The sequence below is a fragment of the Artibeus jamaicensis genome, unplaced genomic scaffold (genome assembly GCF_021234435.1).
Source record: "Artibeus jamaicensis isolate MK-2021 breed Jamaican fruit bat unplaced genomic scaffold, CSHL_Jam_final contig_414, whole genome shotgun sequence".
Classification (NCBI taxonomy): Eukaryota; Metazoa; Chordata; class Mammalia; order Chiroptera; family Phyllostomidae; genus Artibeus; species Artibeus jamaicensis.
The window spans coordinates 668,194-740,282 of NW_026521822.1; positions in this window are offsets into that span (position 1 = coordinate 668,194).

Genomic DNA, 72,089 nt, shown 5'->3' on the forward strand with positions numbered 1-72,089 from the left:
AGTCTATAGGATTTTCCATATACACTATTATGTCATCTATAAACAGTGACAGTTTTGTTTCCTCCTTTCCATTTTGGATGCCTTTTATTTGCTTGTTTTCTCTGATTGCTGCGGCTAAATCTTCTGATACTATATTGAATAGAAGTGATGAAAGTGGACAACCTTGTTTTGTTCCTGATCTTAGTGGAAAATATTTTAGATTTTGCCCATTGAGTATGATGTTGGCTGTAGGTCTTTCATAAATGGCATTTATTATATTGATGAATGAACCCTCTATTCCCACACTGCTGAGTATTTTTACCATGAATGTGTGTTGTACCATATCAAAAGCTTTTTCTGCATCTACTGATATGATCATGTGATTTTTGTCTTTGCTTTTGTTTATATGATGTATTACGTTTACTGATTTGCAAATATTGAGCCATCATTGAATCCCTGGTGTGAATCCCACTTAGTCATGGTGTATGATCTTTTTAATGTATTGTTGGATGCGATTCACAAATATTTTTTTGAGGATTTTTAAAAAAATTTTATTTAGTTATTTTTCAAGTACAGTTTTTTGTCTATTTTTCCCATCCCAGCCTCGCCCGCCCCTTGCTCCCCACCTCCCTCCCATTTCCACCCCCTTAGTTCTCGTTCCTGTGTCCTTCCTATTTGTTCCTCCAAATCCCTCCCCCATTTTCCCCTTAACTTCCCTTCCTTCTCCCCTCTGGTCACTATCCCCTTGTTCTCTATTTCAGTAACTTTGGTTTTTTATTTTTTTCTACTTGCTTGTTTGTTTTGTTGTTTAGCTTCCTGTCAAAGGTGAGATCATATGGTATTTGTCTTTCAACCCCTGGCTTATTTCACTCAGCATAATGCTTTCCAGTTCCATCCATGATGTTGCAAAGGGTAGTAGCTCTTTCTTTCTCTCTGCAGCATAGAATTCCATTGTGTATATGTACCACAATTTTCTGATCCATTCATTTACTGATGGGCACCTAGGTTGCTTCCAACTCTTGGCTATTGTAAATTGTGCTGCTATGAACATTGTGCTGCATAGGTTCTTTGATATTGATGTTTTAGGATTTTTAGGATATAATCCCAGCAGTGGAATTGCTGGGTCAAAAGGCAGGTCGATTTTTATTTTTCTGAGAAAATTCCATACTGTTTTCCATAATGGTTGTACCAGTCTGCACTCCCACCAACAGTGAACTAAGGACCCCTTTTCCCCACAACCTCTCCAACATTTGTTGTTTGTTGCTTTGTTTATGATAGCCATCCTGACTGGTGTAAAGTGGTATCTCATTGTGGTTTTAATTTGCATCTCTCTGATAGCTAATGATATTGAGCATCTCTTCATGTGTCTCTGAATGTTCTGTATGTCCTCCTTGGAGAAGTGTTTGCTCAAGTCCTTTTCCCATTTTCTAATTGGGTTGGGTGTCTTCTTAGAGTGGAGTCGTGTAAGTTCTTTGTATATTTTGGAGATTAAACCTTTGTCTGAGGTATCATTGGCAAATATGTTTTCCCATACAGTTGGTTGTCTTTTTAATTTAATACTGTTTTCTTTAGCCATGCAGAAGCCTTTTATTTTGATGAGGTCCCATTTGTTTATTCTTTCCTTTATATTCCTTGCTCTAGGGGACATATCAGTGAAGAGGTTGCTGCGTAAAATATCTGAGATTTTCTTGCCAATGTTCTCCTCTAGGACTTTTATGGTGTTATGACTTACATTTAAGTCTTTTATCCACCTTGAATTTATTTTGGTGTATGGTGTAAGTTGGTGCTCAAGTTTGATTTTTTTGCACGTAGCTGTCCAGTTCTCCCAACACCATTTGCTGAAGAGGCTATCTTTACTCCATTTTATGTTACTGCCCCCTTTGTCGAATATTAATTGACTGTAGAGAGTTGGGTTGATTTCTGGGCTCTCTGTTCTGTTCCATTGGTCTATGTGCCTGTTTTTATGCCAGTACCAGGCTATTTTGATTACAGTGGCCTTGTAATACAGTTTTATATCAGGTATTGTGATCGCTCCTACTTTGTTCTTCTTTCTCAAAAGAGCAGCTGCTATTCGGGCTCATTTATGGTTCCATATAAATTTTCGAAGTGTTTGTTCTATGTCTGTGAAATATGCCATTGGTACTTTAATAGGTATTGTATTGAATCTGTATATTGCTTTGGGTAGTATGGACATTTTGATGATGTTCATTCTTCCAATCCATGAACAAGGTATATGTTTCCATTTGTTTGTGTCTTCCTTGATTTCGTTCTTCAGGGCTGTGTAGTTTTCTGCATACAGGTTTTTTACCTCCTTAGTTAGGTTTATTCCCAGATATTTTATTTTTCTTTTTGCTATATCAAATGGGATTTTTCTCTTTATTTCTGCTTCTGCTGATTCACTGTTGGTATACAAAAATGCCTTTGATTTCTGGATATTGACTTTGTAACCAGCTGTTTTGCCAAACTCATTAATTAGTTTGAGCAGTTTTGGGTAGAGTCTATAGGATTTTCCATGTACACTATCATGTCATCTGCAAACAGTGACAGTTTTGCTTCCTCCTTTCCTATTTGGATGCCTTTTATTTCCTTTTCTTGCCTGATCACTGTGGCTAAAACTTCCAATACTATATTGAATAGAAGTGGTGAAAGTGGACAACCTTGTCTTGTTCCTGATCTTAGTGGAAAAGCTTTTAGTTTTTTCCCATTGAGTATGATATTGGCTGTAGGTCTCTCATATATGGCCTTTATTATTTTGAGAAATGCTCCCTGTATTCCCACTTTGCTGAGTGCTTTTATCATAAATGGGTCTTGTACCTTATCGAAAGCTTTTTCCGCATCTATTGATATGATCATGTGATTTTTGTCTTTGCTTTTGTTTATGTGATGTATTACATTTACTGATTTGCAAATATTGAACCATCCTTGCATCCTTAGGATGAATCCTACTTGATCATGGTGTATGATCTTTTTGATATATCGTTGGATGCGATTTGCCAATAGTTTGTTGAGGATTTTAGCATCTATGTTCATCAGCGATATTGGCCTGAATTTTTCTTTCTTTGTTGTGTCTCTATCTGGTTTTGGAATTAGGATGACGCTGGATTCATAAAAAAGAGTTTGGCAGTCTTCCATCATTTTGGATTTTTTTGAACAGTCTGTGAAGGATAGAGATTAGCTCTTTCTTAAATGCTTTGTAGAATTCTCTTGTTAGACCATCTGGCCCAGGGCTGTTCTGTGACAGGAGTTTTTTGATTACTGCTTCAATTTTATCTGCTGTTATTGGTCTGTTAAGGCTTTCTGCTTCTTCATTGAGTTTTGGAAGATTATATTTATCTAGAAATGTGTCCATTTCACCTAGGTTTTCAAATTTCTTGGCATACAGTTCTTCACAGTAATTTCTTACAATTCCTTTTATTTCTGTAGTGTCAGTTGTAATCTCTCCTCTTTCATTTCTGACTGTGTTTATTTGAGTCCTCTCTCTTTTTTTTTTTTGATGAGCCTACTTAAAGGCTTGTCTATTTTGTTTATCTTTTCAAAGAACCACCTCCTGGATTCATTCATCCTTACAATTATGGTTTTAGTCTCTATGTCATTTCATTCTGCTCTGATCTTGGTTATTTCCTTTCTTCTACTTGCTCTTGGCTGTTTTTGTTGTTGTTCCTCGAGTTCTTGCAGGGTTAGGGTAAGGTTGTTTGTGTGAAATGTTTCTATTTTCTTTAGGTAAGCCTGTATTGCTATACACTTCCCACTCAGGACTGCCTTCACTGTGTCCCATAAGTTTTGGGTTGTTGTGAGATCATTTTCATTTATTTCCAGAAACTTTTTGATTTCTTCTCTGATTTCATTCTTGACCCATTCATTGTTTAATAGTATGCTATTTAGTCTCCATGAGGTAGAGTGTTTTGGGTTTTTTCCTTTGGGGTTGGTTTTCAATTTCAGTCCCTTTTGGTCAGAGAAAATGCTCAGGATGATATCAATTTTCTTGAATTTGTTGAGACTCCTTTTTTGTCCTATCATGTGGTCTATCTTTGAAAATGTTCCATGTGCATTTGAAAAGAATGTGTATTTAGCTTCTTTGGGATGAAGGGCTCTATATATAACAGTTAAGTCCATTTCATCTAGGGTGTTGTTTAATGCCACAATATCTTTGTTGATAATTTGTTTGGAAGATCTGTCCATTTTTGATAGTGGGGTGTTCAAGTCCCCTATTATAATTGTGTTGCTGTCAATATTTCTCTTGAAGTCCTCTAAGATTTTCTTTATATATTTGTGTGCTCCTATGTTTGGTGCATATATATTTATGATGTTAATGTCTTCTTGGTGGATTCTTCCCTTGAGTATAATGAAGTGACCTTCTGGGTCTCTCTTTATGGCCCCTTTTTTGAAGTCTATGTTGTCCATTATGAAAATTGCTACCCCACCTTTTTTTTCTTGTCCATTTGCTTGGAAAATTTGTTTCCAGCCCTTTACTTTTAGTCTGTGTAGGTCTTTTGTCCTGAGGTGGGTCTCTTGTAGGCAGCATATGTGTAGGTCATGCTTTCTTATCCATTCAACTATTCTATATCTTTTGATTGGAGCATTTAATCCATTTACATTTAAGGTTATTAAGGATAGGTACTTATTCATTGCCATTTTTGTACCTGTGTTCCTCTCTGTCTCTCTTTTCCTTCCTTTCCTTAAAGCAGTCCTTTTAGTATTTCTTATAGAGCTGGCTTGGTGGCAGCAAATTCTTTTAGACTTCTTTTGTCTTGGAAGCTCTTTATTTTGCCTTATATTTTGATTGAGAGCCTTGTTGGGTAAAGTAGCCTTGGTTGTAGGCCTCTGGTTCTCATTACTGGGAATATTTATTGCCATTCTCTTCTTGCTTGGAGTGTTCCCATTGAGAAGTCAGTAGCTAACCCCTTGGGCTCTCCTGTATGTTACCTCCCTTTTCTCCCGTGGTGCCTTTTAGATTCTCTCTTTGTCTGGAATTTTGCCATTTTAATGATGATGTGTCTTCAAGTGGGCCTCCTTGGGTTCCTCTTGAATGAGACTCTGTCTGATTCCTGGATTTGTGTGACTTTTTCTCTCATCCAATTAGGGACATTTTCTCTCATTACTCTTTCAAAAACATTTTCTATCCCTTGTTCTTCTTCTTCTGCTTCTGGTATCCCTATTATTTGGATATTATTATGCTTCATATTATCTTACATTTCTCTTAATCCCTCTTCATTCTTTCTGAGCCTCTTTTCCTTTTCTTGCTATTTCTGGGAGTTTTTTTTTTTTTTACTTTGTCCTCTAAGTCACTGATCTGATCTGTTTCATCGATCCTGCTTTTTATTTCTTCTACTGTGTTCTTCAGTTCAGAATTGTATTCTTCATTTCCTCTTGGCCCTTGCTGATAGTTTTTCTTTTCCTTTTTCATGTTGGTATAGTTTGCAGTGAGTTTGTTGTAGCTCCCCTGTAGTTTCTGGTAGCTCACTGTGAGCTATGTGAATATCCTGATAACCAGTGCTTTTAATTCAATATCTGATAGTTGACTTGCCTCTATTTCATCTAACATTCTTTCTGAGCCTTCCTCCTTTTCTTTCATTTGGATGTTGTTTCTTTGTCTTCCCATTTTTGTGAGACTCTTGTTGTTAGCCCCAGCTTCTTAAATTAATCTGTTCTGATTCCCTGGGTTTATGGTGTAAAGTTCTGTGGTAGAATATCTGTGAAATTCAGTGGTGCAGTCTCCTTCAGGTATCTTGATGTTCTCTGCTTCCACCTACTCCTTTTTGTGTGTGTATGTGTGTGTGTGTGATCAGTTGGGGGGGGCAAAATGGTTTATGACAGCAGAACAGTATTTTATGATATTTACAGTCACAGCTGGTAGAAAAGAGATAGAAGATCTTTAGGCTATATATAGTGTTAACCGTAATCTTCAACCCAACTTGCCACTTTTAAGAAAGGATGGACAAAAGATAAGTCTCTTGTTGGGGAGGGAAGGCTTGTAAGTTGGATGTAGAAAGCAGTGCGGTTGTGGGCGGTCAGATTTTGAGGTAAAGTGAGAGTAAAGAGTAGTAAATAGGTATGAGCAAATAGAGTTAATCACTACAGTAATAGAATTGAGGAAGCTGTAAAGTGGGCTGAGATCCAGGAGATGTGTTGTGAAGTATTTACAGTTGTATAGAACAGCTATTATTTACAATAATATTAGAGCAACAATCATATGACAGACTCTATGTGATCTGTCTGAATAGGGTGTATAGAACTTTGGGTAGTGTGCTAAAGGAAAACAAATGGCATGAAGTATAGAAAATTAGCAATATACTGTGAAGGAGAGAACAGGGGAAACCTGTCAAATAATACAATATAACCAGCCAAGACTAAGAAGCCTATACAAAAAGAGGAGGAATACAAAGATACTATTATAATAATAATATCTTATAATATAAAAGATGTGAGAATAATGAAAAAAATAATACAAATATGCAGCAAGTTGTGGCTTATCTGCTGTAGCAAAGTGAAGTTTGTCTCTCTGTCTCTACCTTGGGATGCCCCCTCTTTGGGTCCCACTCTGGTCTTTTTGCAGTTTCCCATTTGTGTCTCTTGTAGGTAAAAGAAAACAAAGCAACAAACAAAAAAAAAAGGCAGGAGCAGGTAGAAAAAGGTGATAAGTTTGGAAAGAAAGGAAGAAGGACTAAAACAGGGGAAAAAAGGAGAGGAACAAAGTATTGAAAGATAAAACAATAATAAAATTTTAAAAATATGATTACTAAAAAAAAAGCTATTAAAGAAAGAGAAAAAAAAATCCCTTGTTGGTTTCAAACTGTCCAAACTGGTTTTTCTGGTTGCAGCAGGCGCTGGGTTGCTTGGTGTAGTCTTTCTGAGAGTGGTCTCCCAAGAGCTAGCCTGTCCCCAGCGCTCCATGAAGGGGATCTAGGTTCTTTTCAGAGCACCTTACCCCAGAGATCCTCTCTGTGAGCTGGGGTGAAGGTGTGCGTGCGCCAGTCAAGCTGCCTGGGTTCCAAGGGATCTTTCATAGTCCTTCACAGTTTAGTGGTAGAACTGAAGTGCTTCTGCCCCTCCTCTGGATTGCTGCCAGGCTGGGTGGGAAGCACGCCAAGCTGCTGTCCCAGGAGAACACCTCAGTCCACTTTCCAAAAAAAACTTCTCCAGAAAGCCTGCTTCTCTGCCCAGCCCAATCCCCAGCTATACCGGTGACAACAATGCACCTCTCAATTCTCCCAGGCTGGCAACCATAGAGTCCGCAGTTGAACACGGCCCTTTGTCTTTGTTACCCTCTCTCTAAACTCAAGCAGACAGGTCTCTGCCTGGTGTTGCCCAGCCTTGCTTACATGGGGAGGGAGGGAGCTGATGACCCAGCTCTCTCCCAAGAACCCTGCAGCAGGCCCAAGGCTCCCAAAGTGTCTGCATAGACCTGCCGGGTGCTGGGCTCTTGAAGAGTCCTCTGTGGCCGACGCCCCAGTGCTGGTCACCTACCGAGGCCACTGGGTGCTGGGGCTCCCATCGCAGATGCTCCGGCGTTGGTCCCTGATAGATGCCTCTGGATCCCGACTGCGGCGGTACCAAGGCCGCTAGGTGCTGGCAGAGGGCACTGGCCCCCGCCGCCATGCTTGTCTTTACTCAGGTCCCGAAGACCCCACTGACCTGCAGCTGTCTGGTCCTTCAGCATCCATCACAATCTCTGGTCTCTAATTTTCATAAATGCTGGGGAACTGTTGGTTGATTGCGCTGTTCCTCTGTAGATCTTCCAGGATTTTCTCCCATGTTTATGGGAACTGGAATCCCCTTTGTCCTACTCCGTCACTATCTTTCCCCCTCTCCCTGAATTCAATTTCATATTTCAGTGAGATACCTTAAGTTCTTCACTTAAGAACTTTAAATTTTTTTCTCAATAACATTTTGTAGTTTTCAATATAGTTGTCAATCATTTTTTAGATTGATTCCAAGTACTACTGTAAAAAACTTAGTTTTAACATATTTTTTCTTTTTGATGATATATAGAACACAACTGATTCTTGTACATATAAAAAATGTACCCAGCAAGTAGGTGGTGGCAAGGTAGGTGGGAGCTGATCAAATTTGCTTGTGCACCCAACTGGGATACCTAGCTGATCCTCTGAAGAATAGAGCGAACAGCCAATGGAATCCCAGCTTTTATGAAGTTTAGAAAGCAAGATTGTAGAGAATGTTGAAAAGCAGATGGTAAGGAGATTGTGTTGGGACAGGAAGGTCCCTGGGAACTGCGTGGGGGCCAAGGCTGCTGCACCTCTGCCCAGTGCCTGCTGCTGTGGTTAGTGGTGGCCGCAGGATCTTTGGAGAACTGGACCAGCAGCTCTCTCCCCTACCAAAACAGGGATGGCAGTGTGGTACCAAAAAAGACCTGGATGCTTGAAGTTGCTGAGGGGAATGAAGGCAAAGTGGGAGATGCACAGAGGCAATGTATTTCTGCTGGCACTGCAGTCATTGGCTGGGACAGTAGCAGAGAACTTGGGGGGCCAGATGACACCTGGAGAAGGGAGAAGAGTTGGGCTATGACTGACTCTGCCCTGGATGGTCTCTGGTCTGGTCAGAGAGTTGGGCTGTGTGAAAAGCTGAACACTTGTTAAGTAACGGTGGGTGCAAACAAGAGGAATTTACTTTTTTTAAAAAAAGGCTCTCAGCTGCTGTTTAAGGCTTTAAATTTGGAGGTACAGTTTGGGGACAGAAGTGGAAAGAGCTAGGTGTGGGAACTACTGTTGCTCCTGGGCCTTCCAGACACCTGGGACTAAGGGACAAGGAGAGGAGCCTGCCAAAGCTTTAGTCAGTGGTCACTTCTCTCCAGCACAGTGGTCAAATGCCTCCTTCTCATAAACCTATAACCTAGGGATGAAGAGTAGACAATTCTGTCAACACTGATTACCTTAACCTAAGAAATGAGCATTACTCCAACCCTTGCTCTGGTCACCAGGGTGGAGTGCCAGGGGGCAAACAGCAAAAAAATGACGACTCCTCTCTCAACCTCTCCTCCACTTTTGGCTGCCAAGGACAACAGATACTATGTCATCAGTTCAACAGACGCCCACATGGTCTCAGGGGAAATGAGGCAGGAAAACCATCCAGAGTGGCAGAAAAGTTAAGAATTTGTCATCTGGGTCTTTGAATTGTTTAGAAAGCAATTAGTTCTCTGATTGGTATATAAAAGACAATCTTTGCCATCAGAGTGAGGAAATTTGAATTGAAAAGGAAAGCAAAGTGCTTTGGTGTTTTAAGATTGCAGAGTGATTCTTAGAGAAGAAGACAGAATTTCTGTTTCAAAACTCTCCAGGTAGTTTCTCAGGTTATCAGCAGAACCAGGTGGCTGAACAATGCTAAAATCAGTTCTCATCCTTTAGCACCTGACTGGCATGTGCCATCTTACTGGAAGATCAACCTGAGAAGAGAAAGTTGGTCAGCCGAAAACCACCATTTGGTTTGGTCCATGTGGGTTAGGGGAAGGACAAATTCAGTATTAGTTCACTTTAAATAGCCCCTGGTCCAAGTGCTGGGCACAATTCTCAATCTCCAACTTGAAATTACATGTAATAGTTTTCTATCTCTAATAGATACAGATTTTTCCCCTAATAAGAATCTATCACTATAGGCCAGAATAATAATCCAGGAAAAGACAGGACTCTGATGTAACTCCTGATGGAACTGGTGAAGAAAGATGCTCTTACCTAGAAAAATTATCTTCTTAGGCCTACCTAAAAAAGACTAGAAACATTTCAAATAAACAAACTAACCCAACGTCTACAAGAACTAGGAGAACAATAACAAACAAAGCCCAGAGTGAGTAGAAAGTAGGAAATAACCAAGATCTAAGTAGAATTAAATAACATAGAGACTAGAAGAATAAGACAAAGGATCAACAAATTCAGGAGCTGGTTCTTTGAAAAGATAAACCAAATAGACAAGCTTTTAACAAGACTAATCAGAGAGAGAGAGAGGACCCAAATAAATAAAATCAGAAATGAAAGAGGAGAGATTACAATTGATACCACATAAATAAATACAAAGGATTGTAAGAAATTACTATGAAAAAACATACGACAAGAAATTTGAAAACCTGGATGAAAAGGAAAAATTTCTAAAAAAATACAATCTTCAAAACTGAATCAATAAGAAGCAGAAAGTCTGAACAGACCAATAACAGCTGGTAAAATATAAGAAGGGATCAAAAACTCCAGGCACACAAAAACTCAGGACTTCACAGTTTCACAGGAGAATTTTACAAAACATTTAAGGAAGAGCTAACCTCTTTACTTCTCAGACTATTCCAAAAAAATCCAAGAAGCAAGACTCCTAAACTCTTAATGAGGCCACCATTATCCTATTCCCAAAATTAGATAAAGACACAACAAAATGAAAACTACACACCAATATTGGTGATTAACATAGACACTAAAACCCTCAAAAATATTGGCAAACTGCATCCAGGAATGCATTAAAAACATCATACACCATGACCAAGTGGGATTCATCCCAGGGATGCAAGGATGGTATAATATTTGCCAATCAAAACACATAATACATCACACAAACAAAATGAAAGAAAAAATCACATGATCATACAAATAGATGTTGAAAAAGCATTTGAAAAAGCACAGAACCCATTTATGATAAAAATACTCAGTAAAGTGTGTGTAGAGGGAGCATATCTCAAGATAATAAAGGCTATGTATGAGTGTCCCACAGCCAACAGCATACTCAATGGGCAACAACTAAAAGCTTTCCAACTAAGACCATGAAAAAAACAAGGATGTCCACTTTCACCACTTCTATTCAACATAGTACTGGAAGACTTAGCTACAGCAATCAGACAAGAAAGAGATAAAAGGCATCCAAATTGGAAAGGAGAAAGCAAAACTGTCATTCTTTGCAGATGACATGATAGTGTACATAGAAAACCCTACAGACTTCATACAAAAAACTATGCAACCTAATACGTGAATTTGGCAAAACAGTGGGATACAAAGGCATTCCAGAAATTGAAGGCACGTTTGCATGCCAACAACAAAGTATCAGTAACTGAAATCAGGAAAAAATCCCATTTGCTATAGCAATAAGAAAAATAAAGTACCTAGGAATAAGCCAAACCAAGGAGGTAAAAGATCTGTACTCAGAAAACTGCAAACACTGAAGAAAGAAATTAAGGAAGATGCAAGTGAATGGAAGCATATACTGTGTTCATGGATTGGAAGAATTAACATCATCAAAAATATCCATACTACCCGAAACAATTTATAGATTCAATGCAGTACTTATTAAAATACCAATGACATCTTTCACACTTATAGAAAAAAAATTCAAAAATTTATATGGAACCATAAAAAACCTCAAATAGCACAGCAATTTTGAGAAAGAACAATGTAGGAGGGATCACAATATCTGATATCAGACTATATTACAAGGCCACTGTAATCAAAACAGTCTGGTACTGGCATAAGAATAGACACATAGATCAGTGGAATGGAATAGAGAGCCCAGAAACAAACCTATGTTTCTATGGTCAATTAATACTTGAAAAAGTGGGCAGAAGCATAAAATGGACTAAAAATAGCCTCTTTAACAAATGGTGTTGAGAGATCTGGACAGCTACATGCAAAGAAATGAAACTCAGGCACCAACTTGCACCATACATAATAAACTTAAGATGAATAAAGGACTTAAATATTAGTTGCAACACCATAAAACTCCTAGAGAACATAGAAAGGAAAATCTTAGCTATTCCATAAAGTAATATTTTCACTTATATGTGCCTAAAGCAAGGGACATAATGGAAGGAATAAACAAATGGGACTTCATCAAAGTAAAAAAGCTTCTGGACAACCACAACATTAGCACAATGAAAAGGGAACCAACTGCATAAGAAAATATATTTGCCAATGAGACCTTATACAAGGGTTTGATGTTTAAAGTATATAAAGAACCCACACAACTCCACTCCAGGAAGACAAACAATCCAATTAAAAAATGGGCAAAGGACCTGAACAGACACTTCTCCAAAGAGGACATACAGACAACCCAGAGATACATGAAAGGATGCTCAGCATCACTAGCCATCATAGAGATGCAGCTGATACCACAATGAGATACCACTTCACAGTGGTCAGAATGGCCATCATAAACAAATTAACAAGCAACAAGTGCTGGCAAGGTTGTGGAGAAATGGGAACCCTAGTATATTGTTGGTGGGATTGCAGACTGGTGCAACCACTGTGGAAAACAGTATGGAATTTCCTCAGAAAACTAAAAATGGGACTGCCTCTTGACCTGGCAATTTTGCTGCTACGATTATATCCTAAGAATCCTGAAATACCAATCCAAAATAATCTATGCACCCCATAGCAGCACAATTTACAATAGCCTAGTGCTGGAAGCAACCTAAGGGCCCATCAGTAAATAAGTGGATTAAAAAACTGTGTTATATTTACAATGGAATTCAGTGCAGCTGAATTCCATTGTATAAATATAGAGGAAAGAAGGAGCTCCTAACCTTTGCAACAGCATGGATGGAACTGGAGAGCATCATGCTAAGTGAAATAAGTCAGGTGATGAGGGACAAATACCATATGATTTCGCCTTTAACTGGAACATAATCAACAAAAGAAAAAAGCAAGCAAAATATAACCAGAGACATTGAAATTAAGAACAATCTAACAATAGCCAGAGGGGAGGGGGGAGGGGCCAGTGGGGAGAAGGTTTTTCAGCAACTACTATAAAGGACACATGGACAAAACCAAGGGGGAGGATAGAAGCAAGGGAGAGAGATGGGTTTGGCTGGGGTGGTGGGGAGTGCTGGGAAGAAAATGCAGACAACGGTAATTGAACAATAATAAAGTAATTAAAAAAACAGTAGGATCTTACTATCGTATTTTCCAATTTTCAAACATTTTTATCTCATGGTACACATAAACTAATTACTAAAATTCTGTAGCAAACCAGAAAATATATTTTTTGCCCATCTGACAAAAATAAGTATAATTTTGATTCATTCACAGTGGACAGCTATTTTTGTGGGGATGTTATTTTTTAATTTGACAGTCTAAGGAAAAACAGGTCAGTGTCTCTAAATGATAGTCAGATACTGCAAAAAAAAAAAAGAAAAGAAAAGAAAACAGTGTGGAATTTCTTCAGAAAACTGAAAATGGAACTGTTTTTTGACCCAGCAATTTCACTGCTATGATTATATCCTAAGAACCCTGAAACACCAATCCCAAAGAACCTATGCCCCCCAATGTTCATAGCAGCACTATTTGCAATAACCATGTGCTAGATGCAACCCAAGTGCCCATTAGTAAGTGAATGGATCAAAAAACTATGGTACATTTACACAGTGGAATTCTACACAGCAGAAAGAAAGAAGGAGAGCCTACCTTTTGCAGTAGCATGGATGGAACTGGAGAGCATTATGCTAAGTGAAATAAGCCAGGTGGTGAAAGACAAATACCGTATGATCTCACCTTTAATTGGAACTTAATCAACAAAACAAACAAGAAAGCAAAATATAACCAAAGACATGGAAATTAAGAACAATCTAACAGTAACCAGAGGGAAGGTGGGAGGGGATAATGGGGGCAAGGCGGAAGGTTTTTCAGGAACAACTATAAAGGACACAGGGACAAAATTAAGAGGGGTGGGTGGAAGCAGGGGAGGGAGGTGGGGATGGCTGGGGGTGGAATAGAGGGGGGTAAATGCAGATTTTGTACTTGAACAACAAAATAATAAAAATATAAATATTGAACATCTAAGTTACAAAAAACAAACAAACAAACAAAGCTATGATACATTTACTCAATGGAATTTGGCCATAAAAAAAAGAAGCAACTGTTACCTTTTGCAACAGCATGGATGCACCTGGAGACCATGTGACTTCACCATGTAAAGTCAAATAAACCAGAATGTGAATGACAATTAAGATTGACATCACATAAGTGGAGTCTAATGAACAAAGTAATCTAATGGGCAAAATAGAATAATAGGAATAGAATCATGGAATGGACTGACAGCTGTAAGAGGAGAGAGGGGAGGTGGGGACTGAATGAAAGAAGGTGAAAGGATTAATTGGAGAACATATGCACCTGACCCAAGAATGTGAATATTGATGAGGGGGTTGACTGAGAGTGGGGGGAGGTTTAGGTGAATGGGGGTAAAGGTGGAAAAATCAGGACAACTATAACAACATATATAATAAAATATAATAAATAAGAAAAACTTATTTTGTTAGAGATGAGCTTCTTTGGTCTTTCAAGGCTTTTTCCAGCTTTAAGAATCCTTTACTGAGGGGGCTTTCAAGATGGCGGTGGACTAGGATGGAGCAGATACCAGTTCCTAGTACGAAAGAGACAGAAACCTGTCTGATCAGAGGAGGTGAAACCAGCAAGCCAGCAGTTGCCAAGCATATATGAAAATAAGAGACCAGAAACCTCATCAGTCATGGCGGAACCAGATGGTAGGGAGACAGCAGCGGTACAGTAGCCTCTGGGACGGAGCAAAGAGAAACAGCCAGTGCAGGGTAGGGGAACCAGCTCCCAGTGGCGAGAGCCCAACTGCGAGAGCCCAACAGCGCACGGGACAGCCTTCGGCGCCCAGGCGGCTTCCTCCCTAGAATTTTTGGGCCGGGGGCCCGCCAAGTGACCCAACCAGAGGGGAGCAGAGGTGATTTCAGTCTGTGCATAGTTCGGAGGTCCAGCATCTGGTGGGAACTGTGTCTGGGAGAGTGCCTAACAGCCCCTGGGACAGCGTTCAGCGCCCAGACGGCTCCCTCCCTGGGATTTTTTTCTGCCAGGCAGGCCAAGTGGCCCAGGCAAAGAGGTGTGGAAGAAATTTCAGCCTGCGCGCAATTTGGGGGACTAGTTGCTCCACACGCAGTGTATCTGGGAGAGTGCCTGAGGGCACCTAGGCCAACTTTCACCGCCCAGAAAGCTCCCTGCCTAGGATTTTTGGGCCCGGACCTGCCAAGAGACCCAACCAGAGGGGAGCAGAGGAGATTTCAGCCTGCAGACAGTTCTGGGTCCAGCGCCCGGCATGGTGCTGCTCCATCCCGAGGTTTTTTTTTGGCAGAGGTTGGCCAGGGGACCCAGACAAACACAGGAGCAGAAGGGATACACACCACGCAGCATACCATGATGTGCGCACAGAGTCTCTAGGTTGGCGCCCAGTCCTCAGATCAGCTCCCGGATTCCAGTCCACCCCTCTCAGACTATCTGGAAGCCTCAGGCACTGAGGGGTCCTGGGAAAAAAGCTGAGACCCTCAACCCCTTCCCTTTCTGGCCAAGCAAGGTGGGGTGCCAGGAGAGACTTGTTAGATAGAGTTTGCGGAGAGGGTGCGGAGGACAAAGGGCCCCAACCAAGGACTCTGTGGTTGCAGCCCAGGAGAACTGAGAGGTGCAGCCTGGGGTTCTGAATCCAGTAGACACGGCAGCCTGGTCTGCTTCACACCCAGCTTGGCAGCAAGCCCAGGATTGGGCAGAGGGCCTGGGGCTTCCCAATGGAACGGGGGCAGGTCTGTGCTCAATCCCGAGGGAACCAGGCAACTAGGTCGTTGCAGGTGCCTGCAAACACAGCAAACCAGCCTATGGCAGTAACCCCTGGGAAGGGAGTGCTGTGAGGAAGTCCTAGTTCCGCATTGTAGGGAGCTGGGGAGAGGTGCCAAGTGTCTGGATCCTGAGAGGGGCTGGCTGAAAAAATCACAACAATCGACCCTCAGCCAACTGCAACCAGAAAAACCAGTTCGGCTAGTTTGAAGCCAACAAGTGACATTTCCTTTTCTGATGTTTTTGAGGGGTTATTTTTGTTTGTGCGGTTGTTGGGTTTTTTTTGTTTGTTTCTATTTCTTTTAAATTTTATTACTGTTTCATCTTTCCATACTTTTGTCCTCTTTCCCAGGATTTTATGTTTTATTTCTTCCTCTTTTCTTTCTAAACTTATTGCTCTTTCTTCCATTCCCCTACCATTTTTTTCTTTCTTCCTTTTATTTCTTTCCTTGTCATTTCCTTCTTTACCCACAAGAGTCACAATCAACTTGAAAATATGAAAAGACCAGAGCTGGACCCATAGAAGAGGCCTCCAAATAGTAGAGTCAGAGAGACAAATTGCACATTGTTGTAGGAGAGAAGCTAAAAGTTGCTGCATATTTGAGTAGGTGGAAGCAGAGAACAACAGGATAACCAAAAGAGGCTGCACCACTGAAATTCACAGGCATTCCACCACAAAAGTTCACACCATAAACCCAGGGTATCAAAACAGATTAATCTAAGAAGCTGAGGCTAACAAGAAGAGTCTCCCAAACAGTGGGAAGACAAAGAAACAATCCCCCAATTAAAGGAAAGGAGGAATCTTCAGAAAGAATGTTAGATGAAATAGAGGCAAGTCAACTATCAGATACTGAATTCAAAGCACTGGTTATCAGGAAGTTCAAAGAGCTCACAATCAGCTACCAGAAACTACAGGGGAGCTACAATGATCTCACCGTGAACTATATCAACATGAAAAAGGAAATGGAAATTATTAGCAAGGGCCAAGAGGAAATGAAGAATACAATTTCGGAATTAAAAAACACAGTAGAAAGCATTAAAAATAGGATAGATGAAACAGAAGATCAGATTAGTGAATTGGAGGACAAAGTAGAAAGCATCTCATAGAAAAAACAGGAAAGGGAAAAGAGGCTCAGAAAGAATGAAGAGGGATTAAGAGAATTGCAAGACAATATGAAATGTAATAATATCCGAATAATAGGAATACCAGAAGGAGAAGAAGAAGAACAAGGGAGAGAAAACATATTTGAAAGAGTAATGAGAGAAAATTTCCCTAATTGGATGAGAGAAAAAGTCACACAAATCCAGGAATCACACAGAGTCCCATTCAAGAGGAACCCAAGGAGGCCCACTTCAAGACACATCATCATGATAATGGCAAAATTCCAAAAAAAAAGAGAGAATCTTAAAGGCAGCAAGGGAGAAAAAAGAAATAACGTACAAGGGAGTCCCAATAAGGTTAGCCACTGACTTCTCAATGGAAACACTCCAAGCAAGAAGAGAATTGCAAGAAATATTCCAAGTAATGAGAACCAGAGGCCTACAACCAAGGCTACTTTACCCAGCAAGGCTCTCAATCAAGATAGAATGCCAAATAAAGAGCTTCCAAGACAAAAGAAGCCTAAAAGAATTTGCTTCCACCAAGCCAGCTCTAAAAGAAATACTAAAAGGTATGCTTTAAGGAAAGGAAGGAAAAGAGGCAGACAGAGAGGAACACAGGTACAAAAATGGCAATGAATAAGTACCTATCAATAATAACCTTAAATGTGAATGGATTAAGTGCTCCCATCAAAAGACACAGAATAGCTGCATGGATAAGAAAGTATGACCCACACATATGCTGCCTACAAGAGACCCACCTCAGGACAAAAGACCATCACAGACTAAAAGTGAAAGTCTGGAAACAAATTTTCCAAGCAAATGGACAAGAAAAAAAAAGCTGGGATAGCAATTCTCGTATCAGACAAAATAGACTTCAAAAAAAGAGCCATAAAGAGTGACCCAGAAAGTCACTTCATAATACTCAAGGGAAGAATCCACCAAGAAGACATTAACATCATAAATATATATGCACCCAACATAGGAGCACCAAAATATATAAAGAAAATCTTAGAGGAATGCAAGAAAGATATAGACAGCAACACAATTATAGTGGGGGATTTGAACACCCCACTATCAAAAATGGACAGATCTTCCAAACAAAATATCAACAAAGACATTGTGGCATTAAACAACACCCTTGATGAAATGGACCTAACTGATATATACAGAGCTCTTCACCCCAAAGAAGCTAAATACACATTCTTTTCAAATGCACATGGAACATTCTCAAAGATAAACCACATGATAGGACAGAAAACAAGCCTCAACAAATTCAAGAATATTGAAATCATACCAAGCATTTTCTCTGACCACAAGGGACTGAAACTGGAAACCAACCCCAAAGAAAAAAAACCCAAAACACCCCAAATCATGGAGACTGAATGGTATGCTATTAAACAATGAATGGGTCAAGAATGAAATTAGGGAAGAAATCAAAACATTTCTGGAAACAAATGAAAATGATCTCACAACAACCCAAAACTTATGGGACACAGCGAAGGTAGTCCTGAGAGGGAAGTTTATAGCAGTACAGGCCTACCTAAAGAAGATAGAAACATTTCAAACAAACATCCTTACTCTACATCTGCAAAAACTCGAGGAACAACAACAAAAACAGCCCAAAGCAAGTAAAAGGAAGGAAATAACTAAGATCAGAGCAGAACTAAACGACATAGAGACTAAAAGCACAATTCTAAGGATCAATGAATCCAGGAGGTGGTTCTTTGAAAAGATAAACAAAATAGACAAGCCTTTAAGTAGGCTCATGAAGAAAAGAAGGGAACAGACACAAATAAACACAATTAGAAATGAAAGAGGAGAGATTACAACTGATACCACAGAAATAGAAAGGATTGTAAGAAATTACTATGAAGAACTGTATGCCAAGAAATTTGAGAACCTAGGGGAAATGGACACATTTCTACAAAAATATAGCCTCCCAAAACTCATTGAAAAAGATGTAGAACACCTGAATAGACCAATAACAGCAAAAGAAATTGAAGCAGTAATCAAAAAACTCCCATCATACAAAAGCCCTGGACCAGATGGGTTCACAGGAGAATTTTACAAAGCTTTTAAGGAAGAGCTAACCCCTATACTTCACAGACTATTCCAAAAAATCCAAAAGGATGGAAACCTCCCGAATTCCTTTTATGAAGCCAGCATCATCCTAATTCCAAAACCAGATAGAGATACAACAAAGAAAGAAAATCAGGCCAATATCACTGATGAACATAGATGCTAAAATCCTCAACAAAATATTGGCAAATCGCATCCAACAATATATCCAAAAGATTATACGCCACGACCAAGTGGGATTCATCCCAGGGATGCAAGGATGGTTCAATATTCGCAAACCAGTAAATGTAATTCATCACATAAACAGAAGCAAAGACAAAAACCACATGATCATATCAATAGATGCGGAAAAAGCTTTTGATAAGGTACAGCACCCATTTATGATAAAAACACTCAGCAAAGTGGGAATAGAGGAAGCATTCCTCAATATAATAAAGGCCATTTATGAAAGACCTACAGCCAATATCATACTCAATGGGCAAAAACTAAAAGCTTTTCCAGTAAGATCAAGAACAAGAGAAGGATGTCCACTTTCACCACTTCTATTCAATATAGTATTAGAAGTTTTGGCCACAGCGATCAGGCAGGAAAAGGAAATAAAAGGCATCCAAATAGGAAAGGAGGAAACAAAATTGTCACTGTTTGCAGATGACATGATAGTGTACATGGAAAATCCTATGGACTCTACCCAAAAACTGCTCAAACTAATTAATGAATTTGGCAAAACAGCAGGATACAAAGTCAATATCCAGAAATCAAAGGCATTTTTGTATACAAACAATGAATCAGCAGAAGCAGAAATCAAGGAAAAAATCCCATTCGATATAGCAAAAAGAAAAATAAAATATCTGGGAATAAACCTAACCAAGGAGGTAAAAGACCTGTATGCAGAAAACTACACAGCCCTAAAGAAAGAAATCAGGGAAGACACAAACAAATGGAAACATATACCTTGTTCATGGATTGGAAGAATGAACATCATCAAAATGTCCATACTACCCAAAGCAATATACAGATTCAATGCAATAACTATTAAAGTACCAATGGCATATTTCACAGACATAGAACAAACACTTCAAAAATTTATATGGAATCATAAATGAGCCCGAATAGCAGCTGCTCTTTTGAGAAAGAAGAACAAAGTAGGAGGGATCAAAATACCTGATATTAAACTGTATTACAAAGCCACTGTAAGCAAAACAGCCTGGTACTGGCATAAAAACAGGCACATAGACCAATGGAATAGAACAGAGAGCCCAGAAATCAACCCAACTCTCTACAGTCAATTAATATTCGACAAAGGGGGCAATAACATAAAATGGAGTAAAGATAGCCTCTTCAGCAAATGGTGTTGGGAGAACTGGACAGCTACGGGTAAAAAAATGAAACTTGAGCACCAACTTACACCATACACCAAAATAAATTCAAGGTGGACAAAAGACTTAAATATAAGCCATGACACCATTAAAGTCCTAGAGGAGAACATTGGCAAGAAAATCTCAGATATTCCACGCAGCCACATTTTTACTAATATGTCCCCTAGAGCAAATAATATAAAGGAAAGAATAAACAAATGGGATCTCATCAAAATAAAAAGCTTCTGCATGGCTAAAGAAAACAGTATTAAATTAAAAAGACAACCAACTGTATGGGAAAACATATTTGCCAATGATACCTCAGACAAAGGTTTAATCTCCAAAATATACAAAGAACTTACACGACTCCACTCTAGGAAGACATTGAACCCAATTAAAAAATGGGAAAAGGACTTGAACAGACACTTCTCCAAAGAGGACATACAGAATATCCAGAGATACATGAAGAGATGCTGAATATCGTTAGCTATTAGAGAGATGCAAATTAAAACCACAATGAGATACCACTTTATACCAGTCAGGGTGGTTATAATAAACAAAGCAACAAACAACAAATATTGGAGAGGTTGTGGGGAAAAGGGGACCTTACTTCACTGTTGGTGGGATTGCAGACTAGTACAACCATTATGGAAAACAGTATGGAATTTTCTCAGAAAAATAAAAATTGACCTGCCTTTTGACCCAGCAATTCCACTGCTAGGATTATATCCCAAGAATCCTAAAACATCAATATCAAAGAACCTATGCACCACAATGTTCATAGCAGCACAATTTACAATACTAAGAGTTGGAAGCAACCTAGGTGCCCATCAGTAAATGAACGGATCCAAAAACTGTGGTACATATACACCATGGAATTCTATGCAGCAGAGAGAAAGAATGAGCTACTACCCTTTGCAACAACATGGATGGAACTGGAAAGCATTATGCTGAGTGAAATAGGCCAGGCATTGAAGGACAAATACCATATGATCTCACCTTTGACAGGAAGCTAAACAATAAAACAAACAAGCAAACAGAATAAAAACAAAGACACTGAAATAGAGAACAAGTGGGCAGTGAACAGAGGGGAGAGGGAAGGGAATTTAAGGGGAAAAATGGGGAGGGATTTTGATGAACAAGTATGAAAGACACAGGGATGAGGACTGGGGGCAGGAAATGGGAGGGAGGTGGGGAGATGGGGCAGGGGGTGGCTGGGATGGGAGAAATAGACAAAAAATGTACTTGAAAAAAAAATTAAATAAAAAATTAAAAAAAAGAATCCTTTACTAAAATGCAAACATGTAAGGAGGGAGTAAAAGTGTGCAGCTTTGACAGCTAATATACCTTATCACCATGCACCACTATCACTTAGCAAACATTTACTGAAACATTACTACTTAGTTATTTTTTATTTATTTGTTTATTTAAAGGTGGGTTTATTGTAGTATAATTTGCACACAGTCAAATTTATGCTCTTTAGTGTGTATTTAGCTCCATGCCTTTTTTTTTACTTCCCACAAATAATCACTTTATTGATACATCCTAAATGTAATTGTAGACACTGAGTGGGGCCATTTATCCTTATGACATGTGATTCTGTTTTTCCTTAAAAACAGAAAGACTGATGGGCTTCTGCAAGAGAAACTGAATTTATAAAAATAAAAAAGGCTTTGTCTGCCAATTAAACCAGATCAATGGAGTGGTCCACTTGGAGCCTGGTGATTGAAAACTCATGGACACAGACAACTGCATGGTGATTACCAGAGAGGAAGTAGGGTTGGGAGAGGTAGAAGAAGGTAAATGGGGGATAAATAGTGATAGGAGACATGGTTTAGGGTGGTGAAAACATAATACAGTATACAGTTGAAGTATCATAGAACTGTACAACTGCAACCTAAGTAGTTTTATTAACCAATGTCACCCCAATCAAATCAACTAAAAAAATAAAAAAGAAATTAAAAGAAAAGATAATCTTTGGAATCCACCTCAGTCATCAGATCTTAACTTCTGTGAGGCTGTTTTATTTTTAATGACATGAGGATTATGTTAAACATCTATAAGAGGAATGTGAGAATTCACTTAAATGAGTTCCATGCCTTTTGACAAAACTTAGTAGTTGTGTCACCAAGCTACAGTCAAGCTATAGAAGATTTCTATCACTCTCCCCAATGATCACTCATCCCCCTTTCCCTCTACCCACTGTCCCTGGCAACAATGAACCCATTTCTCTGTTTCCATAGTTTTACCTTTTCTAGTCCTTACTATTTATAAAAATAACACACCCTGTTCTCAAAAAAACAACCCCAACCCTGGCTAATGTGGCTCAATGAATTGAGTGCTGGCCTGTGACCAAGGGGTCACCAGTTCAATTCTCCATCAGGGCACATGCCTAAGTTGAGGAGTAGGTCCCCAGTGGGGGGCAAACAAGAGGCAACCTTTCTCTCTCTCTCCCTCTTATCTGAAATAAATAAATAAATAAACAAATAAATAAAATCTTTAAAAAACCCTAAATCTGTATTCATCTCTGTTTAGAATTTAGTTTATTAACCATTTCCCTTAGGGTGGGTGTGGATAACCTTCCAGATTAATTTCTAGTCCCATCTACCTGTCATGGTGAGGGAAGAGGAGGTTAGGTGGCAAAGGTGAAGGGGAACTTTGTTTTACCAAGTACCTATTTTCCTGCGACCCATGAAGGTGGGAAAGTCACAAAATAATCTTCCACCAAGGCTCCTGTTTGCTCGCTCCTCTAAAAAATAAACCCAAGTCAGAGGTAGACTGTAAACTATGTGCAGATTATAAACTGCATGCAGATTGTTTCCCTCTTTTGTTCTGTCTTTCCCTTTCCTCACTTGGTGGCATCAGGTTTGGGTAACTCTGAATATGGTGGGTAAAGGACCAAGGGGACTAGAATTTCTCCCACATTTCTGGCCTTAGTCACTGGATAGGTGATGGTACCAGTAATAAGGGAGAAAACTGAGAGGAAATAATATTTCTTTCCCTTTGATCTTGTGCCAGGCATACATGATTTCATTTAGTCTTCTCAACAGTCAGATGAGCCTCTGAGACAGAAATCTCTTTTTATCTTACCCCTATTACCCAGCATCCAGCCATGGGATCAGGTTTATCCTTTAACAGCTACCTAATTCTCTTTTCCTTTCTTCCTCACTGCTCTGTATTAGTTCGGTTTCATCACCATCTGGTATAGATATTTGTAATAATCTATTAAGATTCTCTTTACCTCCAACCTCATCCTAATTTACCCCCTTCATTGCTACCAGAGTTATTTTTCTCAGATGCAAATTGGATCACATTTGTTTCTTTCTCAAATTTTCTCTGTAACTTCTCATTATTCTCAGTATTACACTGCATCTCTGGCTCCTGATAAACAAGCATCCCTAATACCACATAAGCCCTTCTTCCATCCTTCTCTGTTGTGCCCAGAAAACTGCTAGTGGCACCAGTCCACCATGTTATTTCATGCTAATCATCTCCTGCTTGCCCTGTTCTAGCCATGTGTTGTGTTACACAGTCTTTCTTGTTCTAGACACTGCTCCAGTATTACCCTCTCTGAGAAGTCTTTCCTGTTCCCTCATTGAAGACATTCTTGATCTCTTCTCCCCTGTTTTTTACTATATCCCAACAGCCTTCTATCATAGCCCTTACCAAAGCTTATTACACTCATGTGCTTACAGCTCTGGCTGGTGAGCATGCTTTTCTTGCCTTCCTGAAATAAAATTCTTAGTAAATGAAAAAGTCTTATTTTAAATTCTTGTTTTCCACAACATGACTAACTTAAGGAGTTGATGTTTGAACCTAAAAAATTGACTTGTGTTCAAGCCCATACTATTTCTATTGTATAAACTATGGAAGCACATTTGGGAAGAAAAATGACTTTATTTTTGGCTGTGTTGTGTTTGAGATTCCTGTGATCACTGAGGTAAGTATACTAGGCAATTGGAAGAGAGAATATGGAGCTCAGAAAGAAGTTTTGAGTTGAATTTTCAGTAAATATCTCCTTTTGGTAGCCCCTAAGCACTCCTATTTTTGGAGGCTCCTCTTCATATCATATAACATACATCAAAACATTTAGTGTACAATATATTGAATAGGTAATCATGATTTAAATTGCAGATGACTATTTGATATAATTTGTAGGCAGCTTATTAAACCTTTATTAATTTCATTTTCACTTCTCTTCCCTTCCTCTTTTTTCCCTTTTTTTGTTCCATTCTTTCTCAAACATTTCTTTTACCATTGAAAAGATATTGTACTTCTAGTATGACTTTAATACTTATCAGGTAAAATAACCCTTGTGTAAGTGACAGTTGAAGACTTGACCTCTGAAGAATAAGGGGTGACTGGAAGTTAAGGGAGGATTATGTCACCCTATAAACTACACCCAACAAGCTGTCTCAAATAAAGAAACAGGAAAAGTACAAGGAAAAGTAGCTGGCCTATTCTGAAAACAACTTCAAGACAAATCTCCTAGATCTCCCTATATGAAAATTTTAGTAACTCCACTGGTATTAGATGTATAATATTCTTTTGCCAAACAAGAATAAGGCTGAAAAAAAAACTAATAGAACACTAACATTTGAAGTGTATGGCAGAAGAACAAGACTGGGGAGAGGATCAGGAGGCTAGGCCTAGGATGGTTATTTGAGGTCTGTCCAGAAAAAGTCCAGCTATTGTTAGTTTGTGGAACATCTATGTAACCTGATAGCCAAGAAGAGTGGACTGGAATGTGTATGAGTGAACAATGATGACTTCACTGTACCAGTCAGTGGGAGGTGGTAGACACCATTGAGTGAGCATGTGCATCTTGTGGTCATTGCATTCAAAATGATTGATCTAGTAGAGCAATGAATCTGCATCAAATTTTGTGTTAAGCTTGAACATTCCTCCATGGGAACTATTTGGATGATTCAGAAGGCCATAGCTATGGGCAACTGGTGATTGGCAGCTTCATCATGACAATGCACCTGTTCATGCATCACTTCTTGTGCAAAGTTTTTTGGTGAAACATGAAATCACCCAGGTGACTGAGCCCCCTATAACCCAGATTTGGTGACCTGCAACTTCTGGCTCTTTCCAAAACAAAATCACCTTTGAAAGGGAAGAGATTTCAGACCATCAATGAATGAGATTCAGGAAAATATGGTGGGGGCAGCTGATGATGATTGGGAGAACTGTGTGAGGTCCCAAGGTGCCTACTTTGAAGGGGACTGAAGAGTCATTGTCCTATGTACCAGGTTTCACCAAAAAACTTTGCATGAGAGGTAACGCATGAACAGGTACATTGTCACGATGAAGCTGCCAATCACCAGTTGCTCACAGCTACTGCCTTCTGAATCATCCAAATCATTTCCATGGAGGAATACTCAAGCTTAATGTAAAATGTGATGCAGATTCATTGATATACTCACTCCGTCATTTTTGATACAATGACCACATAGTACATATACTCACTCAATGGTGTCTACCACCCCCGCTGACTAGTACAGTGAATTCATTATTGTTCACACATGCACATTCCAGTCCACTCTTCTTGGATGTCAGGTTACATAGATGTTGAAGACTGTTCCCATTATATTAACAATGGTTGGGCTTTTCCCGGACAGACCTCGTACCTTGAACACATGTACTATTTCAAGCATATCAAACCTCAGGGCCTTTGCTCTTGCTTCTTCTGCCTGAAATGCTTACTCCCTGTCTCCTTCAGTTTTTGTTTAAATGTTACCTTCTCAGGGTGACATCAACCACTCCTTCTAAAATTGCAATATTATCTCCTTGAAGTCTTGCATCCACATTCTTGTTTTATCTTTTTCCTTGGTGCAATGAATTTTGTTTATTTTATCCATTGTGATATCCCTAGTGTCTAGGACAATACTTAGCACTTAGAGTGCTGAATAATTGATATTGATATTACCGGTGAACAGGATTATTGATGTGTGGGGGTTTAGAAGGGAACATGTGGAAGAACAGATGCAAAAAAAAGCAAAACACTGAATTCTTGACCTAGCTGGATGGGTCAGTTGTTTGGAGCGTTGTCTCATATACCAAAATATTGCAGGTTCTATTCCTGGTAGGGGCATATACCCAGACTGTGCATTCCATCCCCAGTTGTGTATGGTAGGCAACTGATACATGTTTCTCTTTCACATTGATGTATTTCTCTCTCCCCCACTCTCTAAAATCAATACATATATGCTTGGGTGAGGATTTAAAAAATAATACTAAATCCTCATTTTAGTAAGCAGGGCAGAATAGGGAACAAAGTAAGCTCTTGAAACTATCATTTGTCCATTGAAGGGAATCACTACTAGTATGTCACCTTTCCTACACATTTACATTGTTAAGCCTTTTTGTCTTTAATTGTGCTGTTAATAAAACTTTGTTCCTGTATTAAAGGAGTTGCATGCACTATCAGGAAGATTGATGGAAATTTACTCAGAAAGCACAGAAGCCTTCTTCTTGATCTTGAAATTGTTTTACACCTGTGTTACAACTGCTTTTCTCAAAGACATATCATTTCTGAAGCATGAAACAGATTTTATTAGTGTTAGTATTATATTAGTATTAATATTAGTATTGGTTTGTATGATTGTGAGGCTTGACTCTAATCCATTTAAGGACTGTCCAGTCCCATTGAATTTCCTTCCATTCCTTGTACCCAAGAATCATCATATCCTAAAAATCCAGAGCCAATATTGCTGAACTCTCTTCCCTGAACGTTGCTTTCCTCCCCTTCAACTCAGAAATCCTGCTGATAATCACAGCATATAATCACAAACCCCAAAATCCAGATTTTACTTGGTTAGGTCTTTAACACTTAATCCATGGGGAAGTAGGCAATTACACAACAGCTCAAAAAAATTGCAATGTGGGGGTAGAGTGGCTGGAGAGAGAACCAAGAAAAGTAGAAAACTAAATGCCTAGTGGAGTGGGCAAAGAACATGGGAAGATTGGCTATGCTTGGAGCAGGGGTACTGAACATAATGCTATTTGTCAGATGGATTTTGTTCTAAGTTTTATCCAAATATAACCACGAACCTTCTATAGGAGCTCAATGTATACCAACTATATGTGATAGTTGGTCTCATTATTTTGTATTCACCTTTCATATTCTTGAGTCCGCATATTTTTGTAATTGAAAAATAAAAGGGGAACATTTGCAGAAAACCAAAGAAAGGTATAATTTTCCTGAATGTGTTGAATTCACAAAGTTGTAGGGGCTTTTAAACCCTTCTTTTATTAATCAGTAGATTAGCAAGCATTTAGCAGGTTTCTGTAGTGAATGATTATTTTATTATTTAAGGTAGATCATTTTGACCACTTCCTGCTTTGGTTTGTTTGAAAACAGGATTAATATAGAATAATATAAATGTGAGAAGTAATGGTGGAAAAATGAAACAAGAGATACTAATACATACCCATAGTGAAGTTAAAGACAATTAAAAGAATATAATAGTTCTAAAATTTCCATTGTATTTTGTTGATGTACCATAGGTGTCTATATTAAAGGACTTTTTAATGGATTTGTTTTGAGGGTCCACTCTAATAGCTTTTGGTGTCAACTAGATTTGACATTTTGGCCTCTGAATTTCAGAAAAGAGAATTCTTAGAAAAGCTGCCCTCCCAAGGGTCATATTGACCACTTAGACCACACAGACCTCTCTTTGGATTTCAGTAATGTCACAGAAACAACCTGTGATTGTTACTTGCTAAATTTTAGAAGACTGAAAAAGATTTTTCTACTGAGAGTAAAATGTGACCATTCTAATCAAATCCCTTCAAAATATAGTAGGTCAGGGTATTTATATAACCCACAAATTACTATTTCATGCCCCTTCTTTTATAGAAAATGAGAAGGTTATTTTAAAAACTCCTAAGTATAAAGGATTGTACAGTTTTTCTATTTCAGTTATAAGTACTTAGATTTTATGATCTAAAATCTATAAATGTATGAAATAGAGACATTGAAGACTAATTTCAGACTTCCGGCCAAGATGAAGGCATAGGGGGAAACACTGTACCTCCTCACACAACCAAGTTTAAGGACAACACAGATTTAGAAACAAAAACACAACCAAAACAGATAGAAAATTGAACTGTATTGAAGTTTGACAACAACAAACCATTCCTCCAGACTGGTAAGAGGGGTGGAGTTGGCAGCTGGCAGAGAGGGGTCAGGGCAGGAAAAATTGGCCAGCTGGACCCAGGCATTCAGGTGTCAGTTGGCAGATCCCAGGTGTGGGGTGGCAACAGGCAGACCCAGTGAGGGTGCAAGGTGGCTGGCTGACCATAGTCACACATTGACACTCAGATAAACCAGGCAAAGGAATGAGCGGTGAGACAGACCACACAACCCAGGGCCCCAGCAATGGGAATTAAAGCCTAAAAGCACCTAATAGAGAAACTTTTGAGGGTTGAGGTGCCGGGAGAGGATCCCAGCCTCATGAGAGAATTCATTGGAGAGACCCACAGGGTCCTAGAGCATACACAAGCCCACATACCTGGGAAACAGCACTGGAAAAAGCCCAATTTGCTTGTGGGTAGTGGCAGAGGGGACCAAAATCAGAGAGAGAGTAGAACAAGCACCATTGTTCCCTCCCTGACCCTGCCCCCACATACAGCATCACAAACCAGCGGCCTGGGTTGCCCCACCCTGGTGAACACCTAAGGCTTTGACCCTCATACATAACAGGCACAAACAGACCAAAACATTATGGCTAAAGAACAGCTCAAAGCCCCAGAGCTAAAAATTCTAAGCAACCAAGAGATAGCCAACCTATCAGATGCACAGTTCAAAACACTGGTGATCAGGATAACTGGTTGATTTTACTTACAAATTGGAGAAACAAATTAAGGCTAAACTAATTGAAATGAAGGAAAATGCACAGGAAACCAATAGTAATGGAAACAAAACTGGGATTCAAATCAAGGGAGTGGACCAGAAGGAAGAAAGAAATGACCAAACAGAAAAGAATGAAGAAACAAGAATTCAAAAAAAATGAAGAGAGGCTTAGAAACATCCAGGACATCTCTAAACATTCCAACATTTGAATTATAGGGGTACCAGAAGGGGAAGAGGAACAGCCACAAGTGGAAAACTTATTTGAACAAATAATAAAAGAGAACTTCCCCAATCTGGCAAAGGAAATAGACTTCCAGGAAATCCAGGAAGTTCAGAGAGTCCCAAAGAAGTTGGACCCAAGAAAGAACACACCAAAGCACATCATATTTACATTAGCCAAGATTAAAATGAAGGAGTGAATCCTAGAAGCAGCAAGAGATAAGGGGACAGTCACCTACAAAGGAGTCTCCATCAGACTGTCAGCAGATTTCTCAAAAGAGACCTTACAGGCAAGAAGGGGCTGGAAAGAAATATTCCAAGTCATGAAATCCAAATACCTACAACCAAGATTACTCTATCCAGCAAAGCTTTCATTTAGAATGGAAGGGCAGATAAAGTGCTTCTCAGATAATGTCAAGTTCAAGGAGTTCATCATCACCAAGCCCTTATTATATGAAATGTTAAAGGGACTTATCTAAGAAAAAGAAGATAAAAATATGAACAGTGAAAGGACAGCAAACTTACAGTTATGAAGAACCACACCTAAAACAAAAGCAAACTAAGAGGACAGCTAGATCAGGAGTGGAACCATAGAAATGGAGATCACCAGGAGGGTTAGCAACAGTGAGGGGAGAAGGTACAGAGAATAAGTAGCATAGATGGTAGGTAGAAACTATACAGGGGGAAGGGCAAGAATAGTATGGGAAATGTAGAAGCTAAAGAACTTGTGACACATGGACATGAAGTAAAGGGGGGAAATGTGGGGGAGAAGTGTGCAGGGTGGAGGGGAATGGGACAACCGTAAAGGCATAATCAATAAAATATATATTTTTAAATAGACTAATTTTATTTGTATTACTTATTATGGTCTGTATTTTATTTCTAATATTATTTCTCATTTAGATGTACTCAAAATATTATAGTTTATTTTACAGCACATAGCTCTAAGTTACCAAGTTTCCCACTGGCAGTGTGTGACTGTGTTGTTGTTTTTGGTCACTGCATACTTACACATAAACTATATTATCAATGTAAGGAGGATATGGGGTCAAACACACACATTCAGTGTTGGATTTGTATCTTGGAGACTTCACAGGACTTGAAATATAGTCTTTTATTATTCCACAAAGAAAAATATTATTTCTAGTAAAAATATAACTTAAGTAAAATTTGAAACCTTAGCTTCCTACTTTCAAAAATCCTCCCCCCATTAAAACACAGTTTCTTGTTAAAGAAAATAAATTTTGAAAAGTCACTTAGATTCTAGAGAAGTCCTATGTTTTCTTGCATTGTACACATGTTGAATAAGGGCACTTAGTAAAAGGTATTAATTCAAAATAACAAAAGACAGGCTTAAGATAATTCGTTATTTTTTATTCTATTTACTATTCTTTCTAAAAGTTGGAGGATGGGACAGTACACATAAAACCAAGTAGGTGAATTGGTTGGACATATTCATTACTTTAAAGTAGCCCAAAGTCCCAGTTTTCCCTGGCAAAAAGCCCAAGTGCATGTATATTCTAGAGAATATGCCAGGGTGCTAGAGACTTCAAATAAAATAACCTGGGGATCACCTTCTCATGGATTTTGTATGGGACTTGGAAACAAAGAAAAAAGTGAGAAGCCACCTCTTGTTTCATTTACCCAGTGCCTAAATGAAGCCTTATTTTTTATTTCTAGCTCTGTGTATAGCACCAGTATTGTAATTAATTGTTGCTTCCCTTGGCAGTCTGGCCTCTGACTACTAAGTTTGGTACAGTGAAAAGGACACTTATCCTTGAAAATGAATTTAGATTTTCCTTTCCTCTGTTACTGTTTAGAAATACTCATACATTTTGCTTAAGAAACTTTATAGTTGCATGCCAGTAACAATGACTTCTCACTTTAGAGTTGAGAAATGCTTCTCTGTTCCAGATTTTAAAGAAAAAATAGAGCTCTGGCTGGGTGGCCCAGTTAGTTGGAGTGTCAACCTGTACACAAAAAGATAGTGGCTTCAATTCCCCATTGGGGCACATATCTAGGTTGTGGATTTCATCCCTAGTCAGGGTGCATAAAGGAGGCTATTGATTGATGTTTCTCTCACACACTGATGTATCTCTCTATCTCTCTCAAATCAATTTTTAAAAAAGAAAAGTTAGAGTCAACTCTTCATTAACCCAGGAATAGCAAGTTAGTGAAGTGGTTTTCAGGCTTCTCAGACTCAAAGCTTCTCTTCACATTATACATACATATTTTGAAATGCCCCCTTTTTTTTCTTCCACATTTTTTTAATTTAGTTATTTTTCAAGTACAGTTTTTTGTCTATTTCTCCCATCCAAGCCCACCCCCCTGTCCTGCGCTCCTCCCTCCCCCTCCCCCACCCCCCAGCCCTCCTACCTGCGTCCCTCTCATTTGTTCCCCCAAATCCCTCCCCCCTTCCCCCTTAAATTTCCTTCCCTCTCCCCTCTGGTCCCTGTCCACTTGTTCTCTATTTCAGTGTCTTTGTTTGATACCACTTTACACCAGTCAGGATGGCTATCATAAATAAAGCAACAAACAACAAATGTTGGAGAGGTTGTAGAGAAAAGGGGTCCTTAGTGAAATGCCCCTTTTTTATTCAGAAATGAAATCCACAGGTAATATAATCTAATTATACACATAATTTTAAAAAAATAAAATGTGATGTAAGCCCTGGCTGGTGTAGCTCAGTGTATTGAGCATGGGCCTGAGAACCAGACAATCGCAGTTTGATTTCCATTCAGGGCACATGCCTGGGTTGCAGGCCGGTTCCCTGCAGGCCAGTTCCCAGCAGGGGATGCACAAAAGGCAACCATACATTGACGTTTCTCTCCCTCTCTCCTTCCCTTCCCCTCTAAAGATAAAGAAATAAAATCTTAAAAAAAATAAAATGTGACGTAAAATAAATATAATGAATATAACAAAACAATATGTATTTTAGTATGTAAAGGGCTAAACTGGAAGATAAAACTGTAAATTTTCAAAACATTTCCCAGGGAGTGAAAGTGATCTGAGTGAGAACCACTTAGTGCTCTGCTCCCTCAGGTTTTGAGCAAAGCAATAAATGAGTTTATAAGTAAGCTCTTTGTGCCTTGGAGCAAATTATTTGTCTTCTCTCAGTCTTAGCATTCTCATATTTAAATGAATTCACTGTTTCACAGGAATATTATTTGTTATTATATAACATATTACATATGGGGGGGGGGTTTCAAGATGGCGGTGGACTAGGACGGAGCAGAGACCAGTTCCTAGTACAAAAGAGACAGAAATCCATCCGATCGGAGGAGGTAAGGCCAGCAAGCCAGCAGATGCCAAGCATATATGAAAATAAGAGACCAGAAACCTCATCGGTCACGGAGGAACCAGAAGGTAGGGAGACAGCAGCGGTACAGCAGCCTCTGGGAAGGAGCAGGGAGAAACAGCCAGTGCAGGGTAGGGGAACCAGTGCCCTGTGGCGAGAGCCCAACGGCTCCTGGGACAGCCTTCAGCGACCAGAGGGCTCCCTCCCTGGGATTCTTCTGCCGGGCAGGCCGAGTGGCCCTGGCACAGAGGTGTGGAAGAAATTTCAGCCTGCGCGCAAGTTGGGGATCTAGTCGCTCCACACGCAGTGGGTCTGAGCAAGTGCCTGAGGGTGCCTAGGCCAACGTTCAGCCCCCAGAAAGCTCCCTCCCTAGGATTTTTGAGCCGCAGACATGCCAAGTGGCCCAACCAGAGGGGAGCAGAGGTGATTTCAGTCTGTGCATAGCTCGGAGGTTCAGCGCCTGGTGGGAACTGTGTCTGGGAGAGTGCCTAAAGGCGCCTGGGACAGCATTCAGCGCCCGGACGACTCCCTCCCTGGAATTTTCCTGCCAGGCAGGCTGAGGGGCCCAGGCAAAGAGGTGTGGAAGAAACTGCAGCCTGCGCGCAACTTGGAGATCTAGTCGCTCCACACGCAGTGTGGCTGGGCAAGTGCCTAAGGGCGCCTAAGCCAACGTTCAGCGCCCAGAAAGCTCCCTCCCTAGGATTTTTGGGCCCAGACCGGCCAAGAGACCCAACGAGAGGGGAGCAGAGGAGATTTCAGCCTCCACACAATTCTGGGACCAGCACCCGGCGGGGTGCTGCTACATCCCTAGGGGTTTTTTGGGGTTATTTTCTTTTTTCTTTTTTTTTTTTTTTTTTGCCAGAGGTTGGCCAGGGGACCCAGACAAACACAGGAGCAGAAGGGATACACACCACGCAGCGTGCCATGACGAGCACACAGAGTTTCTAGGTCTGCGCCCAGTCCTCAGATCGGCTCCCGGCTTCCAGTCTACTCCCCTCAGACTATCTGGAAGCCCGGGACGCTGAGGGGTCCTAGGAAAAGAGCTAAGACCCTCAACCCCCTCCCTTTCTGGCCAAGCAAGGTGGGGGGCCAGGAGAGACTTGTTTGATAGAGTTTACAGAGAGGGTGCGGAGGACAAAGGGCCCCAACCAAAGACTCTGTGGTTGCCAGCCCAGGAGAACTCAGAGGTACAGCCTGGGGCTCTGAATCCAGTAGACACGACAGCCTGGTCTGCTTCACACCAAGCTTGGCAGCGAGCCCAGGACTGGGCAGAGGGTCTGGGGCCTCCCAACTGAACGGGGGCAGGCCTGTGCTCAATCCCGAGGGAACCAGGCAATTAGGCCGGTGCAGGTGCCTGCAAACACAGCAAACCAGACTATGGCAGTAACCCCTGGGTGGGGAGCGCTGTGAGAAAGTCCTAGTTCCCCATTGTAGGGAGCTGGGGGAGAGGCACCAAGTGTCTGGATCCTGAGAGGGGCTGGCTGAAAAAATCACAACAATCGACCCTCAGCCAACTGCAACCAGAAAAACCGGTTCGGCTAGTTTGAAGCCAACAAGTGACATTCCTTTTTTGAGGTTGTTTTTGAGAGATTATTTTGGTGCATTTTTTGTTTCTTGTTTTTTTTACTTTATATTATTTTTATTCTTTTTTTATTTACCTTTCTTCCTTCTCCATTCCTTTTCTTTATCTTTTTGCTTTTTTAAAGTAATCTGTTATTTCTTTTAAACTTTATTACTGTTTCATCTTTCCATACTTTTGTCCTCTTTTCCCGGATTTTCTGTTTTTTTTCTTTTTCTTTTCTTTCTAAACTTATTGCTCTTTCTTCCATTTCCCTACCATTTTTTTCTTTCTTCCTTTTCTTTCTTTCCTTATCATTTCTTTCTTTTACCCACAAGAGTCACAATCAACTTGAAAATATGAAAAGACCAGAGCTGGACCCATAGAAGAGGCCTCCCAATAGTAGAGCCAGAGAGACAAATTGCACATTGTTGTAGGAGAGAAGCCACAAGTTGCTGCATATTTGAGTAGGTGGAAGCAGAGAACAACAGGATAACCAAAAGAGGCTGCACCATTGAAATTCACAGGCATTCCACCACAAAAGTTCATACCATAAACCCAGGGTGTCAAAACAGATTAATCTAAGAAGCTGAGGCTAACAAGAAGAGTCTCACAAACAATGGGAAGACAAAGAAACAATCCCCAAATGAAAGGAAAGGAGGAATCCTCAGAAAGAATGTTAGATGAAACAGAGGCAAGTCAACTATCAGATACTGAATTCAAAGCACTGGTGATCAGGAAGTTCAAAGAGCTCACAATCAGCTACCAGAAACTACAGGGAAGTTACAATGATCTCACTGTGAACTATATCAACATGAAAAAGGAAATGGAAATTATTAGCAAGGGCCAAGAGGAAATGAAGAATACAATTTCTGAATTAAAAAACACAGTGGAAAGCATTAAAAATAGGGTGGATGAAACAGAAGATCGGATTAGTGAATGGAGGACAAAGTAGAAAGCATCTCACAGAAAGAACAGGAAAGGGAAAAGAGGCTCAGAAAGAATGAAGAGAGATTAAGAGAAATGCAAGACAATATGAAACGTAATAATATCCGAATAATAGGAATACCAGAAGGAGAAGAAGAAGAACAAGGGATAGAAAACATATTTGAAAGAGTAAAGAGAGAAAATTTCCCTAATCTGACAAAAGAAAAAGTCACACAAATCCAGGAATCTCACAGAGTCCCATTCAAGAGGAACCCAAAGAGGCCCACTTCAAGACACATCATCATTAAAATGGCAAACTTCCAAGACAAAGAGAGAATCTTAAAGGCAGCAAGGGAGAAAAAAGAAATAACATACAAGGGCATCCCAATAAGGTTAGCCACTGACTTCTCAATGGAAACACTCCAAGCAAGAAGAGATTGGCAAGAAATATTCCAAGTAATGAGAACCAGAGGCCTACAACCAAGGCTACTTTACCCAGCAAGGCTCTCAATCAAGATAGAAGGCCAAATAAAGAGCTTCCAAGACAAAAGAAGTCTAAAAGAATTTGCTGCCACCAAGCCAGCTCTACAAGAAATACTAAAAGGACTGCTCTAAGGAAAGGAAGGAAAAGAGGCAGACAGAGAGGAACACAGGTACAAAAATGGCAATGAATAAGTACCTATCAATAATAACCTTAAATGTAAATGGATTAAATGCTCCAATCAAAAGACACAGAATAGCGTCATGGATAAGAAAGTATGACCCACACATATGCTGCCTACAAGAGACCCACCTCAGGACAAAAGACCATCACAGACTAAAAATCAAAGGCTGGAAACAAATTTTCCAAGCAAACGGACAAGAAAAAAAAGCCGGGGTAGCAATTCTCATATCAGACAAAATAGACTTCAAAAAAAGAGCCATTAAGAGTGACCCAGAAGGTCACTTCATAATACTCAAGGGAAGAATCCACCAAGAAGACATTAACATCATAAATATATATGCACCCAACATAGGAGCACCAAAATATATAAGGAAAATCTTAGAGGAATTCAAGAAAGATATAGACAGCAACACAATCATAGTGGGGGATTTTAACACCCCACTATCAAAAATGGACAGATCTTCCAAACAAAATATCAACAAAGACATTGCAACATTAAACAACACCCTTGATGAAATGGACCTAACTGTTATATACAGAGCTTTTCACCCCAAAGAAGCTAAATACACATTCTTTTCAAATGCACATGGGACATTCTCAAAGATAGATCACATGATAGGGCACAAAACAAGCCTCAACAAATTCAAGAATATTGAAATCATACCAAGCATTTTCTCTGACCATAAGGGACTGAAACTGGAAACCAACCCCAAAGGAAAAAACCCAAAACACCCAAAATCATGGAGACTGAACAGTATGCTATTAAACAATGAATGGGTCAAGAATGAAATTAGGGAAGAAATCAAAAAGTTTCTGGAAACAAATGAAAATGATCTCACAACAACCCAAAACTTATGGGATACAGCCAAGGCAGTCCTGAGAGGGAAGTTTATAGCAATACAGGCCTACCTAAAGAAAACAGAAACATTTCAAACAAATGAACTTACTCTACACCTGCAAGAACTCGAGGAACAACAACAAAAACAGCCCAAAGCAAGTAGAAGGAAGGAAATAACTAAGATCAGAGCAGAACTAAATGACATAGAGACTAAAAGTACAATTCTAAAGATCAATGAATCCAGGAGTTGGTTCTTTGAAAAAATAAACAAAATAGACAAGCCTTTAAGTAGGCTCATCAAGAAAAGAAGGGAACGGACACAAATAAACACAATCAGAAATGAAAGAGGAGAGATTACAACTGATACCACAGAAATAGAGAGGATTGTAAGAAATTACTATGAAGAACTGTATGCCAAGAAATTTGAGAACCTAGGGGAAATGGACACATTTCTAGAAAAATATAATCTCCCAAAACTCAATGAAAAAGAAGTAGAACACCTGAATAGACCAATAACAGCAAAAGAAATTGAAGCAGTAATCAAAAAACTCCCATCACACAAAAACCCTGGACCAGATGGATTCACAGGAGAATTCTACAAAGCATTTAAGGAAGAGCTAACCCCCATTCTTCACAGACTATTCCAAAAAATCCAAAAGGATGGAAAACTCCCTAACTCCTTTTATGAAGCCAGCATCATCCTAATTCCAAAACCAGATAGAGATACAACAAAGAAAGAAAACTTCAGGCCAATATCACTGATGAACATAGACGCTAAAATCCTCAACAAAATATTAGCAAATCGCATCCAACAATATATCCAAAAGATTATACACCCTGACCAAGTGGGATTGATCCCAGGGATGCAAGGATGGTTCAACATTCGCAAAACAGTAAATGTAATTCATCACATAAACAAAAGCAAAGACAAAAACCACATGATCATATCAATAGACGCAGAAAAAGCTTTCGATAAGGTACAACACCCATTTATGATAAAAACACTCAGCAAAATGGGAATAGAGGGAACATTCCTCAATATAATAAAGGCCATTTATGAGAAACCTACAGCCAATATCATACTCAATGGACAAAAACTAAAAGCTTTTCCACTAAGATCAGGAACAAGACAAGGATGTCCACTTTCACCACTCCTATTCAATATAGTATTAGAAGTTTTGGCCACAGCGATCAGGCAGGAAAAGGAAATAAAAGGCATCCAAATAGGAAAGGAGGAAACAAAATTGTCACTGTTTGCAGATGACATGATAGTGTACATGGAAAATCCTATAGACTCTACCCAAAAACTGCTCAAACTAATTAATGAATTTGGCAAAACAGCAGGATACAAAGTCAATATCCAGAAATCAAAGGCATTTTTGTATACAAACAATGAATCAGCAGAAGCAGAAATCAAGGAATAAATCCCATTCGATATAGCAAAAACAAAAATAAAATATCTGGGAATAAACCTAACCAAAGAGGTAAAAGACCTGTATGCAGAAAACTACACAGCACTGAAGAAAGAAATCAAGGAAGACACAAACAAATGGAAACATATACCGTGTTCATGGATTGGAAGAATTAACATCATCAAAATGTCCATACTACCCAAAGCAATATACAGATTCAATGCAATACCTATTAAAGTACCAATGGCGTATTTCACAGACATAGAACAAACACTTCAAAAATTTATATGGAATCATAAACGAGCCCGAATAGCAGCTGCTCTTTTGAGAAAGAAGAACAAAGTAGGAGGGATCACAATACCTGATATCAAACTGTATTACAAGGCCACTGTAATCAAAACAGCCTGCTACTGGCATAAAAACAGGCACATAGACCAATGGAACAGAACAGAGAGCCCAGAAATCAACCCAACCCTCTACAGTCAATTAATATTCGACAAAGGGGGGCAGTAACATAAAATGGAATAAAGATAGCCTCTTCAGCAAATGGTGTTGGGAGAACTGGACAGCTACGTGCAAAAAAATGAAACTTGAGCACCAACTTACTCCATACACCAAAATAAATTCAAGGTGGATAAAAGACTTAAATATAAGCCATGACACCATTAAAGTCCTAGAGGAGAACATTGGCAAGAAAATCTCAGATATTCCACGCAGCAACATTTTTACGGATATGTGCCCTAGAGCAAGGAATATAAAGGGAAGGATAAACAAATGGGATCTCATCAAAATAAAAAGCTTCTGCATGGCTAAAGAAAACAGTATTAAATTAAAAAGACAACCAACTGTATGGGAAAACATATTTGCCAATGATACCTCAGACAAAGGTTTAATCTCCAAAATATACAAAAAACTTACACGACTCCACTCTAGGAAGACATCGAACCCAATTAAAAAATGGGAAAAGGACTTGAACAGACACTTTTCTAAAGAGGACATACAGAACATCCAGAGACACATGAAGAGATGCTCAATATCGTTAGCTATCAGAGAGATGCAAATTAAAACCACAATGAGATACCACTTTACACCAGTCAGGATGGCTATAATAGACAAAGCAACAAACAACAAATGTTGGAGAGGTTGTGGGGAAAAGGGGACCTTAGTTCACTGTTGGTGGGATTGTAGACTGGTACAACCATTATGGAAAACAGTATGGAATTTTCTCAGAAAAATAAAAATTGACCTGCCTTTTGACCCAGCAATTCCACTGCTAGGATTATACCCCAAGAATCCTAAAACATCAATTTCAAAGAACCTATGCACCACAATGTTCATAGCAGCACAATTTACAATAGCCAAGAGTTGGAAGCAACCTAGGTGCCCATCAGTAAACGAATGGATCAAAAAATTGTGGTACATATACACAATGGAATTCTATGCAGCAGAGAGAAAGAAGGAGCTACTACCCTTTGCAACAACATGGATGGAACTGGAAAGCATTATGCTGAGTGAAATAGGCCAGGCATTGAAGGACAAATATCATATGATCTCACCTTTGACAGGAAGCTAAAGAATAAAACAAACAAGCAAACAGAATAAAAACAAAGACGCTGAAATAGAGAACAAGTGGGCAGCGACCAGAGGGGAGAGGGAAGGGAACTTAAGGGGAAAAAGGGGGAGGGATTTTGAGGAACAAGTATTAAAGACACAGAGATGAGGGCTGGGGGGGGGGATGGGAGGGAGGGCGGAGACCGGGGGGGGGGGGGGGAAGAGAAAAAAAAATGTACTTGAAAAGTAACTAAATAAAATTAAAAAAAAAAACAAACATATTACATATGAAGTGCCTCATACAATATCTAGCCCATAGAAGGCTTTCAATGAATGTTGATTCTTGTCATTTTTTCCCTGAGAGAAGTCAAATGTACTGTGAGTCTCAGCTTATTTATCTCCTTTGCATGGTTTACCCAGGTGGGCTTAATGTCTTTTTAGTGGGGGAAATAATAAGTGGGAGTAATTCAAATATAGAGCTGTTAAAGAAACACTGGCCTTTACTGCTTTTTCAGCCCCATTCTTCTCTTAAGCTGAATCTTTTTAAAATTTTTAAAAAATTTTTATTTATCTTTAGAGGGTTAGGGAAGGAGAGAGGAAGAGAAGTATCAATGTATGGTTGCCTCCCATGTGTCCCCTGCTGGGAACTGGGCTCCAACCCAGGCATGTGCCCTGACTGGGAATCGAACTGGAGTCCTTTGGTTCACAGGCCAGTGCTCAGTCCACCGAGCTACACCAGTCAGGGCTTAAGCTGAATCTTTTATGCTGGTTGTCATATGCTGATTCTATACTACATGCCATTGGAGGTAAGGACACTTTGCAAGCTGTTGTCAGGCATGTTAAATACTGGATTGTGATTTGGAAAGCAATCACTAGTCTTTTTTTCTCCAGAACAAATGTTTATTGATGGTTAAGCATTTATAGAGGCAGGTAGAGCTAATGGTGAAGGACAAAAGTGGTATATTGTTCGTCCATTCCATGCTATTTTTGCTGTTCACATTCTATGCTATGAAGCAGAAACCAAGGTAGTGATATGGGGTGTTCTTTTTAATCCCTAAAAATAATTTGCCAGTTTCTTTCTTAAACTGGTAGCCTCCAAATAAAATCTGCTAAAATATTTTGCAGGAGAAAAATCTAGCTATCTTAAGAAAACAATTCAGCCTTTACTCCAAGTTTGCTGTTTGGGAAAATATTTGTTTATTGAATTGAGAGGAAAATTTTAAGGTACATTATTTTCTGTTTATCATTTATTTTCTGTTTATCTTTGCAAAAGTGATGGGTGTTTTTTTAACTAGCATGTTTTCACATTTTGAAAGCATAGCAGAATAAAGTTCTTATTCTGCATAGCAAAATAAGATCCTTTAAAAATTACCTAGAGCAGCAAAATGTTATCCCCTATTTTATACCCTTAAAAACAATCTCAATTAGATGAAAAGCAGCTGTGGAGCTGCAAGCCTCATTTATTACTGCCTCTTCTAGGTTTCCCTTCTCTCCTTGATTCCCCTTTTTGAGAAGAGATCAGGTAACCATGACAACATTGCACAGTGAGAATCCTTTCATTTCTGTGCTTTACATAATCCTGAAAATAAATCTGTTATCTGACACTTACTTCCTTTTCTTAAAACCTTTTTTCTTTTATCTTAGTACAGAAGCTTTTGAAAGAAACTTGGTACTTTAGCGGATTTGCTGCCCCCAATATGACTTCCTATTAGTAATGGGGTTGACTTTTTGTTCTCCAAGGCTCTGATTCCTGCCATGGATTCTCCCCATACATAGTTCAAACTAAATTATAGCTTTATTACACAGTTATTGAAGACTATCAAGACTGTGGTAGTTCATCAGGATCTTTTCTGATTTAAGACTTAAACAGTCCAAGTCATGTCATCCAAAATGGCAGCCATTGTTATTAGATGAGCCCCTATTTACAAAAGCTAGTTTCAAAGGGAGAATTCTGAGAGGAATCTTTCTAAAGTCCATGGTCAATGTGAAGCACTGATTTTTACACACAAATTTAATCAGTGTGTTAAGATATTTTGACCTAATATTTCTGGAAGGCTCCAATATAATTTAACATATCTTAACAATCTGCCTTTGAAATTAGAATGTGTCTTGTACCCACCTGAGAGTGTTAGAATTTTGAGCCATACCAAATGACTAGCTTCTTTCTCTTTGTCCTATCACTGAAAAGATAGATTAATTCCTTAATGTATATTCTAGAGACTTCCATAGTAATGAGGGCTTCTCTCACAACAAAAGAAATAACTCAGTTTCCTACATTTAATAAATTTGTGGAGATACAGACAACTTGAACATTGAATTGTGCTTGGTTGGATGGGAAGAAAGTTGTTATTAGGTGAAGAAGCATGCCATTGTTTTGAAAGCAAATCTAGTTCTTGTCTTTCTTTACCCAATGGCTTGGATTGTGTTCAGGTAAACTGTTATTGATTTTATTTATTTCCCAAATGGTTGCATTCTGCTCTCTCTCAGGAACTCTAATATACAAGACACATGGAGTTTTCCTCTGCATGCCTGCTTATTAAGTATTGTTGAGTGTAACGATTCTCTTCAACAGCACCCAACTCTCCAGGCTTTATTCATATAATTTCCTGGGAATTAGATCTCAGAGAAATGACTGCAGAATAGAGGCTTACCAATTTGTTAGATAACCTTATATTTCCTTTCAAGGACATGTTTGGTCTCCCTGGAACATCTAAATAGTCCATATGTAATCAATCAAAGTATAATCATATTGCTGTCATTCAAAATGTGACATTCAAATGACCTTCATTCAAAGTGACTGGGATAGGAGGACTTCCATTCAAATGGTGACATAGGTAAACATGGCTCACATACTCACACAACCACATCAAAATTAAAACTAAATTATAGAACAACCACCACTCAGAACTGTCAGAAATCAAGTTGAATGGAAATCTAACCATGCAATTAAACCACCACAATCATCCAGACTGGTAGGAGGGGTGGAGAGGTGGGACAGGTTTGCCTCATATCAACGTGTGGTGGATAAAAATTTGAGAGAGATGTTTCAGGAATGAGGACTCCCAGCCCCACACCAGCCCCCCCCCCAGCTGAAGGTACCAGGGCCAGGAAGATAAATCCCCATAATTTCTGGCTTCAAAACCAGCAGGGATAGAGTTGATAGAAGAAACTTCTGGAGTCCCAAGCAGTTCCTTTTAAAGAGCCCACACACTAACTTACTAAGTTAGTAGACTCACTACTTCTGAGCTCCAGCACCATGGTAGCAGCTTGAAAGGCATCAGTGGCATATAGGGAGAAACTGAAGTGGCTAGCATCAAGGTAACAGCTGGGGAACAGCTTTCTTAAAGACAGAAAGGCAGGCAGGGCCACAGAGCTGATAGGCAGGTGGCATACCTAAACTCCATCAACTTGACAAACACTGTTTTCCTTCCCTGGAGATTTCCCAGAGTCTCTGTCCCACTTAACTTACAGGTATTAACAGTGGCTTTAGCATATGAATGGCTGGCCTTGGCTCAAGCTTCACAACTTCCCAAATCCTTTCAAACAAGCAATAGCTGGCTTCAGTGAGCCCCCACCCCCCATAGATTTTGCTAAGTGGCTCCAGGCATGGAACTAACAGCAACCAGTTTAGCGTTATAGCTTGGCTTCACCTGGGAATCTCCAAGCCCAGCACAAGAGGCAGACATCTCAGATTACTCTATAGCTCAGTCAGGGTGGCCCCAGGAAAAATATGGGTGGGAGCTGATCTTGGCCTATACCACCCAGGAAACCACCGGGCCTGCACATCCAGTAGACAGCTACAGATCACATCAGAGCACCACCACCTGCCCTTGCATAGCTGATTCTCCATGGAGGGTGGAGGTTGGTGATCAGTGGTCAGAGCCAACCCTTGAAAATTATTGGCCTGGGTAAGTCCGTCCCATTGACCTGCCAACAACAACCAAGGCTCAACTACAAAAGGAGGATGTACTCAGCCCACATGGAGGGTGCATCTTGAGTACCCGGCTTTGGTGATAGGGGAGCTTGTGCCACTGGACCCTATAGGACACCTACTATATTAGTCCATGACACCAAGACAGAGTCATAGAAGCTCTACCTGATACATAGAAAAAACACAGGGAGGCTGCCAAAATGTGGAGACAAAGAAACATGGCCCAAATGAAGGAACAGATCAGAACTAAAAAAGAAAAGAGCTAAACAAAAGAGAGATAAGCAATCTATCAGGCATAGAATTCAAAGCACTGGTTACAAGGATGCTCAAGGAACTTAGAACATCAATAGCATAAAAAATCCAGTCAGAAATTAAGGATTCACTAATTGAAATAAAGAACAATTTATATGGAAACAACAGTACAGTGAATAAGCTGAGAACCAAATCAATGATTTGGAACATAAGGAAGCAAAAAATGACCAATCAGAACAAGAAGAAAAGAGAATCCAAAAAGCAAGGATAGTGTAAGCAGCTTCTGGAACAACTTCAAGCATTTTAACATTCACATCATAGGGGTTCCAGAAGGAGAAGAGAGAGAGCAAGAAATTGAAAATCTATTTGAAAAGTAATAAAAAAAAGAGTCCCTAATTTGGTGAAAAAAATAGACTTGCAAGTCCAGGACGCACAGAAAGTCTTGAACAAGATGGATTCAAAGAGGCCCACTCCAAGACACATCATAATTAAAATGCCAAAAGTTAAAAATAAAGAGAGAAACTTAAAAGCAGCAAGAGAAAAGCAGTTGTTACCTACAAGGGAGTTCCCATAACGCTGTCAGCTAACTTCTCCAAAGAAACTTTGCATGCTAGAAGGAACTGGAAAGACATATTTTAAGCCATGAAAGGCAGGGAACTACAGCCAAGATTGCTCTACCCAGCAAAGCTGTCATTTAGAATCAAAGAGCAGATAAAGAACTTCACAGACAAGAAAAAAACTAAAGGAGTTCATCATCATCAAACCATTACTGTATGAAATGTTAAAGGGACTAATTTAAGAAAAGAAGATAAAAACTATTAACAATGAAATGGGAAAAGATACATGTCTATCAACAACTGAATCTAAAAAACAAACTAAACAAATAAGAATAGAGACTGAATCATGGATACAAAGAGTGTTTTGATGATTGCCAGATGGGAGGGGATTGTGGAGGAATGGGTGAAGTGGTGAGGGGATTAACAAGTATAAATAGGTAGTTACAGAATAGCCATCGGGATGTAAAGGACACTATAGGAAATGGAATAGCCAAAGAACTTATATTCATGGCCTATGAACATGAACAATGGTGTGGGTATTGCCCGAGTGAGTGGGGGTGGGTGGGTGAAGGGGGTAAAGGGAGGAAAATTGGAACTTTGATGGCATAATCAATGAAAGATTAAAAAAATAAAAACACTCTAAAAAATGAATGAGATAAGCTCAGAGCCTCCATGTACTATAAAGGTCGTACTCTAAGGAAAGTGAGAGCAAATATAGCCTTTGTGTCAGCTCATAGGAAGGTGACTATTTCTAACTTCCCAAATACTCTGGCTTATGGTGGACTAGAGTAAACTGATTTCAGTATATCACTATACTTGATATTTGACCACCTGGATGAACAGTGTCCCAGCAGCAGGATGCTGTAATGCTGTAATGAGGAGGAATACTTGGGGGGGGAGGCGGAAATAAGAAGTTATTGGTGGAGGTAAAAGAAAAAAAAGGACAGAGAGCTCAGTATCTCAACCTCTTACTGATAAATAACTGATATCAGGCTAGCTTTGGATTCTAGAGTTGGTGTGACCTAAGGGACAAGTAACTTACTTCTCTGTAATTTTGTTTCTTTATCTTAAATGAAACAGTGTAACTACAGGATAGTGTAACTTAACAAATGGAGGTTTGACTGTCTGCCATGGTGAAAGTCAAACTTGTGAGGGAGGTGCTGATGCAAAAAGAGAATTTTATTCAGGTACTAGGCAACCTGGGAGAATGGTAGACTCCCATCTCAAAGACCATCTCTTCCCTGCTGAAGCCCGCCATTCCTTATCGGGATAGGGAGAGAAGGGCTTTTTAATATACATATAAAATTAGATGATATATATTAATTAAATTATATACTATATAAATTAAATTATATATGTGTAATTATCTTGCTAGCTTTTGCACACTTGGGCCCAACTCATTCATTTTTTTCTAGCTTTTGGTACACTCAGTGTAAGAATCTACCCCTGTCACCATTGGCCAATGAGGGAGACTCCCCGGCACTCTGACTGTCTAAAGCACAGGTGGCAAACACAAGACCTACAGGCACCTTGTTTCTACCTGGTGGCAGCACTGAGCTTCTTGCCACTAGTTAAGGAGCAGTTACATTTATACAGTCCTAAAATTACATTTGGCCCTTTGAAGGTAACTGTGAGGCTGATGTGGCCATCGGTGAAGATGAGTTTGACACCTCTGGTAAAGTAACAACAGTACTGTGCTCAACAAATCGTAAACAGTGGATAAATGTTTGTTCTAATTATGATTGCCAATCACCTTTCCCAACCCCTAGCTGTAATGCTTAGTGTTTACTTACCACCCTATAAGACCTGATATGTCTATGACATTGCATGGAGGAGAGCGAGAAGAGGATGAAGGAAACCAGAGTGTGGGATAGAAATCAAATCATTAAGGGCTACAAGGAAATTTATTTAATCAGCAACACACATTTAACCAGGAAGATTCTTTTTGACTCAAACTAGATTGATTTAGGTTTTTATTTTATTTATTTTTGCATGTGACATCTTGTGATTCTAATATGGATTTCTCTAAAGGTGGTTCAGAGCTTGCTTCTGATCATCCCTATTTGTGAATTTATTTTATTTATTTTATTTTTTAATTTTTTTAATATTTTATTTATTTATCTTTGGAAGGAGAGAGGGAGAGAAACATCAATGTATGGTTGTCTTTCGTGCGTCCCCTGCTGGGAACTGGCCTGCAGGGAACTGGTCTGCAACCCAGGTATGTGCCCTGACTGGGAATCGAACCGCGATTGTCTGGTTCGCAGGCCCGCCTATTTGTGAATTTAAAAAGTAAATGGCAGACCTGGCTGGTGTAGCTCAGTGGATTGAGCACGGGCCTGTGAAGCAAAGGGTCACCAGTTGGATTCCCAATCAGGGCATATACCTGGGTTACAGGCCAGGTCCCCAGTAGGGGACACATGAGAGGCAACCACACATTGATGTTTTTCTCCCACTCTTTCTTCTTCCCTTCCCCCTCTGTAAAAATAAATAAATGAAATATATTTTTAAAAAGCAAATGGCAGAGTTTGATCAGCAAAGTTTGATCAGTATTGGGAGTGAAGAGCAGACCCCAGAGGGCCCAAAGCAGCCCCATGCCAGACTAATTACCATCACACCCCAGGAGGAGCTGCAGCTGCCATAGCTGGCCCCAGTCACCATCACAGCAACCATAAGCAGTGAGGAAAATACCCAGCAACCACCTGTTGCCCTCCCACCCAACACTTTCTATCCCCATTGCCCTTACTCTCAGTGCTGTGGACACCAAGCTGGATACCATAGGCAGCAGTACAGGTAGCAGACAGCTTCAGCCTCACATCATGGGGGACTGCCAGAGGAGACAAGAAGGTCATTGCAGCAAAGGTTTTGGGAACAGTAAAATGGTTAAATATAAGAAATGGATATGGTTTCATAAACAGGAATGACCCAAGAAAGTTGTATTTGTTCACCGGACTGCTATAAAGAAGAATAACACCAGGAAGTACTTTTGCAGTGTAGGGGATGGAGAGACTGTGGAGTTTGTTGTTGTTGAAGGAGAAAAGGGTGCAGAGACAACAGATGTTGCAGCCCTGGTGGACCTAACAGTGTAAGACAGTAAATATGCAGCAGACTGTAACCATTATAGACACTATCCATGTCACGGGGGTCCTCCATGCAGTTATCAGCAGAATTACCAGAACAGTGACAGTGGGTTAAAAGATGAAAAGTATTTAAAAAATGAGAAAACCTTAAGAAACATTTTGGAAACATGAATTGGAACAACATCCACATCATGGGAATATCAGAAGAAGAGAGTGAGCAAAGGTTCAAGAACCTATTTGAAGAAATAAGGACTGAAAACTTCCTTAATCTGGTGAAGAAAAAAGACACACAAGCCCAGGAAGCTTAGAGAGTCCCAAACAAGTTAGACCCAAAGAGCCCTCCTCAGGACACATCATAATTAATATGACAAAACTTAAAGACAAGGAGAGTATCCTAAAAGACGTGAGATAAAAGCAGGTTGTTACATATAAGGGAAAAACTGTTATCTGATTTCTCAACAGAAACATGAAACACTCGAGGTGATGAAAAGCAAGGACCTATAACCAAGGATACTTTGTGCAGCAAGTCTATCATTTCAAATCAAAGGCGAAATAAGGGTCTTCCCAGACAAGAAAAAGCTAAAGGAGTTTGTCAGCACAAAAACAGTACTGCAACAAATGTTAAAAGGTTTGCTTGAGGAAGAAAGAGGAGGATGAGGAGGAGGAATAGAAGAAGGAAAATAGTCTAACAATAGCATGCACTAAATATGTACTTATCTATAACCGCCTTAAAAGTAAATGGCTTAAATGCTTCAACCAAGAGCTATAGGGTAGTTGAATGGATAAAAAAACAAGACCCGTACATATGCTGCCCCCAAAAGACCCATTACAGATCGACAGTTACATGCAAACTGAAAGTAAAGGGATGGAAAAAGACATGCCATGCAAATGGAAAGGAAAAGAACCCTAGGGTGCCAGTACTTACATCTGACAAAATAGACTTTAAGACAAAAGCTATAATAGGAAACTAAGAAGGACACTACATAATGTTAAAGTGAACAATCAAACAAGAGGATATAGCCCTAGTTAATATTTCAACACCCAACATAGGAACACATAAATATGTAAAACAAATCTCGTTGGACACAAAGGGAGAGACCAACAGAAATATAATCATAGTAGAGAATTTTAATACCTCATTGCCTTCAATGGATAAATCTTCCAGACAGAAAATCAACAAGGAGAAAGCAGCTTTAAATGACACACTGGATTAAATGGATTTACCAGATATCTCCAGAGCATTTCACTCCAATGCAACAGGATATACATACTTTTCAAGTGCACATGGAACATCTTCTAGGATACACCACATGTTAGGACATAAACAGGTCTCAATAAGTTTAAGGAGACTGAAATCATATCAAGCATTTTATCTGATCGCAATGCTATTAAACTAGAAATCAATCGCAAGAACACTGAAAAACACACAAAGACATGGAAGATAATTATTGTGTTATTAAACAATGAATGATCCAACAACAAGATCAAGGAAGAAATCAAAAGATACCTTGAAACAAGTGAAGCAAGGGCACAACAATCTAAGGGCCACTAGAAAAGCATTCTTAAGAGGGAAATTTGCAGGCATATCTAAAAAAAAAGCTCAAATAAATAATCTAATATTATAGTTAAAGAAACTTGAAAAAAACAACAAAGCACAAAGTGAGTAGAAGGAAAAAATAATAAAGTTCAGAGCACAAATGAATGAAATACAGTCTAAAATATGATACAAAAGATCAATGAATACAAGAGCTGGTTGTTTGAAAAGATGAACAAATTGACATACCTTTAGGTGAACTCATCAAGAAAAAAGAGAAAGGACCCAAATAAATAAAATCAGAAATGAAAGAGGGTAAATAACAACTGACAGCAAAGAAATACAGAGTATTGTAAGAAAATATTATGAACAGACTGTGCCAACCGACTGGACATCCTGGATGAAATGGATAAACTCCCAGAAACATACAATTTTCCAAAACTAACTCAGGAAGAATATGAATAGCAGATCACACCTAATTAAACTGAAACAGCAATAAAAAAAATCTTCCATCAAAAAATAGCCCTGGATAGGATAGCTTCACAGGTGAATTTTAAAAACATTATGAGAAGAACCAACACCTCTCCTTCTCAAACTATTTCATAGAATTCAAGAGGGAAGTCTCCCAAGCTATTTCATGAGACCAGCATTCTCCTAATTCCAAAAACAGATAAAGACACTACAAAAAGGAAAATTATAGGCCAATATCCATGATGAACATATATACTAAAATCACCAACAGATTATTAGCAAACAGAATACAGCAATACATCAAAAAGATAATACACCATGATCAAGTGGGATTTAATCCAGGCATGCAAGGTACAATAGTCATTAATCAATAACTATGATATATCACATAAATAAATTAAGGATAAAAAACTACATGGTTATATTAATAGATGCAGAAAAAGCATTTGATAAAATCCAGCACACATTTATAATAAAAACTCTCAGCAAAGTGGGATTAGGGGGAACATACCTAAACATAATAAAGGCCATATATGACAAACCCACTGCCAGTATCATACTCAATGGGCAAAACCCACAAGCATTACATTTAAGATTGGGAATAAGAGAGAGATATCTGCTTTCGACTCTCTTATTCAACATTGTACTGGAAATCCTAGCCACAGCAGTTATACAAGAAGAAGAAATAAGAGGCATCCAAATGGGAAAGGAAGAAGAAAAACTCATTATAAACAAGTGACATGATATTTATGTAGAGAACTCCAAAGATTTCACCAGGAAACTACTAGAACTGATAAAGTAATTCAGCAAAGTATCAGGACGCAAATTAATATCAAGAAATCAGTTGCATTTTTATGACAATAATGAACTAACAGAAAGGGAAATTTAAAAAACAATTCTATTTACAATTGCTACAAAAATAATAAAATACCTAGGAGTAAATCTAACCAGGTATGTGAAGTACCTGTACTGGAAAAATATAAGACACTGAAGAAAGAAATTGAAGACACGGATAAGTGCAAGTAATATTGTGTTCATGGACAGGAAGAATTAACATCATTAAAATGTCCAGACTACCAAAAGCAATCTATAGATTCAATACAATTCCTATCCAGATTCCAACGATGTATTTAACAGAACTAGGATAAATATTTCAAAAATTTATATGAAACCACAAAAGGTCCCACACAGCAATGGCGATCTTGAGAGAAAAGAACAAAGTTGGAGGAATCACACTACCCAATATCAAACTATACTGTAATGCCATAGTAATCAAAACATCATAGTACTGTCATAAAAACAGACACATAGACCAATTGAACAGAATAGAGAGTCCAGAAATAAGCCCACAGCTTTATAATCAACTAATATTCAACAGAAGAATCAAGTATATACACTGGGGTAAAGATAGTTTATCCAATAAATATTGTTGGGAAAATTGAACAGATATATGCAGAAAAAATGAAACTAGATCATCTTCTTACACCACACATAGGAATAAATTCAGGAAGAGTAAATGGGACAACTGTGGCATAAACAGTAAAATATATTAAAAATAAAAAATTAAAAAAGAATAAATTCAAAATGGATCAAACACTTAAATGTTAGACTGAAACCATAAAAATTGTAGAAAAAACACATGCAGCAAAATCTCAGGCACTGTGTGTTGCAATATTTTACCAGATATATCTCCCCAGGAAAGTGAAATGGACTACATTAAACTAAAAAGATTTACACAGCAAAGGAAGTCATTAACATAGTAAAAAGCCAACCCACAGAATGGGAGAACATATTTGCCAAAATATCTGTTAAGGGGTTAATATCCAAAATTTATGAAGAACTTACAAAACCAACATCTAAAAGAAAACAATCTAATTAAAATATGGGCAAAGGACCTTAATGGATACTTCTTCGAAGAAGACATACACATGGTCAATGGACAAATGAAAAGCTGCTCAATGTCACCAATCCTCAGAGAAATGCAAAGTAAAACCATGATGAGATACCATCTCACACCTGTTGGAATGGCTATTATCAATAAATCAATAAACAAGTGCCTGTGAGGATGTGGAGAAAGGGCAACCCTTTTGCACTGTTGGTGGGAATGTAGATTGGTACAACCACTGTGGAAAGTGGTATGGAGATACTTCAAAAATGAAAAATGGATCTGCCTTTTAACCCACATCCCACTTCTGGGAATATATCTGAAGAAACTCAAAACACTAATTTGAAAGAACATAAGCACTCCTATGTTCACTGCAGCATTATTTACAGTCATCAAGATATGGAAGCAGCCCAAGTGTCCATCAGTAAGTAGATAAATGGATAAAACGACTAGGGGACATTTTCAGAATGGAATACTACTCAGCTGTAAAAAAAAAAAAAAAAAAGAAAATTTTACCCTTTGACAGTATGGTTGGACCTAGAGAACATTATGTTAAGTGAAATAAAGCAGTCAGAAAAAGAGAAATATATGATTTCACTCATTCGTAGAACCTAATGAACAAACTGAACTAAGGAGGAAAATAGAGACAAAATCATAGATGGAGAGCAGGCTGACAGCTAGTGGAGGAGATGAGGGGATGGAAGAATTGAGCCAAAAGGAAAAAGGATTAATGGACATGGACAACAGTGTTTTAAATGCTGGGCCTAGGGTGAGGGGGGTTTAGGGGACAAAATGATAATGGAAAATATACCATAAATCTTAAATAAAAAAATGCCTATGTTTTATTCAAGGGTAAAAAAGGGAACATGGTTTTTCAAGCCTTTCTGTGGAATTTCCAGAGCTCTTTCCTTCTCCTTATCCAAAATTACCATCCCTTAAATCAACTCTCAGTTGTTGGTGAATCTTTGAATTATTTACTGGGAGTGGCACATGTCCTTGGCTCCAGAGCTCAGGCATAGAATTATCTGGAATGGAAAAGCCCAGGTCCCAATCCAGAGATTCTGACTTAGTAGGTGGGGTCTGAGCATTTGTAGGTTTAAAAACTTTCTAGGTACTTCTAATGCTTATGTTTGAGGATAATTAAATCTGGTATTTGTCTCTTCCAAACGTGTTTCACTTTAATAGGGATCTCTTGAAGACATTGAAGCTTTTGAAACCTCAGTGAATCTGATGAGATGGTGAAATTTTGATGCAGGTGGACAGAGAAATAATTCTGATGATTTCATTCCCTAAATTGTTCCATATGTATTCTACTTGCTCTGCAAACTTCATTATGACTGTGGGTTTGCAAAGGGAAGTGTTGCCATTGCATGGGAGTAACTCTAAGGAAAGGAGCAGCACTTCAAATACCTAGTACTTGTTACAGCATCCTTAGGAGAGAGTGGAGCGAAACATACAAGGCAGGTGGAATAGCAGATCTGCTCTCAGGGTTCTATGGTTAGCTATATATGGTGGGACACTTCCAAAAATGGAATTATCTTCTGAAAGGGGGGCCTCTTGTAGTACAGGCTTCCCTTCCTAGATGAGTGTTCTAGGAACCCATCTGTATCAGCGTAGCAGCTGGCATTGTTGTCAGAGGCTGCACTAAGCACATTTCATCATGGGTGATTTACAAGCACTTCTGCCCACACTACACTGAATGTTCAGCAGTTTTTGACCAAAAATGGCATGACTCCCATGCCCCACCCTCCCTCTTCACCCAATCTCACTCTGAGGGACTTTTAAATTTTTTTCTCAAAGTGAAATGTTTTGCTGATGTGGAATAGGAGAAACAAAAAATGGCAGAAGCACTAATAGGCATCAAAATTGACAAGTTCAAAAACTCTTTTGAGCAGTGGGAAAAAATCTCCACAGGTATATTGCATCAAATGGAGAGTATTTTGAAGGTGACTGAAGTTTAAACATGTAAGAATAAATACAGTTTTTTATAAATACATTCCTGTTTTGGGGGATCCCCCCTCTTTTATATAATCAGCTCTTGCCTGATGTCTTGTATTCCTTCATGCAATGGTCAGTCAGGTCTAGCCTCTACAGAGAGAAAGAAAATGCTCAGGAAAAAAAAAGTTTATTATATTCACAGGTTCTAGAGACTCATAGGTGTGGCAAGCCACACAAGGCCACATAGTGAAGACACCAAGGTGGTCAGGAGGCAGAAGACAGAAGTGAGAGGAAAGTTTAGACCAGAGCCATTTCAGGGCTTATAAGGGGAAGGAAACTGCTTAGGATTGCCTACTTTGAATAATTTCTGCATGTTTTTGACTATTGTTGTGGTCTCTAGTTGCTAGACACCTGGCTTTGGGATGAGTATGGCAGAGAAACATTGCCTCCTGGGTTGTGTAGGCCAGCTAGAAGAGGTGGGGCTCTGGATTGGTTAGTTCACATGTCAAGAGTAGGTGTTTCTGTGTGGGTCCTTTGCTTTACCTTTAAGAATCACCTAACCTGAGGAGAGGCAGTCACTACTTTAGCCAGAAAGGGTTTTTAAAGATGTTGAAACATCATAGAAATTTAAAAATATTTACAATACAATCAGTTTCCTATCTGTGAGACTTTATTGTTTTTATTTTACTGTATCCCATGGGCTTGTTGTACATTGCTGAGGTTGTATAAAAATTAGAAAATCTAGGAGATTTGCCAGTTTTTCCCGTTTGAGCTATTTTTAAAAACAGCTAAGAAGCTTAAAGGACAATAAAGAATGAGTGTGCAAGAATACTGACAATCAATTCTTCACTGATCCTTAAAACTCCCTCAGAATTGCCACACTGATCCTTCAGCTTTGACAGAAATTCAGAGCTCTTCTGAGAAACTTCACATTTCATAAATTGGAGTACTTGAGAGTATCACAAGGACAAAAATTCAGTATTTTTCTAGGAAGGTTTGGTTAGTCTGAACTGGCTATTCATTAATAAACGGTATTGATGCCCAAGTAGTGACTACCAGCTAGTGTTTGTCTCAATTATAATGTGGCAGTCTTTTTCTATTGTTCATACTAGATTATTTCAGTTTTAAAATTTTATTGTTGTTGAAGTACAGTTGTCTATATTTTCTCCTAACTAGTCCCCTCGCCCCAGCATCCCCACCCCACTCCCTTCATTCCACCACCCCTTGGTTTTGCCCATGTGTCCTTCATACTTGTTCCTGAAAACCCTTCACTCTCTTCCCCCAATTATCCCTTTCCACCAAGCCTCTGGTTACTGTCCATTTGCTCTGAATTTCAATGTCTCTGGATATATTTGGCTTGTTTTTTTGTTGTTGTTGGTTAGGTTCTAATTAAAGGTGAGATCATATGGTATTAGTTCCTCACAGTCTGGCTTATTTCACTTACCATAATTCTTGCCAGTTCCATCGATGCTGCCAAGAAGGGGAGGAACTCCTTTCTGCTGCATAGTATTCCATCATGTAAATATACCATAGTTTTTTGATCCATTCATTTACTGATGGGTACTTAGGTCGCTTCCAGTACTTGGCTATTGTAAATTATGCTGCTATGGGGTGCATAGGTTATTTTGGATTGGTGTTTCAAGATAATTAGGATGTAATCCTAGCAGTGGAATTGCCAGGTCAAAATGCAGTTCCAGTTTTAGTTTTCTGAGAAAATTCGTACTGTTTTCCACAGTGGCTTACCCAGTCTGCATTCCCACCAACAGCACACTAGGATCCCTTTTCTCCACATCCTCTCCAACAGTTGTTTGTTGCTTTGTTTATGTTGGCTATTCTGGCCAATGTGAAGTGGTATCTAATTGTGGTTTTAATTTGCATTTCTCTGCTAGCTAGCAATACTGAGCATCTTTTCATATGTCTTTGAACCCTCTGCATGACCTCCTTGGAGAATTGTTTCTTCAGGTCCTTTGCCCTTTTTTAATTGGGTTGCTTGTCTTCTTAGAGAGGAGTTGTGTGAGTTCTTTATATATTTTGGAGGTCAAACCCTGTCTGAGGTATTATTAGCAAATACGTTTTCCCATATGGTTTATTATCTTCATTTTAATGCTGCTTTTTAAAGCTGTACAGACTTTTTATTTTGACAAGATCCCATTTGTTTATTTTTTCCTTTATGTGCCTTGCTTTAGGGGACATATCAATGAAAATATGGCTCTGTGGAATATCTGTGATTTTCCTGCCTATGTTCTCATCTAGGACTTTTATGGTGTTATGACTTATATTTAAGTCCTTTATCCACTTTGAATATTTTTTGTGTATAAGGTGGTGATCAAGTTTCATTTTTTTGCATGTAGCTGTGCAGATCTCCCAACACCATTTGTTGAAGAGGCTATTTTTACTACATTTTATGCTTCTTCCCCCTTTGTCAAATATTAATTGACCATAGAGCTTGGGTTTATTTCTCGGCTCTCTCTTCTGTTCCATTGGTCCATGTATCTGTTCTTATGTTAGTACCAGGATGTTTGGATTGGAGTGGCCTGGTAATATAGTCTGATATCAGGTATTGTGATCCCTCCTACTTTGCACTGCTTCTTCAAAATTGTTGCAGCTATGGGGGGTTGTTTATGGTTCCCTAAACATTTTTGCAGTGTTTGTTCTGTATCTGCGTAATATGCCATTGGTACTTTAATAGGTATTGCATTGAATCTATAAATTGCTTTCAGTATTATAGACATTTTGATGATGTTAATTGTTCTGATTCATGAACATGATATAAGTTTCTATTTATGTCTTCCTAAATTTCTTTCTTCAGTGTTATGTAGTTTTCTGAGTACAGGTCTTTTACCTCCTTGGTTAGGTTTATTCCTAGGTATTTTATTTTTCTTGTTGTTATATCAAACAGGATTTTTTTCCTGACTTCTGTTTCTGATATTTCATTGTTGGTGAACAAAAATGCCTTTGATTTCTGAGTATGGACTTTGTATCCAGCTGTTTTGACAAATTCATTTATTAGATCAAGCAATTTTTTGTGGACTCTATAGAATTTTCTATGTACACTATCATGTCATCTACAAACAATGACAGTTTTACTTCCTCTTTCCCAATTTGAATACCTTTCATTTCTTTTTCTTGTCTGATTTTTGTGGCTAGGACATTCAGTATTATGTTGAATAAAAGCAGTGAAAGTGGATAACTTTGTCTTTTTCCTGATCTTATTAAGATCAAGAAAGTATGATGTTGACTCTAGGTCTCTATATATGGCCTTTATTAGGTTGAGGAATAGTTGCCTTATTCCCACTTTGCTGAGTATTTGCATCATAAATGGGTGCTATACCTTAAGAAATGATTTTTCCAAATCTATTGATATAATCATGGGATTTATGTCTTTCCTTTAGTTTATGTGATAGTTTGTCTTTCCTTTAGTTTATGTCTATTACATTTATTGATTTGCAAATACTGTACCATCCTTGTATCCCTGCAATGAATCCCACTTGGTCATGGTATATGATCTTTGTAATGTATTGGTGGATGTAGTTTGCCAGTATTTTGTTGAGGATTTTAGCATCTGTGTTAAATAGCGATATTGGCCTGAAGTTTTCTTTCTTGGTTGTGTCCTTATCTGGTTTTGCGATTAGGATGATGCTGGCTTCACAGAAAGAGTTTGGGAGTCTTATGTCTTGGATTTTTTTGAAAAGTCTGTGGATAATAGGGGTAGCTCTTCCTTAAAGTTTTGTAAAATTCTCCTGTGAAACTAGGCAGTCCTGGAGGGTTTTTTTTAAAGGATTTTATTTATTTATCTTTACAGGGGAAGGTAAAAAGAGAGGGGCAGAAATATCAATGTATGGTTGCCTCTCGTGCATCCCCTGCTGGGAATTGGCCTACAACCCAGGCATGTGCCCTGATGGAGAATCAAACCACAGTTGTTTGGTTCGCAGCCTGTGCTCAATCCACTGAGCAACACCAGCCATGGCTTCGGGAGTTTTTTTTTTTTTTTTATTACTGCTTCAGTCTTGTCAGCTATTATTGTTCTGTTCAGGCTTTCCACTTCTTTTTCATTGAGTTTTGGAAGATTATATTTTTCTAGAGGTTTGTAAATTTCACCTAGGTTGTTAAATGTTTGGCATAGAGTTCTTTGTAGTAGTCTCTTGATTAGTAAGTCCTCTCTTGATTAGTAATTCTTACAATCCTTTGTATTTCTGTGGTATCAGTTATAATTTCTCCTCTTTCATTTCCAATTGTGTTTATTTGGGTCCTTTCTCTTTTTTTTCTTGATGAGTCTGCTTAAAGGCTTGTAGATTTTGTTTATCTTTTCAAAGAACCAGTTCCTGTATTTACTGACCCTCAGAATTGTGCTTTTAGTGTCTATGTCATTTAATTCTGCTCTGAAGTTGGTTATTTCCTTCCTTCTACTTGTTCTGGGCTTTCTTTATTGTTGTTCTTCCAGTTCTTGTAGATGTAGGATTAGGTTGCCCATTTAAAATTATTCTATCAGGACTGCCTTCACTGTGTCCCACAAGTTTTGGCCTCTGGGTTCAGTTTCATTTTTCAGAAACTTTTTATTTTTTCTTTGATCCCATTCTTTGTTTAATAGCATGCTATTCAATCTCCATGAGTTTGAGTATTTTTGAGTTTTTTCCTTGAGGTTGGTTTCTAATTTCAGTACTTATAGTCACAGAAAAATGCTTTATATGGTTTCAATTTTTCTTCAAGTCACTGAGGCATGCTTTGTGTCCTATCATGTGGTCTCTCTTTGAAAATATCCCATGTGCATTTGAAAATAATATGTATTTAGCTTCTTTGGTATGAAAGTTCTGTATATATCAGTTAAGTCCATATAATCTAGGACATTGTTCAGTGCAACAATATATTTGTTGATATTTTGTTTGGCAGATTTATTCATTTTTGACAGTGGGGTGTTGAAATCCCCTACAAAAATCGTGTTGCTGTCAATATCTTTCTTGAAGTTCTCCAAGATTTTCTCGATGTATTTGGATGGTCCTATGCTGGGTCCATATATATTGAAAATGTTTATATCTTCTTGATGGATTCTTCTCTTGAGTATTATGAAGTGACCTTCTGGGTCTCTCTTTATGGCCCTTTCTTTGAAATCTATGTTGTCTGATAAGAGTATTGCTACCCCAGCTTTTTTTCCCTGTCCAGTTGCTTGGAATATTTCTTTGTAGGCCTTCACTTTTAGTCTGTGTGGGTCTTTTGTCCTGACATGAGTCTCTTGTAGGCAGTATATGTGTGGGTCATGCTTTCTTATCCATTCAGCTATTCTATGTCTTTTGATTGGAGCATTTAATCTATTAACATCTAAAAACTTTTTAAAATTTATTTTTAGAGAGAGGGGAAGGGAAGGAGAAAGAGTGGGAGAGAAACATCAATGTGTGGTTGCCTCTCATGTGTCCCCTACTGGGGACCTGGCCTGCAACCCACGCATATGTCCTGACTAGGACACTGAACCAACGACCCTTTGCTTCATAGGCCTATGCTCAATCCACTGAGCTACACCAGCCAGGGCTAATCTATTAACATATAAGGTTATTATTGACAGGTATTTGTTTATTTTCCCCCTTTGTACCTATGTTCCTCTCTCTTTCACTCTTTGCTTTTTTCTTTTTTAGTAGAGAAAGGAAAGTGCCTTTAGTTTATCTTGTAGTGCTGGTGTGGTGGAGATGTATTCTTTTAGCCTTCTTTTGTTTGGGAAACTCCTTATTGCACCTTCCAATTTAATTGAGACCCTTGTTGGGTAGAGTAATCATGGATGCATGCCTTTTTAAAATTTTCCATGGAATATCTCTTGCTACTCTCTCCTGGATTGTAGTGTTTCTGTTGAGAAATCAGCTGCTAGCCTTATCAAAGCCACTTTTTATGTTACTTCTTGATGCTCCCTTGCTGCTTTTAAGAGTCTCTCTTTGTCTTTAGAACTTAGCATTTTAATTATGATATGTCTTGGAGTAGGCTTCTTTGGGTTCATCTTGATTAGGACCCTCTGTGTTTCCTGAACTTGCATGGTTTTTCCATCTTCAGGTTCAGAAAGTTTTCTGTCATTATTTTTTTCAAACAGGGTTCCTATCCCGTGTTCCCTTTCTTCCTCTTCTGGTATTCCTATGATTCCAGTCTTGTTACGTTTCATGTTATCTTGCAATCCCCTTAAGCTATCTTCATATTTTTTTGTCTTTTTTTGCGCAGATGCTCTACCTTGGTGTTTCTTTCCATCTTGTCTTCCAGTTCACTCTTTCATCTTTATTTATTCATCCACCCTGCTTTTAATTTCTTCTAGTGTGTTATTTTTTTATTTTTGAAATTTTATCGTTCATTTCTTCCTGGTTGTTTTTTATATTTTCTATTTCCTTTTTCATACTGTTATAGTTCTCACTTAGTTCCTTGTATTTGTCCCTGATTTCTTTGTGCAACCTTATAACCATTATTTTGAATTCTATATCTGATAGTTTGATTACCCCCATTTAATTTAACTCTTTTAGTCTTCCATTCCTTTTGACTGAAGGTTCATCTTTGTTCCCCCATTTTAGGTGATTCTTTTTCTTTGTTTCTGACATTCATGATGTTTCACTTTGATACCTATCTTTGTAGGGTGAACTTGTATGGTAGGAATTCTATGGGATTTAGTGGTTTTTTTCTCTTTGAACTCCTTGTCTGGATGCTGTAGGTTTGCCCTTCTATTTGTGTGGGTTCCCTTGATGTACTTGTGTTTTTACCTTTTGGTGGTTCCTTTGTCAGTGGGCTTGCTCCTCCAGTGGGTATACTGAAGTTCACAGCTTCCATTTAATCTTCTATGTGATCAGTGGCAGGAGTTAGGCAAAATGGATTAAGATGATGGGAGAGTGTTCTGTGGGATTTAAAGTACCAACAAGTAGGAAACAGATAGGAACTACTTTGGATAAGTATAGTGTTAACTGTGAAACTTCACCCAACCAGCCACTTTTTATAAAAGGTGAAAGAGACATAAGACTCTTGTTAGAGGGGAAGACAATTGTGAGCTGAATCTCTGGATTGAGCTCATAGTCAGTGATATTCACAAGAACAGTTCACAAGAATATATGATTTGGATAACAAGAATGGAAAATACGTGATCAAGAGTAGTGTGTAGATAACAAAAGATGGTGGCAAGGTAGGTGGGAGTGGAACCCAGTTCTCCCTGTGCCTAGCTGGAACACCTAGCTGATTGTCTGGGGAACAGAGTGAAGAGCCAATGGAATCCCAGCTTATATTTCATATATTTCTTGTCATATTATTGTTGTTCTAGTACTGTTCCATACAATTTTACATGCTACATAGCAAATCTCCATGATCTTAGCCCACTTTACTTTATTCCCAAGCATTATTATTGTTGTGGTTAACTGTATTCTCTCTCACCTTAAGCCTACTTTATATCCTTCAATCTCACTTATATATCATCATTTAACCTTGCACAAGTGCTCTGTTTTCTGGATTCAGCTCACAATCCTCCTCCCTTCTAACACAAATCTTATCTCTCTTTTACCTTTTATAAAAAGTGGCTAGTTTGGTGAAATATTACAGCTAACACCATACTTATCCAATAAATCTCCTATCTCTTCCACACTTGCTGGTACTTTAAATTCATAAAATATTCTACCCCTGTCTTAATCCATTTTGCTACTCCTGTCACTGATCACATACAAAAATAGATGGGAGCTATGAACATCAGTATACAAGCTGGAGGAGAAAGACCACAAACAAAGGAACCACCAAAAGTAAAAACCCAAGTACAACAAGAGAGCCCACACAAATAGAAAAGGATGAAACTAGAGGACTCAGATAAGGAGATCAAAGAAACCACACAACTTATCCCTATAGAATTTCTACCATAGAAGTTCACCCTAGAAAGACATCTAGCAAAGCAAAACATCAGAAAGCTCATAAAAAAAGAGTCACGTAAAATAGAGAGGCGAAAAAAGGACATACAATCAAAAGGAATGGAAGACTCCACACTAACAGAGCTAAAGGCAATGGAAGTAACCAAACTATCAGATACAGAATTCAAAATAATGGTTATGAAGATGCTCAAGGAACTGTTTGAGAACTACATCAGTATGAAAAGGTAAAAAGAAACTATAAACAAAAACCAGGAAAAAATTAACAATAAAATCTCAGAAATAATAAACACATTAAAAGGAATTACAAGCAGGCTGGATGAAGCAGAGGATCAAATCAGCCAGCTAGAGAACAAGGTAGAAAAAAAAACACCCAGAAAGAGCAAGAAAAGGAAAAGAGACTCAATAGAATGAATAAGTGGTAAGGGAACTTGAAGACAACATGAAACGTAACAATATTCATACAATAGGGATACCAGGAGGAAGAAGGAGAGCAAGGGATTAAAAACCTGTTTAGAAAAGTAATGATAGAAAACTTCCCTAATTTGATGAGAGAAAAAGTCACACAAATCCAGAAATCACAGAGTGTCTCAATCAAGAGAAACCCAAAGAGGCCCAATTCAAGACATATCATCATTAAAATGGCAAAATTCCAAGATAAAGAGAGAATTTTAAAGGTAGCAAGGGAAAAACAAGAAGTAACATAGAAGGGACCCCTAATAAGGCTATCAGCTGACTTCTCAATGGAAATGCTCCAAGCCAGAAGAGAATGGCAAGAAATATTCCAAGTAATAAAAACCAGAGGCCTGCAACCAAGGCTACTTTACCCAGCAAGGCTCTGAATCAAGATAGAAGGCCAAATAAATAGCTTCCAAGACAAAAGAAGTCTAAAAGAATACACCTCCACCAAACCAGCTCTGCAAGACATTCTAAAGGACATACTCTAAGAAAAGGAAAGAAAACAGAGAGACAGAGAGGAACACAGGTACAAAAATGGCAATGAATAAGTACCTCTCAATAATAGCCTTAAATGTAAATGGATTAAATGCTCCAATAAAAAGACATAAAATAGCTGAATGGATAAGAAAGCATGGCCCACACATATACTGCCTACAAGAGACCCACCTTAGGACAAAGGACCTACACAGACTAAAAGTGAAGGCCTACAAAGAAATATTCCAAGCAACTGGACAGGGAAAAAAAGCTGGGGTAGCAATACTCTTATCAGACAACATAGATTTCAAAGAAAGGGCCATAAAGAGAGACCCAGAAGGTCACTTCATAATACTCAAGAGAAGAATCCATCAAGAAGATATAAACATTTTCAATATATATGGACCCAGCATAGGACCATCCAAATACATCGAGAAAATCTTGGAGAACTTCAAGAAAGATATTGACAGCAACACGATTTTTGTAGGGGATTTCAACACCCCACTGTCAAAAATGAATAGATTTACTAAACAAAATATCAAGAAATATATTGTTGCACTGAACAATGTCCTAGATTATATGGACTTAACTAATATATATAGAACTTTCATACCAAAGAAGCTGAATACACATTCTTTACAAATGCACATGGGATATTTTCAAAGAGAGACCACATGATAGGACAAAAAGCATGCCTCAGTGACTTGAAGAAAATTGAAATCATACAAAGCATTTTCTTTTACCACAAGAGACTGAAATTAGAAACCAACCTCAAGGAAAAAACTCAAAAATACTCAAACTCATGAAGATTGAATAGCATGCTATTAAACAATGAATGGGTCAAGAATGAGATTAGGGATGAAATCAAAATTTCTGGAAAAAAATGAAAATGAACTCTCAACATCCCTAAACTTATGGGACAGAGTGAAGACATTCCTGACAGGGAAGTTTATAGCGATACAGGCCTCCTAAAAAGCATAGAATCATTTCAAATAAACTGAATACCTAGCCTCATACCTTCAAGAACTCAAGGAAAAACAACAAAGACAGCACAGAGCATGTAGAAGAAAGGAAATAATCAAGATCAGAGCAGAATTAAATGACATAGAGATTAAATGCACAGTTCTAAGGATCAATGAATTCAGGAACTGGTTCTTTGTAAGCGTAAACAAAATCAACAAGCCTTGAAGCAGACTCATCAAGAAAAAAAAGAGGGGACCCAAATAAATACAACCAGAAATGAAAGAAAAGAAATTACAACTGATACCACAGAAATACAAAGGATTGTAAGAACTTACTATGAAGAACTATATGCCAAAAAATTTGAAAACCTAAGTTAAATGAACACATTTCCAGAAGAAATATAATTTTTCCAATGCAATGAAGAAGAATCTGAAATCTTTAACTGACCAATAATATCTGATGAAACTGAAGCAGTATTAAAATAACTCCCAACACACAAAAGCCCTGGACTAAATGGTTTCACAGGAGAATTCTAGAAAGCATTTAAGGAAGATCTAACACCTATCCTTTACAGACTATTCCAAAAATGCAAGAAGATGGAAGGTACCAAAACTCTTTTTTATGATGCCAGCATTATCCTAATTGCAAAAGCAGATAAAGATACAATAAAGAGGGAAAACTTCAGGCCAATATTGCTGATGAACATAGAGGCTAAAGTCCTTAACAAATATTGGCAAATGCATCCAAAAATACGTTGCAAAGATCACACATCATGACCATGTGGGATTCATCCCAGGAATGCATGAATAGTACAATATTTGCAAATTGATAAATGTAACACATCACATAAACTAAAGGAAAGACAAAAATCAAATGATCATATCAATAGATGTGACTAAATCATTTCATAAGGTACCGTGCTCATTTATGATAAAAACCCTCAGCAAAGTGGGAATAAGGGGGCTATTTCTCAACCTAATAAAGGCCATATAAAGACTTACAGCCAACATCATACTAAATAGGCAAAAAATAAAAACTTTTCCACTAAGATCAGGAAAAAGACAAGGTTTTATACTTTTTTCGTTCCTATTCGACATAGTATTAGAAGTCCTAGCCACAGCAATTAGACAAGAAAAGGAAATAAAAGGCATTCACATTGAAAAGGAGGAAGCAAACTGTAATTGTTTGCAGATAACATGATAGTGTACATAAAAAATCCTATAGACTGCACCAGAAAGCCACTTGATCTAATAAATTGATTTGTCAAAACAGCCAGATACAAAATCAATATTCAGAAACCAAAGGCATTTTTGTAAACCAACAATGAAGAAACAGAAATCAGAAAAAAATCTCTTTTGATATAGCAAGATGAAAAATAAAATACCTAGGAATAAACCTAACCAAAGAGGTAAAAACCTGTATTCAAAAAACTATATAACACTAAATAAAGAAATTAAGAAGACAGAAATAAGTAGAAGCATATACCATGTTCATGGATCAGAATAATTAACATCATCAAAATGTCCACACTATCCAAAGCAATGTACAGATTCAGTGTGATACCTATTAAAGTACCAATGGCGTATTTCACAGACATAGAACAAACACTTCAAAAACTTATATGGAACCATAAAGGACCCCAATATTTGCAGCAACTTTGAGAAAGCAGGGCAAAGTAGGGGGATCACAGTACCTGATATCAAACTTTATTACATGACCACTGTAATAAAAACACTCTGGTACTGGTATAAGAACAGACACATGGACTAATGGAATAGAATAGAGAGCCCAGAAATAAACCCAAATCTCAATGATCAATTAATATTCACCAAAGGTGGCAGCAGCATATAATGGAGTAAAAATTGTCTCTTCAACAAATGGTGTTGGTTAGCTGGACAGCCACATGCAAAAAAAATGAAAGTTCGTCATCAACTTACAGCATACACAAAGATAAATTCAAAGTGGATAAAGAACTTAAATGTAAGTCATGACACCTTAAAAGTCCTAGATGAGAACATAGGCAGAAAAATCTCAGATATTCCACACAGCAATATTTTCACTGATATATGCCCTAGACCAAGGGGCATAAAGAAAAAAATAAGAAAATAGAATCTCATAAAAATAAACAGCTTCTTCATGGGTAAAGAAAACGGCATTAAAACCAAAAGAGAACCAACCATATAGAAAAACATATTTTCCAATGATACCTCAGACAAGGGTTTGACCTCCAAAATATATAAAAAATTCACACAACTGCAGTCTATGAAGCCAAGTAACCCAATTAAAAAATGGGCAAAGAACTTGAAGAGACTCTTCTCCAAGGAGATCATACAGATGGTTCAGAGACATATGAAAAGATGCTCAGTATCGCTAGCCATCAGAGAGATGCAAATTAAAACCACAATGAGATACCACTTCACACTGGCCAGAATGGCCAACATAAACAAAGCAACAAACAAGTGTTGGAGAGGTTGTGGAGAAAAGGGAACCCTAGTGCGCTGTTGGTGGGATTGCAGGCTGATGCAACCACTATGGAAAACATTATGGAATTTCCTCAGAAAACTAAAAATGGAACTGCCTTTTGACCTGGCAATTCCACTGCTAGGATTATATCCTAAGAAGCCTGAAACACCAATTAAAAAGAACCTATACACCCCAATGTTCATAGCAGCACTATTTGCAATAACAATGTGTTGGAAGCAACCTAAGTGCCCATCAGTAAATGAATGGATCAAAAAACTATGGTACATTTACACAATGGAATTATACATAGTAGAAAGAAAGAAGGAGCTCCTACCCTTAGCAAGAGTATGGATGGAACTGGAGAGCATATGCTAAGTGAAATAAGCCAGGCAGTAAAAGACAAATACCATATGGTCTCACCTTTAACTGGAATCTAATCAAATGAACAAGCAAGCAAAATATAGTGAAAGGCATTGAAATTGAGAACAGGCTAAAAGTTTCCAAAGGGGAGAGCAAAGGTGATAATGGGGGACAAGCGTGAATGCTTTACAGAAACAATTATAAATGACACATGGAGAATAACGAGGGTGCAGGTGGAAACAGGGTAAGGTGGGGAAGACTTGGGTCATGGGTAGGGGTTGGAGGAAAAGGCAGAAAATTGTAGCTGGACAATTAAAAAAAAATTTGTATGTTATTGGAATATGAGTGTAGTAAAAGAGGGAAAATTAGAATACAATATGAAAGAGAGAATAAGGAAAACCAGTCAAGCCATGTAATTAAGCAGGGATATAAAATGAAGAAAACTAAACAGAAAGAAAAGAAATAAAAAATACTAATAAAATAAAAAGTAAAAATAATTAAAAAGCAATAATAATACAAATAAATAGTAAAATGCCAGTTCTATGGGATAGCAAAGTGACATTTGTCTCAGTTTCTCAGTTGTTGAGGGAGCCTTGTGCTCCCTCTTTGTATTTGTCTCTGGACCTTTCACACCTCCAGCTCTTATTGTCTCACTTGTGGGAAGAAAAAAAAAAGAAAGAAAAGAAAATAATAAGCCTCCTGCTGGCTTTCATCCCACTGAGAGAGTTTTGCTGGTCTTCTTAGATGCCACAGGAAGAGGGGGGCTGGGCTTTGGTTTTTATTTCCTTCTATGGTTTGTGAGGATGGGGGCCAGGTGTGGGCTGCAAAATTCACAGTCGCCCAGCCTCCAGCACAGGTTTTTCATGAGCTGCCAGGGCTCACTCTCCACTTGCATCAGGCTGGAGCCCTTAATTCACCAATTGAGTTGTAGTCTCTGTGGTGTGCCTCTTCCTGGCTGTTTGGATGCTCACAGTGGCTGGAGCTCACCACTGGGCAAGCAGTGCCAGTCAGCTGGATGAGCAGTGAGAATCAGCTACCAGGCTAGAGGCCAGAGTCAAGCAAGAGCAGGTGGCTCTACTCAGCATCAGGGCGAGTGGTGCGAATCAGCTGCTGTACAAGAATTCCTTAAAAAGTGGCTGAGAGTTATTTATTTATTTTGTTTAGTAAAAACCTCTTGTTTAAGCCTGCTGTTCTTAACAAGTGCCTGGCTTTTCACACAGTACAGTTTTCTAACCATACTGGAGACTATCTGGGTCAGGGTCCAACACAGCCCAACTCTTCTCCTTTCTCTAGGTATCACCTGGCTCTCCAATTTCTCTGGTAATGACCTAGCTGGTGTCCACAGTCCCAGTGGGTATACACCACCTCTGTGTGTCTCCCAATTTGTCTCTATTCCCCCCTAGTGACTTCAAGCATCCAGGTCCCTCCTGGTGCCAGGCTGCCCTCCCTCCTCTGGTAGTGGAAGGAGCTCATGATCTAATTCTCTTCCAAGTATTCTGCGGCAGGTGCCAGGCTTGGGGCCACAGCAGCCTAAGTCCCTGCACAGATCCCAGGGACCTTAGTGTCCCGACGTGATGCCTTTACTGTCTGTTTTTCAATGTCTTCTATGATTTTTGGCCTCCAAACTTCATATTAGCTTGAATTCCACTGGCTATTCACTCTGTTCCTCAGAAGATTTGCTAGGTGTTCAGGCTGGGCACAGGGAGAACTGGGCTCCACTCCCACCTACCTCACTGCCATCTTTATCCAGAAAATATGGTAGAGTCTTAATTGTCCTTCCAAATCTCTTCCTCCTTTCTTGTGCATGAAAATGCCAAATTAGAGACTAGATTTCTCAACCAATATTTTAGCTAGGTGTGGTCATGTGCTTCTAAACATCTGCAATGAAATATGAGCAAATTGATCCAGGTAGCTTCAACCTTACCTAACAGAAAAGAAATTGCTTGCCAAGGATTCCCTCTTATTATGAGGTAAAAAGCAGTCACACTAGTGCCAGTTACAGCCATGTAGAAGAGGCTGATGCAAAGCAAGTGGATTTAAGGAACTCAGGACTCAAAGGCACCTCCTGAAGTAGTGCCAAATTGTCAGAGAAGTACTCTACTCATCTTGGGACTTTCGCACAAGAAACTCCTATTTATATAAACCATTGTACTGTGGGTCTCTTTGTTATGACTACTGAAACTAGCAAATTAATATACATAGTTAGATACCACTTTTTGTTTATTTTTTTTTCTAAAAGGGATTATGGTTTCCACAGAAATGAAGAACCTCAAAGTGTAAAAAAAGTTAAGGTCATCTTGTCCAACTTCCCACCCATGCAGGAATCCTTTCTGTAATATTCTTCAGAGGATCACCAGGCTCTCTGCCAAATCTTTTGTGAGGGGATCTCTACCACTTCACTAGGAGATCTAGACCATGGGGCAGTTTTGTTACACTTTCACACCCTCCCCTTTGTGACTAATAATGTAGTATGTTACTACAAAACTAATTGGCCTTTAAAGCATGTAATTCATCCTCTCCCCATATATGGTCTCCACAGTATTCATTCTAGAAGACGCTCCTCAAATAAAACATTTGATAACCAAATAAGTTTTAAAGTCACCTATACTACTTCTCCATTAAGATTCACAGTATATATTAATATTTAAAGGTGTAGAAAAGTCTGAATTAAATAAATTTGTTTAACTTGGTTTAACCTAGAGTTTATTAAATATATTTGGATAGGATCCCCAGCTGCTTACTTTTTTTTTATGAACAATGTCTGTCAATTTCATGTGAAACAAATGTGTTCTGAGAAACACATTTAGGAAATGCAGATTTAACCTATGACTTGGCTTTAATTAGAATTATTTCCTAAAAACTGAGCAATTCAACCATAGCATGTACAGAATTTAACCCTACAAAAATAGAAAATGTTGAAATTTGTTTATATTACCTAATTATTGGATGTTAGCCCAGTAAATAGTAAACAGAAAATGTTTTTATTTGAGAATATAACCAAGAACTCCAGAGAAAAAGTAAATTCATATCCAAAATAAAATTCTCACACAAAACACCATAAGCATGTAACTAAACTCTTATTTCCCAGCACTCCCTTTTGTATGGTTTACTAAAAAGAATCGTGTCTCTTTTTATAAGAAAACCTGGTTTCTTTCTGTTTACTATCAGCCCAATTTAGTAGACAGAGTATGGGCTCTAAAGTAAAAGAGAACTAGATTTAAATCTCATTATCTATAGGACGTGTAGGAAGTTACTTATTCTAACTGAGCCTCAATTTTCTTTTTTGTAAAATGGGACAAAAATACCTCATTACGGACCCACCTCAGAACAAAAGACCTACCTACACAGACTGAAAGTAAAGGGCCAGAAAATACATTCCATGAAAATTGACAGGAAAAGAAAGCTGAGGTAGCAATACTCATATGAGACAAAATAGATTTCAAAACAAAGTCCATAAAAAGAAGCAAAGAGGGTCTTTGAAGCACTTCATAAGTCTTAAGGGAGAATCCATCAAGAACTTACAAACATTGTCCATATATATACACCCAACATAGGAGCACATATATATACACATACATACATATATATGTATGTATATACACATACACACATGCCCCTATATATATATGCTCATATATATATGTGTGTGTATATATATATATACATACATATATACATACATATATATATATATATATATGCTTATACACACAGACATATGAGAGAGAGAGAGAATTTTGGAAGACTTGAAGAAAAATATAGAGAGCTACACCCTTATAGAAGAAGATTTTAACACCCCACTGTCAACAACAGACAGATTTTCCAAACAAAGAATCAACGAGGACTTTGTGGCACTGAACGACACACTGGATCAAATGGACTTAATTGTTATACACAGAAGCTTTCATCCCAAAGAAGAAAAATATACATTCTTTTGAAATTCCCATGGAACATTTTCAAAGATAGACCACATGATAGGACACAAAACAAGCCTTGACAAATTATAAAAAACTGATATTATATCAAGCATCTTCTCAGATCATAGTGGCTTGAAATTAGAACACAATCTCAAGGAAAAAACTCAGACACAATCAAATCTATGGAGACTGAATAACATGTTATTAAACAATGAATAGGAAAACAATGAGATCAAGGAAGAAATCAGAAAGTTTCTGGAAACCAGTGAAAATGACCACACAACAATCCAAAACCTATGGGACATGGCAAAGGCAGTCCTGAAAGGGAAGTTCAGAGATACAGGCCTTCCTAAAAAAATAGAAAATTTTCCAATAAATAACCTAACTCTACATCTACAAGAGGTAGAGGAATGACAACAAACCTCAGAGAGAGTAGAAAGTAGGAAATAATTAAGATCAGAAGAGAATCAAATGACAATTACAAAAGACTGTAAAAAATTACTACAAAGAACTATATGCCAAGGAATTTGAAAGCCTAGGTAAAATGGACAAATCTCTAGAAACATATAATTCTCCAAAACTAAAGTAAGAAGAAGCAGAAAGCCTGAATATACCGGTAACAGCTAGTGAAATGGAAGCAGCAATCAAAAAACTCATGGCACACAAAGACCCTGGGCCACATGATTTCACAGGATAATTTGACCAAACATTTAGTGAAGAGATAACCCTAATTCTTCTCAATCTATTCCAAAAAATTCAAGAAGAGGGAAGACTCCTAAACTTTTTATGAGGCCAGTATTATCCTAATTCCAAAACCAGGTAAAGACACACGAAAAAAGAAAGAAAACTTCAGGCCAATATCGCTGATGAATATAGGTGCTAAAATCCTAAACAAAATATTGGCAAACCACATCCAGCAATACATTAAAAAGAACAAACACCATGATTAAGTGGGATTCATCCCAGGATGTAAGGATGGTACAATATACACAAACCAATAAATGTAATACATCACATAAACAATATGAAAGAAAAAAACCACATGATCATATCTATAGATGCTGAAAAAGCATTCAATAAGGTACAGCACCCATTTATAATAAAAATGTTCAGCAAAGTGGGAGTAGAGGGAGCATACCTCAACAAAACAAAGGCCATATATAAGGAACCTATAGCCAACATTATACTCAATGGGCAAAAACTAAAATCTTTCCCACTAAGATCAGGAACAAGACAAGGATGCCCACTTTCACCACTTTTATTCAACATAGTATTGGAAGTTCTAGCCACAGTGATCAGACAAGAAAAAGAAATAGATGGTATTCGAATATCCAAGGAAGAAGTAAAACTGTCATTGTTTGTAGATGACATGCTAGTGTACATAGAAAACCCTATAGACTCCACCAAAAAAACTATTTGACCTACTAAATGAACTTGGCAAAACAGTGGGAAACAAAGTCAACATTCAGAAATGGAAGGTATTTTTGTGCACTAACAATGATGTATATCAAACAGAATTTAGGAAAAAATCCCATTTACTAAAGCAACAAAAAAAATAAAATCCTTAGGAATAAACTTAATGAAGGAGGTAAAAGACCTGTACTCAGAAAACTACAGAACACTGAGGAAATAAATTAAGGTTGACACAAATAAATGGAAGCTTGTAACTGTGTTCATGATTGGAAGAATTAATATCATTAAAATGTTCATACTACCCAAAGCAATCTAGAGATTAAATGAAATCCCTATCAAAATACCAATGACATATTTTACCAATATTGAACAAATATTTTTAAAAAATTTTATGGAACCATAAATGATCCTGAATAATCTCAGCAATTTTGAGATAGAAGAATGAAATAGGAGGGACTAAAATACCTGATATCAAACTATATTATGGGGTCACTATAATCAAAACAGTGTGGTACTTGCAGGGACAGATCAATGTCCCTGGCTGGTAGAGCTCAGTGGATCGAGCATGGGCCTTTGAACCAGACGATCCCAGTTCGATTCCCAGTCAGGGCACATGCCTAGGTTGCAGGCCAGTTCCCGGCAAGGGACACATGAGAGGCAACCATACATTGATATTTCTCTCCTTCTCTCCTGTCCTTCCCTTCTCCTCTAAAGATAAATAAATTTTAAAAATTTAAAAAAAAACAGACACAGATCAATGGAACAAAATAAAAATCCCTGAAATTAGCCCATGTGTCCATGGTCCATTACATTTTACAAAGAGGACAGGAGGGTAGAATGGAGTAAAAATGTCCTCTTCAATAAATGGTGTTGGGAGAACTGGACAGCTATGTGCAAAAAATGAAACTCAACCACCAACTTACACCATGCACAAAAATAAACTTAAGATTGATAAAAGACTTAAATATAAAAAGGGACACCATAAAAGTGCTATAAGAGAACATTGGCAGGAAAATTTCAGATACCCCACCCAGCAATATTTTCACTGATACATCCCCTAGGGCAAGGGATATAAAAGAGAGAATGAACAAATGGGACTATATCAAATTTAAAAGTTTCTGCATGGCTGAAGAAAGCATTTAACATAATGAAAAGG